The following is a 72089-nucleotide window of genomic DNA, read 5'->3' as shown; positions in this document are numbered from 1 at the left end:
CTTGCCGTTCCAACAGACCAATACAATATCTGTTAACTTAAAAAAATAACCACTATTGGTGCTCGTCAAGCAGGTCAACAAAGCGTGCAACCGAAATATCCCCAAGATGTGTCCTTTATCAACTCACACTCTCCTTCAGTCGTCAGTGCACTATTTCTTATGCAATAATCCTGCATCTTTTTTCCATAGCACAGTTTTTTAACCGTATCTCAATCTTCTTTCTATAACAATATATTAAAATGTTTGCACCACATCTTCTCTTGTATCAATTCAGTAAATTGATTGAGCACACAGATAAAATAATCCTCACCAGTGTTCATAGAAAGAACATGGAATGTTGACAAAACATACTGTGACACCAGATGCGTCTCTCAGCCACAACTTTATATCAAAGTATAAATAACTATATTTTATCATAACAGACGTGACCATGAAATATATTGGTACACTGTTCCAAGAACCAAACACAATAAATACAATTTCAACGGTGTAAAAAAAAACACTTTCTCAACAAGCTTAATAAGACAAGCTATAAATACCCTTTACATTGGTCAAATTATTATTATATCGCTTACAACAGGGAAACTTCAAGTTAGTGAAAATGAACGCAATACGGAAAATCTGATAGATTCCTCGTACTTCGCACTGAAATTTTTTTATTTCAAAATAACGAGTGGTCAATGCTTGTTAAATTTGCAATGGGAAGCAGGGAAACTCCCTTTTCAGTAAATCGACATGATTCAAATAGTGAGTAAATATAATGGTGTCAAATAACGGAAGTGTGAGAATAACAATAAAACTGATCACTGTTTACAAAACTTTTATGTGTTCGCGTGGAAGGTAAATCACGATTGCGTCTGTCATATCGGTTAGCACCATTGTTATCACGGGTTAGATGTTTATCTCAATCACTTTCGTGGAAATAAAAATCTAAGTACGAAGCTGCAATGTCAATTGGACATGGGAGATAGCTGAAGAAGTTTCTCGAAAGAATTCAAATATTTCATTAAATGATAGAATTTCTTCGGAAAAATTAAATCGATGATATATAATGTTGTACTTTCACTCAACTAAACATATCACATTTCATTTAAACGCTGAAGTAAACAATTAACAGGTGTATAATTTAAAGGCAATTATAAAGTTCGATTCGACTGTAAACATCTGGTTGGTGGTTAGTAACATGTTTATTAATATATTAATTTGACTACTATATTACATATCACAATCTAGAATAAGCCGGTGTATCACTGGAAACGTGGAACTGAAATGCCAGGTGGTGCGAGATGAATATGTATTTGTGACACCAATAATTCTATTCAGTCTATGCTGATAACACTTACCTTGAAGTTTTGTAAACATAAATTTTGTTTTTCTCTACACAGGCATTTGGTGAAATGTTTGTAGTGCGGAATTCTGTCCAGGCAACACCTGCCTGTCATGACCCAACTGATGCCAAACTTCGCCAGATGCTGAGCAATTATTCCCCTAACGGAATTGGTTTCATTACAACGAGCGGCGCGAACGCCGCACCAGACGATAGCTCATGTCACTGACGTACAGCAATGGAGCTCTGTTATCAATGCGGTCTACTTGCTCCTTCTATCACCGAGACACTGCGATACCCTCCAACTATGCTGGACGTCCAGTGTTATGATTGTGACCAATGCATCTCAGATTTGAGTCCAAGTTATCAACATCCAAAATGGAAATGCGAACGTGTTATGCAGAGTGTATGGGTTTTACAAAAAACGGAAGTGTGTATCAACGGTGTATACAAGTATAATGCAGTACAGACTAACGTTGCTGTGTCATGTGCTTGTGGCAGGAAACGTATTTGATTGGCTGTTAATTCAGTCACTGATGTCAAAATTCAAACTGAACGATTATTGTCTTTCTTTATACTTGTACAATATATCAATGTAAGCAAAAAATGAACTCATTGGTCATCAATTGGCCAAGTTCGGCATTAGTTAAGTCTTGCCAGGCAGGTGTTGCCTGGATAGAATTCAGCACTACAAACGTCACACCAAATGCCTGAGCAGAGAGAAACAACATTTATGTTGACAAGGCATCAAAGAAAGTGGTCTGTATGATGTAAAGTTGCATCACCTAACATGATCACTTTGCATCTTATTAGCATAGAATGAATAGAATTTGTAGATTATCAGTGTTAAAACGTGTACATTCTTCTTGTACCCTCTGGCATTTCAGTTCCGCGTACATCAGCTTATTCCAGATTGGGACATGTAATTTTTTAAATACATAGTAGTCAAATTAATATATTAAAAAACAAAATACTAACCACCAACCGGATGTTTTCAGTCAAATCGAACGTCATGATAATCGCCTTTAGTTTACACACCTGTAAGTAATCTTCACCGTTTAAATGAAATGTGATATGTTGAGTGAAAGACCAACATTATATATCATTGTTTAAATTTTCCCGATGAAATTATATTATTTAATTAAATAATTGGATTCATTTGGGAGCATTTATCAGCTGTCTCCCATGGGCCAGTGTACTCGATTTTTCCCGTTTAATATCCACAAAAATGATTTATATAAACATCTAACGCAATCGTGATTGACCTTCAACGCGAAAATGAAGAGTTTTGTAAACAATGAAACATTGTCACACTTCCGGTATTTGACGCCGTTAGAATCCAATCGTGTCTATTTACTCAAAAGGGAATTTCCCTACTAGCCCATGGTTTATTTAACAATGATACAAATTATTTTGAGGTTACCACTTTTTCGTTTCAACGGCATATTCATTTAATGGTTTATTTCAATGCGGAATGCATGGATTTCATTAGATCATATTATTTGCAAAGTTTTATACGAATCCACAATTATACAATATTCAGATCTATTGCATCAATTATCACATACTAATGTACAGCACAGGGATTCAGCAAATGAATGCCAAATGGCACCATTAAACAGAGAGGTCGACGCCCAGGCTTTGAAGCCAGCTGAATGCTCTGCACTAACACCAAACTCCCCTCCGTCAACACCAAACATTTTCCAAAAAACTTTGTTTTGCATTATTGAACCTGAAACTGATTGGCTTAATCGTAACATTTCGCAAATGATCTGGGATGGGGACGGGCGTAAGTGTTTGGATGAATTACAGTACAAAGGCCTGATCACAATAACACTTTCATAATACGAACGTACTCTATTTCAATTTCAAAACTTAACAAATTTAAGACAGCACAGTCTTGTAGTAGGAACTATGTACCTGTGAATAGATCACCACAATGTGTGAAGTAACGGTAGAAATACAGAAGTTCAATTTTTTTATTTATATATATATATAACGCAATAGAAATTTCTGTCATTGTTCGTGACATTGAAAGTTAATATTTAGATTCCCAGAGTTAACCTGTTGAGAAAAAAAGAAAATGTAATTATTGTACCAAGATCGTTATATATTTTAATAGTAGTGTTATGATTTGATTTTTTCACGCACTCATAGGGTCTCGGGGTATACATTTTATTTTTTCTAAGCGACAATCTTGAATTTATTTACAAATGAATACATTGCAATAATAATGATATTCAAGTAACGCCTTTATTGTGAAGGTGTTGTTAAATTTCGTTTAATGATGAATGACGTCTGAAATAACACATTCCCAAACATGGTGTTGAAGGTTCACGCAACAAATCTGTTAATGCATCTCTAACAACCATAGCATTGGGCTTTCAACGTAGTTGGAGAATACCATGTTTTTTTTCTAAAAGCAGTAGAAGGGAGAAATAAAAAAGTACCCATCCCTCTGGCGATGTCGCATTTTAGTTGGCTTCGAGCTGATATGTATTGCTTGGACCGAACATGAAAACAGTTATCTAGAAATATAAATCAACACTATTTAATGACAGAATAACAATAAAGATATTTCACAATTTTGCTATTATACAAGACCGTTACCTACCACGTATATAACTATGTTATGTCTAATAATTCCATCTAATTATTAATGCGATAGAAAAATCATTGTTTCGAACCAAAAACGGTTAAACCCCAATGTTATTTTATATTCCAAAGGTATTTATTTCAATTGAAAATGTTATGATATCACGTTCTTATTAGAGCACCCTTGAATGATTTATTCAATTTATTTACTTCACTTCACTTCACTTCACTTCACTTCACTTCACTTCACTTCACTTAATACAGAACAAGCTCAGTTCCTGTCACAGGGTGCTAGTTGGGTTGAGATAAAATTTCAAATTGTCCCAAACAAATGACACCCATAACACCCATGTTAACTTGGTCCTTAATTCGAAACTTAAGGCAGTTGTATAATTTATATGCGACATAAACAACAAGTACACGCTACACGAGTAAGGTTTAAACAACGTACTTTATTCCACACACCTAAAGGATTGGCAAGAAATACTTGACCCGTTACAAGGGGTAGTGGGATACACATTGTATTATGACACAAAAATATAACACTAAAATATAATTCAGTAATAATATTGTAATATTTCCACACGGGAAAAGGGTGGTCAAGAAATGCCAAACCCTTCATAAAGGGGTAGTGGATTACGTTATACTATTACGAGGAAATCGATAATGTAAATAATTGTCTAACATAGAATCTTGCATGCATGCATAAAACTAAGAGACAAACGTACATAACAAACAACTGACGCAAATAATATACTGGCGATCGGACACAGCCCTACCTAAATCCAGTTTCTTCAAAGTAGATGAAAATGGGTCTTTGCGTGATAACGGTGTATTTTCCAGCAAGTCTCTGCTAACGGTGGCGACGACGGTAATTATAGAACGCAGTCAGAAACACTGTAGTCGCAGAATACACGCTGCACACTCAGTCGAGCACGATACCAATCAATTACAGAGTTTATCTGTCCAATATTCGTAACTTGTAGAAGGAGAGTTGTCCGGGTGGATTCCCTTGCACCGCAGTACACATCCGTAGCCAGCAACATAAATTAGAAGGCGCATCCGGTTCAGAACCAAAATCGGGAATGTCATTCACTGGCGAATTACCCCGCTCGTTAACTGCAGTAGGCCGGAATTGGCCAATAGAATTATCTTCATGATGCACATTCCGTATATCACAATACATTAATTTGTATGACGATACACAGTGCATTGTGTTAACGTTACTTGCAAACGCGTGATTAATAGACAGGCTGTCAGCTACGGCGAAACGACGTCCTCCAGAATAGATCACAAACTCCCATGGTGCAATATTATTTAATGGCTTACTGTGGTACCTACAAGATCGAACATCCACATTTGATCACATGAACGTTCAGATCGGGTTCTATCAAAGTCCGCTTCTCTAGTGCTGACTAAAAGAAACATCTTGCCACTCTATATTTAACAATTATCTATCGCCAAATACAACATTGCTTATCTATCGCCGTAAAACAAACACAAAACACCACCATCACGACATACAACATAAACATGGTTTAATGTTTGGCATTCGTGACAGTTCCACCTGTGTATGTATATACTCTCCGGAGCAGAAAAGAGAACTTAAGATAAAATGACAGCTCATAAACCGCATTTTCAACTCGAACGTACATTCATTGAAGTAGTGCGACCTGCCAATATCTATTTGGCAAAAACTTTAAGCCAGGATGTAAACTATGTAAACGTATGCAAATTTGGTATCTCCCACATTCACCCTGGACAATGTTATTTGGTGATTTGTTTGATATAATTAAACGACTGAAATAATAAAATCACTGGTCTAGTGTTATAAAATCAAATAAAGTATACGTAAAGTGGTAAATTGAGAAGAAAGAATTCGACAAGGTTGTTAGCGCATTTTGGGCGACTGTCTGAAATATCGAATCGGAAAATGTAAATGAATTCTAAATAAATGAGATAACGGCTGCGGCAATTTATCGATTGTGGTAACCTATTTGTAACCCAGTACTGATTTCAATGGTTCTGTGCCTGTACGGTGTAGTTGGGTGTACAATGGTGTTGCACAGCCGATTGTTTCAGGAAATAGTGATAGTCCCACAACGGTCAATTCATAGAAAATGTTACAAATAGCATTACATCTATGGGAGATTGAGTACCTGTATGGAATTCATGTAAATGATTTTCATCTATGTATAACTCCTTGAAAAGATAAACCTGGCAATGAAGGCCTTTGTCGTGGCTTGACTCTTTCAGCAATATGTCGGTAAATTACGTTGAAAATTGTTTCCCGATGCAATTAGCGAGGTGTCGCGATATCGCGATTATAAAATTGCAGGATCGCGATGTCCGATGCGATATCGCATCTCATCATTTGAATTACCATGTTCATACAATGATCCAGAAATAGATTCCCATGGATCACTTCAACTTCATAGGGTACAGCGTCAGCGCCATGACAGTGCTACATGTTTCTAGAAAATGCGTTTTGGTAAGTTAAATGTTGTTTGTTTGTTCGTATCGGAGTGGGTGGGGTCAACGACTCGTTGATGTTGCTATGACGCGACTCGGCCGGGCGGTGGGGGTCGTACCGTAGTGGGTGTTGTGATTCGATGAGGTTGTTATGACACAACTGGGGGGGGGGGGGGTAGCGTACGTAACGTAATTATTTCCTAGAGTTCAAAACCTCCGATTAACATTTAGCATTGATGGTTTTACACACAATGAGAGTATTTGGGGTTAGTGCGTTAGTGCGATTTTCAGGAACTGATCAGTGGATTTCAATGAAACGTGGTATATAGATGCTTTGTGATAATCAGCACACCTGCTTAGGTTTTGGAGGATAAATCCGTTCATATTCATTATCTAATTTGCGTAATAATTAGAAAATTTTCAGCTTTTCCATCGATATCACAAAAGCCGTTTAACATATTTCAATGAAACTTTCAATTGCCGTGGTGGAAGCGTAAAGAGTCTACGTCGACACTTGTGACTTCAACAAATACAAGACTAAAGTCAAGCCTTTCTCCTGTGTGATTGATGTGGACATTTTGTTTCTGCGACCCTCGTGTAGTTTGTTTGTGATATTGCTGTGTACCAATGAACCCTGATTTGACTCATTTAAACCATTATGGCATCCCCTCGCGCTCAAAAACAATGGCACTCACCAAAAAGAAACCACTAATTCATTTGAAAACTGGAAACAGAATTTATTGTATATCCGCTCACTCGATAATAATTTCTCGGCATTCCTTGTTGATGGATTCGAATGGAAGACGAAAAATATTGCCAACCCAACTAGAGGATTACAGGACGATGGAAGCCCAATCCCCGCCGATTTGAGGAAAACTGCAGCCCATAAAAATGTCCAGCTTGAATTAATACTCGACCAGATAGCAAATTACTGCACAGTTATATCACGTAACTCTATTATTAAGCAATGTACCTCGCTCAGTGATATTTGGCAGAAAATTAGACAGGGGCACATTTTTTGGATCTTGATAAAATTCGCCTACAACCGGATGAAAAACCTGAAGATTTGTATCAGCGCATTATGGCATTTTATGAAGATAATTTATTGACCAAATATGGCGGTATTACACATCACAGTGACCAGGTTCCAGATGATGAAACTTGACCCCAACCCTTGAGAAGACCATAATTTTCTATGGTTACAACTCATTAAGCCACAGGACTCCCACAGTTAGTGAAACAGAAATATGGTGCAGAACTACGTAATAAATCATTCATTGGCTTCTATGAAATCCGAAATTTCGAAAGCAAAGGTGCTTCGTACAGGTGCACTCAACCGACCAATAAAAAAACAACAAGTTAATTCTCGTGACCAGATGTATGCAGAGGTACTTGCCAGAAGCAGATAAGCGTGCCATCAGCCGTTCTCGTTTGGTCACACTTGAAAATGAAGTGGACTACCAACTGTCACCTGATGATATGGGACATGATATACAGGATGAGTGTGTAGTTCCAAATGCCCTAATTGATCTGCCAACAACTCTACAGGTTAATGTAATACAGTCTCCATTTTGACTACATATTATCTCAGTATTCCCATTAAAGTAACTCTCGATACTGGGACCACAACTAATTTAATCTCGTTTGCTAAAGCTGTGAATTCGCCTATTAAACCAGCATCTCAGATGGCTTATCAGGCTGATGGAATAACACCACTTGATGTTATTGGAGAGGTCCACTCTCAGCTAACTAGAAATAATCACATATTCCAGCTAGACGCATTGGTTGTGAAGCGACTTGATGTTGAGGTTCTTGCCACGAACCCTTTTCTTGTGGACAATGATATAGCAACCAGGTCGTTATTAAGGGCACCAATATCATCTATTATGGCCCTCAACCTGACCGCACTGCTCCCATGCGTCGTACTCAATCATGTTTGCTTAGAAATTCTACTCAAGCAGAAATTTCTACCAGGTGAATTTATTCAGATGGATATCCCATAGGAATGTGAACCAGATTTTATGCTAGCACTGGAACCTCGAATGGATAGTCAGGCCAATAAACATGTTAAATTCAATAAAACGTGGCCTATCCCCCAGGAAATCCAATCAGTTGCCCACACCCTTAGAGTTACTAACTCAAAACCTGATCCAATATTGGTAAAACGCCATGACCATTTGTTCCAAGTTCGCCCGATAATACCAGTCATAAACAAATACCCATGAGACAACTTCAATAGCGCCCAACCCACCGGAATCATCTGACCCACACTCATCTAGTGTATCACTGAACCCAGACAACCAGCTTCCTTTGGATATTAAGGGCAAATTTGGAGATTTGCATTTACAATATGACGAAGTATTCAACTCTTCAATATCTAAGTATAACGGGGCTAGTTGAAAGATTGAAGCAGTGGTAAATATGGGCCCAGTCTTACCCCCACAAAGAAAGGGTAGACTTCCTCATTATAACCGTGCTACAATGATTGAATTACAAAAAGAAATGGATGAGCTCGAATCTGCAGGCGTATTCGCTAAACCAGAACAAGTTAATGTTACAGTAAAATATCTCAACCTGTCATTCTTAGTAAAAAACCCGAATGGCGGAAGCTGTCTAGTAACATCATTCGATGAAGTTGCCCAATACAGTAAGCCTCAACCATATTTAATGCCAAGTGTGGATAATGTATCACGTGACATTACCGGATGAAATTATATTATATATTTGAATCAGGCCTATAATCAAATCCCGCTAGCATCAAAGTCCATGAAATATTGTAGAGTGGCGACTCCATTTAAAGGAGTCAGGGTATATACACGCTGTGCTATGGGTATGCCAGGATCTGAAACCAGTTTGGAAGAAGTTATGTGCAGAGTTCTAGGCGATCTTATCCAGGAAGGCTGTGCTTCGGAAATAGCTGATGATGTCTATACTGGGGTGGCACACCTGACAGTGTCTTACATAATTAGAGTCGCACAGTTGAAGCACTGCACAATAATAATCTACATCTATCAGCTAGAAAGACCATAGTCAAATCTATATTTTGGGTTGGATTTGGTCAAATGGCACAATTAAAGCTAGCCCACACAGAATTACTACCTTCTCTTCAATTGATCCACCTAACAATGTCTCAGGTCTGAGGTCATTTATTGGAGTCCTCAGCCGTGTACTTAAAGGTTATGCTGACCTCATTGATCCTCTGGGGCAGGCAACAGCTGGACAACACTCAGCTAGCAAAATCAACTTGTCTGAGAACCTAATAGACTCATTTAAAACTGCTAAATATGCACTACAAAATTGTCGAGAGATTACAGTATCTGGGCCAAATGACCAAATGTGGATAATCACAGATGCATCCGGGAAAAACAAAGGGATTGCTGTTACATTGTACTCTTTTCAACAAAATGGCAAATTACGTCTATCGGGTTTTTTAATGCTAAATTGAAGAAACATCTAATTGCATGGCTGCCCTGCAAAGTTGAAGGTTTGTGTATAGGGGCAGTTGTAAAGCACTTTGCTTCATATATGATATATTCAAAACATAAAACACAGTTTTTGACTGATAGTTGACCTTGTGTCCAGGCTTACGAGAAATTGAGACGGGGTGAGTTCTCGGCTAGTTCCAGTGTTACTATATAATTTTAGAATTTCCATACTTCAAACTTGTCAAAAGTGTGTTTTTCATGCTCGTATTTGTATTCTACAATGCGTTACTCAATCAAAGATGAAAAATTACTTTTTCTGTAAAAAAAATAATTACGCATTTATGCTAGCGATAAGAAGTATTTTTTTTCACTTTTCCTAGTTGTTCAATAGTCTGGTAAATTAAATGTGTCTGGTCAGTTTTATTCAAGCAACGCGTTTTAAAAAATAGTGTGCTGAATTTCAATTACTGTCCTAATCGCATTGCCCCCAACTCAAACCACAACTCGTTGGTAAATAATCGATGAAATAGTTTGTCTGAACACATTCAAGTTCCTCTTACTGTCACCCTAAAGCTGTGAAAATTTGGTGTTAATCCGACGACAATAAGTATACGTTATTTTTTGTTAAAGACCTCGTATTTTGAAAAAAACACATAAACTCATAGAAAACGTCCATGAAGTAACAGCAAAGATTTTCAAGCTTGTTTATCGGCACAATCAATTTGTTTTCAGATCAAGGTCTGTTTTAACATGTGTAGGGACATCCAAATGTGTAAGGCTATTGGAAACCAAAAAAATGAAGGAATGTGATAGCTATAATTGGATAAATTCTGCATAAACACCAAAATCAATGATTTTTTTTTCAGTGGCTGTGTGACCTTGTGTCTGACACATTCATATGCAAATGACTAATCTGTGAAATAAACAGGGGCGGAGACAAACCACTCAAATGTTTGGAAACACTCATTGTGTGTCAGATAGCTACTGATAACACATCCTAACATTGCTTTGTCTTGAGTTTATATTTGAAACTTATAGGCGCACAAATTAAACCTGTATTGTTGATTTTGGAAAACATTACTGAGGCTGCCCTGCTTCCCTTCAGAAAATCTACATTTTAACTAACTTACATGACATTCTATGTTATGTTGACTTTATCACATGAAAGTTTATAGTGCATTTCATCAATTAATAAATAAATGTGAAAATCGTAATTTTCAACACAAATAATAGTCTCGCTACCTTAAGCCTACTGTGCTAAATCATGTTAGAGGTCTAAATGAAATTGAAGATTCTGAGTCGGATACTGAGATTACATCATTGCCTACTACTATGTTTACCCCAACCTTATCTCAAGCCTCACCAGAAAGAGGTGACAATAATGAGGAGCCCGCTGATTATATTATACCACGTCGATCCTCCAGAGTTAGAAAGCCACCTGGATGGCAACTGAGTGGAAATTGGATAATGGAATGAATTCAAGACCATAATAATGCCTATATATGGTGTGAGCCTAGCGCCACCCGTGAATTCAAATTTAGGTTGTTAGCTCGGGCCATAATAATGCCTTAACTTTGGGGTGAGAGCCTAGCGTAATAATTATCCCATTGACAGCTGTGTAAGGCCGAATCTCAACAACGATTGAACTGATTTTATATAAAACTTGTTACAATAGATGCTCTGAGATAATGTGCAGACTTGATTAGTTTTGTATTGACATCCGTGTATATTAATTACCTAATTAGCTTATAATAATAAAAGCCAATTTTCAGCTGTTTCATTCTCAAGAGCCGTTCAACAGATTTCAAACTTGTTACAATATGTGCTCTGGGATAATGTACTGACTTGGTTAGTTTTGTCACGGTTACTAAAAAAGACGGGTTGGAAACAAAACTACGTTCTTTTCATTGGATGCGTGTCGCTGGACAATTTTTTTTGGCCCATTCCTCAATCACATTTACAAACGGAACAAAGTACAAGGAGTGGTTTTTATGACACCATTACCTCTATTGTCACACACAGTTGAAATAAATGTAATTCACAATGGGCGTACTCTGCGTACATGACGTGGAAGAACACAAAAATACGCCATATACCGTTAACGTAATGATCGGTTATCCAGCTGCATATGCAGTTTCGTTTCAATGTACATTGCCGTTTATTTCTGCACTTATGTTTCTTCCGTCCAACTTAATCAACGGTTATTTAGAAGTATACGTTATAAACTTTGAACTGAAATCTGCGTTTTTTTTCAGAGATTACCGTTGATTTACGTTGAACTGAATAGACGACAAACGAAGTATTTCTGCCTGACAGTTACGCGACGGATATACCACCCCAATAATCCGACGGTTACGCGACAGTTTTACTGCATAACCGCCATGTAACCGTTGTGTAACCGGACCTAAAACACGCGATTTTATTCCGTGATCAATTTATAACTTGTTTCAGGGAATTTTAATATTGAGTGGAAGATTTGTTGATTGGTTGTTTGGTCATTATTTTAAACAGCCTGTAATTTGAAATTGTGTGGTTCTAATCATATTTTGATATGAAGGCCTCTACTCATTTATATGTATTTATTACTTTTTTTAAATTCTGAGAACATGAATATGATGTCAGAAAATAAAATAAAAATATGCTGCAGAAAATTGTATTAATCATATATTATAACTTTATCAATTTCCCATTCCAAAAATACATATAGTTTGACTCACATCACAAATTCTCACTTGCTCATTGTTCAATATATACATTTTTGTAAAGCAAATATTAACCATCCACACTGTTTTTTTTCACTTAATACAAACTCAGACTAATACTGCACAGACTAGCAACACGGCTTTTGCTTTGGTCAAATGCGTTTCACGTTTGTTTTGGAGCTTAACTTTATCCAATAAACAAACTAACGCGACTATAACATGATAACGCGATGTCCATCATTATTATCAAATGACGCGAGATGTACATAGTAAGTAGTAATAGTTGGGCCGTAGTTCATTTTCATTTTTTCTTAGTCAAATAATCTTGACAAATGCGACAAAACATATTTCTATTATTTATTCCCCATGTGATTGTGATTAATATACAAACAAACGAGAATGGAGATAATTAAATGTTATGCTCCATTAAAATATCAGCTTTCTACTAAATATTACAGACTTGAATCGCTTAGTTACGTGAGCATATCAACTTTTCAAACTTATTAACTATAACAACTACGAAGCGTCTACACAAAGCAACAATGTCGACGACAACACCGCTAATTATAGTAAGAGTTCAACAAAAGTCAAAATAATGAAAAATATTACTGTAAATTCGCTCATTATATATTCATTAATATTGTAGACGGAAGTAGGACAAATTAAAAATGCCGTAACGCATGCATAAATTGACAGATTTGAACAGAAACGGCTATAATCGAATGGATAAAACTCAGACATTTGTTTTCCATTTAGATCCGTGCGTTCAGCATTATAATATTATTACGAAAACACACGAAGCCGGTAAATGCGAGTGCCTTCGGAAATCTTCGGGCTAACTTTAGACTCAGAGGACAAACGTGCGTCAATAAACTACAGGCAAGGTGTGCCGGGGCACGCATTCTACCGGCGTAATCTCCAATTCACACCTTCAACAGTAGGTATTGCTAATCTGTTCTATGTTAGTCTGAGATACAAGAAGACAACAACTGCATTGGACTTTTGTCACACAGATTAGTAGATTGGAGTACGTTCCCCCATCGTTCCCAGTTTCTAATGTGTGTTACACAATTGATGTTTACTGTCTTCATTGATATTTTTGAGAAAATGTAAAAAAGATAAACAAAGAAACGTTTATTTTACTACTATTTATTTATTTCAGACAAATAAGTCCATATCCACACACACACAAAATAATAATAATAATAATACTAATAATAATAATAATAATAATAATAATAATAATAATAAATACTAGAAAAGAATAAAATATAAACAGGAAATGATAGTTCGCTTGCTATTACGTAATTGCACATAGAATCTCAGTACAGCATTTCATTCCAACGCTGCAACAAGGCTGACCTCCATCTCAAATCACTGTTCCATAAACTAGTCAATATACTGTTGTTGGACGAGCATGCACGCTCTCTAAATTTATATACAATATTCCTGTAAGTTTCATAAAATGATTTGACACGGTTAGCAACAAACATGGATCTAGCACTGTGGTCATATGGATAGTCAAAAAGTCTACGGAATAGGCTGTTATAAGAAATCTTCAAAGAATTAAGGGTCGCTTTGTTAAAAAAGCACCACAACTGTGAACAATAAATATTATAACAATACGTTTTGAACAAGATACATTTACCATCATAGCTGCACTTAACGAATTTCCTAAGAAGTAGGTTTGCTCTCACACTAAACAAGCGACGTTGGTGGTCAATGTCTGCATTATCCTTCATGTCACACGTGACTCTATGACGCAGATACGTAATCTGCGAGACAAATTCTATGTTCTGGCCTATCAGTCTAATCTGTGGCAGAATGTTCAGTTTAAGTTTGGATGGAAAGTACATACACTTCGTTTTCAACACGTTATAGAGCATATCATGATCAGTAGCAAATAATTCACAAGTTTTCAGCAGTTTTCGTAGCCCTTTTATTGAGGGCGTTTAAGACACATGTCATCCGCATAACTGACATTATTAATTACTTTGTTGCCAACAAGACAGCCACATAAAAGTTTATTTAACTTCACTTTTAGGTCATCGATATACACATTGAACAGGGAAGGTGACAAAACACTACCTTGTCTAACTCAATTGTATATACTGAATGAGCGGGAAATAGTTCCCCCTCTTACGCAGTACATTTGATTTTCATACCAGTTGATAAGAAACCGAATAATGTAACCCGGCACCATGCGTTCTGTGAGCTTATTAAACAAGGTCCCATGATTGACCCTGTCAAAGGCCTTAGATGCATCAAGAAAGCAAACAAATACATGACTTCCACGGGAATTGTAATGCTTAATAATTTCTTTCAGAGTAAAAATACACAAGTTTGTCGAGTGTTTCTATTTAACACCGAATTGATTGTCTGAAACATCAAGATAATTCTGTTTAGAAGAATAAGTTCAAAGACTTTGGATAAAACTGTAATTATGGCAATGGGTCGATAATTATCTTTGCTGGTCATATTTCCACATTTGTTCTTAGCTATTGGGAGCAGTTCAACTTCAATCAACCTTCTTGGAACAGTTCCGTGTATAAGCATTGCAGACAGACACATTGACAGATGCAATGAGATTACTGGGCTAGCGAATTTAAGGTGCTCAGCACAATTGACCGTCTGCTCCACATGATTTCTCTAGCACGAGATTCTGCACAACCGTAGCGACTTCTTTTACGTTGGAACATCTAACGTATTAACTGAAACATATTGCTGCACTTCAACTTTATAAATATCATTATTAACAGAATTTAAAATCGTATTAAAATGGTTTGCCCACATATTCACAATATTAGATTCACCGGAGCAACCGTCAATAGTACATGGAAGTGGCGCGTTATATGACATTGTCGCCTTTTTCCAAAATATCCGCCGATCTTTGTTCATCAACGACTTGGCCAGTTTATCAGACTCGAATTGGATCTTATTATTTCTGCAGTAGTGTAACGCAAGTTTGATATGTGACCTCGATTTGCGCATCATCTGGTACGCAAAAACCATATTTAGGTTAACCAGAATCACACCACGAATGAAAATAATTGCGAGCTGTGTCATGTGCCTCTTTAAGTACTTCATTCCAACCAGGTACAGCCACAAAACGTCAGAAATAATTAAACCAGCATTGTTACAGAATTCATTATTTCTTCACCAAAGTTGGAGTTTGTAGTAGGATCGGCGTTCCAGTCACCAATAATCATAACATTGGGCGTATGACAATCTTGCACAATCGCACTAATCTTACCCAGGTAGTCTACGAATTTGTCTATATTGTCACTAGAAGCCTTGGATCATCATAAGTTTTAATCTCAATTGCGCGTGTAAGCGATTTACGCCTCAAGATGGCGGTACCTCCATAGGGACGTCCCACAAGAAGACCACTGCTAGTATCCACAGCATAAACTTCCAATGAATAAAAGTCCCTATGTATAGAAGACAAAAATCCCAAGTCTTCCTTTATCAACCAGTGTTCTTGTAAAAACATATATCATGATTATCACACAGTGTGTTGACAGCGGGTACACGTACAAGACTTAATTGATCTACAATTATACGAGAAAATTTTAATTTCCGTCATTATAATGTGAAGAGTGTCAATTGCGTCGCTGAAATAATTTACGGACCAAGACGCCCTCAGGCCAGGCATCGGCATTCATAAGAGTCTGAAAGTCTGATAAAGATGTCGTTACACAAAATGAAGCATATGTGTCATATTTGGTTCTTAATTTTTCACACACAAAATCTGTAATGCCCACGTTTGTCTTTATATACTTAAACTAAACATGGTAGTTTTGGGTCCAAGTCTACTAACAAATGCACTCATGCGTTTCTGAACCACGAGCATGTTATCACATGATTTCTTTTTCCCGATGAACAAAGTACGCGAGTTAGCGGTGACATGGGTGCGAGTATTAATATTGTGTTTTACACGAGGACCCAGAGCTACAGCTTTATATGTTATTGATTTTGTTTATATCTCGGTCAATGTAGAGAATTGTTATGTAATTTGCATATGGGTCAACTTGTAACACAAAAAAAACGACTAAATTCTAACACATGCATTAATCTTATTTATAACAGTGAGTACGTTCAGAATGTTGTATTCATAATAATTAAACTATTTGCATCCATGAAAACATGACTAATTCTAAAGATTCGAACGAATGCGATTGCTAATGCATTTTATAACCGTTTTCGAAATGTTTCAAGAGCACTGACACTGTCAAATTTAATGGTTTGTCATTCAACATTTCATTTACAACTGAACCAATCATTAGACAACTCAAATATACAGGGCGTGGCGATGTCAATGCGACATTACGTGGTGTAAGTGTACCCAATATTCAACTCAACTTTTCCTGTTTTATTTTAAATGTTCACGCATTGCTTCATCGATTAAGAACTCCGGTATTTTTAAAAAACACGGCCATGCCATTATATCAACTGTTTTAAGAGAAACTGTAAACGCGGTGGATGATGGCTTTTGAGATAACATAAGAAAAATTGTCAGGTAACCTTTACAATGACAACGACAAATTGAAAGCCATCTCTAATTAGTAGTACTTTTTCCCAGATTTGACTTAAGGTAAAACGCTAGACAGAAGTGAAAATATTGTAATCTTCTTCGTTTTTTTACGTATTTTATATTTCAAGTCACGAAAATAAAGAAAATGGAATAATAATATAAGGTCACCATACTCAATTAAGAGAAATCGAAATACAAAATAGTGTGAAAATAACATGTTTTGTCTGTTTTGTGAATTTTTTCCATTGTTCAACTGGAACAGATATATTACAATTTTGCCCGGAGCCATGTGGTGAAAAAAAAAGTTAGATAATCTTAAAAGATATTTTCTATGTCAATACATATTTAAAAAAATGACAATGTTTTAGTAGATTTTTTTGAAGAAATGTGTTTTCATTGTGGTCTGTATAAACTGTTGCTAAAATGGCATTTTAGGCATATTATGTTTGAGAGTGAACCAAAGAAGTTTACACAAAATATCACGAGTAGCATTCTACCTTAAAATCAATCTTAAAATCAATCTGGCATTTGTTAAAACTAATCTGCTTTGCCTTGCAATACTGATCAACTACTTTAATAAAGTAAAAATGTCTGGTATTTTATGTGTTTTTTTTCATTTATGTATTTGATTCAACATTTTTAAACGTCATGAAATACTTAGCTAACATATTCAAGGAAGCGCGTAATGTATGTGGCAACAATGCTCAATAATTAGTTCCTATTATAATGTCATAAATAATATTCCATTGTATGTGAAAGAAACTCTTGTATGCTTATGATCAGTTCTCGTCTTTCTTTTGAAGATTGCATCATTTTTTCATTTCAGATTCGCAATGATGTTCAATAGAGGGGGAATGAAACAAATAATGCTTCTTGTTACTTTTTAACTATAAATATTATCATATGCACATATCTGTATTCGCTCGAAATAATAGTAACAAATCCAAATTAACTGTTGCCAAATAGTTACAGAAGGCAAGTAAGACAATCGAAATATAAATAATACTAAATATAATTCAACACTTACAAATATAAATTAAATTTCATTTAACATCAGTGCAACTTGTGTGATGTATAGTTTCATACAGAAACGATTCGACTATGAGGTGAATGATAAGTGATGGGTGACACACGAAGAACATGAAATGCTAAATCATAATGCATAACTTCATGTACAACATGATGTCTATACATCATTCTCTTACTAATTTGACTACAATATGTCGAGTATATATCAGTTATTTTGTTCCAGCGCTTGCGCTCAGTCATTTAATTACATTGTTGGGCCTACATTTCCCTATACAGATATATTGTTGAGTATTATTTTCATTTTTAATATTTTTGTGTGCGAATTATATAACAAAATTGTGTTCTGATTCGGAGGTTCCAAACGGAGGTTTGAAATGGCATGGTGTGAATCCTTCTATTTCTTTTATAAGTGTGTTGTATATCAACTACCGCAGCACCAGAAGCTGTGTGACTTCAACTGTTGTGTTCGGATTAACACTTATCGACGATAATGCAGTACATGCTGTCTGATACTCAGATTCGCGGTATGTAGTTGGAATTTTACGTTTCATCCGAAGATATACAAACGTGTTGCTTTAATTTGATGTTCTTTCGCTGGGTTACAAGCGATTATTTGGCATGCTTTGCGAATGATCAGTCGATTGTTGCGATATGGCTGTTGTAAACCAAGCATTATGGGGAAATCATGAACTTGCAATTGCTGACAATCGTATTTGCGATATAATGAAAATCAAACGTCTGCTTTTCCACATATTTTTAATGAACTAACCTTGTTGAGCAATACAATACATTTACTTATCCACTAATTTCCCAAAGTTTGTGATCAATCACGTGTTGTAGTCTCATTAATTATATTACTCATGCTGTCTAACTGGAAATGAAAAAATATCATATTGTTGTGTATTTCACATATAACCATCACCAGAAAATGTCGAAAAATTTAGATTTCTGAAAACTAATCGGGCTGTGACCATGCTTGTTCTTTCGTCAGTTGGAGATTTCCTAGAAACGTCTATAACATAAGAATACAAAAATGGTTTAGCTTAATGAGTTGTCAAATACTGAAATAAAAAGTATCTTTGTAATAAAATAATGTTTAATTAACAAATAAAAATAATGTTTAATTAATGTTTGTGTGAGCAAACATTTATAAAAATATACATCAATATACAAACAACTTACTTTTTGTCATTCACTTTCCAGCTTTCACTAAATTCTTTAACGTCTTTGGTAATACTACCATCTGGTTTCTGGAAGTCATTGCGAGTATCACCATCTGCATTACCCATCAGACCGCAAATCTTTCCGTTGTAAAAAGAACCATTGTAGGATACATCCAATGCATGTTTTTTCGGAGTCCAATTAAAAGTGAATGCAGTGTCTTTCGAAGTGAAGTACAGTTTAATATTCTTATCCTCTTCCTGGATTGTTATAACTTTTGCGTCAGTAATCTGTCCATCAGTCCGTCCCTGTGAAATTATTCAGTATGTTGTTATGATGGCTATATTCATAAACCAAAGTAAGCTTATAAAGAACTCCCGTGTGTTAAGAGTATTGAAGACACATTAAAATTAATTCAAAATATTTAAAATTTGCTTTCAAACAAAAAGCTTGGCAACTAATTTTTGTCTGCTATTTGAGATGCATAACATGAAAAATGTAATTCACATTATCAAACTTTATAATACATACAGAAAATACAATTTTCATCAATGGTTTTTAGTCTAATTAGTTCTAGAGTACCTCCACAATGAATTCATTTTAAATTTGATTTTTTAGATATCATAAATGGGCTAATAATAGATAACCAATGTCTGTGGGTTACCTCAATTAACCAAATTTATTATTATGCATCGATTTAGCTCTGTATATTGTTTCAGGGTGCACATGTACAAAGTTTCATTATAATGTGACGATTAATCCTAACTAAATTAGTGGAAAGCTGAAAAGTAAATTATTATGCAAATTAGGTAATTATTATAGATGTATATAAACCTAAAACTAATTTGATCATCATAACATTGTGTTAGAGTACATATGTACCAAGATTCATTGAATTAAGATAAGTACTGTCACATACCATCAATGTACGAAGTTACATTAAAATGTGATTAGAGCCAAAAATTATGATTTATTATGCAAATTAGGTAATTAATATGATCTGATTTTAACCCAAAACAGAGCGGGTACATTTTCCTGGATCATCAATGTACCAAGTTTAATTGAAATGGAGTAATTAGTACATGTGATATTTGTGTAAAAGCTGACAATTGGCTTATTATGCAAATTAGATGATTAATATGCACACATTTTACTTAAAATTAATCAGGTCTTTGGATTGTTCTAGACCATGTATGTATCAATTTTCATTACAAACTAATGAAGTAATAGTACTTGAAATATCAAAAGCTGAAAATTGATTAATTAAGGTATAGATGCAGGATCGTGGGCACTCGGAGTGTATTTTTTTTTCTTACCCAGACAGTCTTGGCTAGATAGTGTTAAAATTTGAGAGCATTATCAATGCTGGAACATACTCTAAAATCGATTTTAAAATATAGGGAACCGAGGCACGCGTATGTGAATAAAAGTCCCAAAATTTTGTTTACTTTGCTCTTTGATTGACAAGTCACTGTTGATGTTATATGCAAATGAGTTGCTGGCCGCAGTTACGATGCGGCGATGTGTAACTTCCTGCCCGCAACTATGTTTGTCCTGTTTAACCTCAGACTAGTAATACTAGTTACTAGTCTGACGTTTAACTTACCTCAAGCGCTATCAACTAATCTGGCAAACTACAAAAAACAAACAGTCAAGACGTAGACGCTTCCAGCATGCAAGCAGAATACAAAAAAACATACAGTTGTAAATGATAAGTAAACTTTTTTCACCGTGCCGATAGCATTGCGATGCAATGGATAAACACCATTGCTGTGCTGTAATTGATAACTAACTATTCAGTGGCAAAATACACAAACGTAAAATGCTGGGTTAATTAAAAATAAAAAAATACCCCGGTAATTACAGAAACATCGGCAACGAGTTGCCATCATAATTACCTTAATCGGAAACCCCCTTGTCAGCTAGCATGCATTTGTAGCGATGTCGCAAAGTACGTTGTACGGCCGTGTTCGGCGACCTCTGGTACTAAGGCACTCTAAGAATGAGGTATTTACAGGGGTCAGGGTTCGTTTTATATGTTATTGACTCGTCTCGTCTGCTCGTAGTTGAATGAAACCTGTTTCGATTTACAATAGTTGTCTTCCATTTCGATTTGAGAAAAGGTAAATTTAGATTCAACCCACCCAATGGCGAACGCTATGTTTATATAACTGTATGAATATCTAATCGGCTTTACGTAATCCATTGTTTCCCTCCCTAAGTTGAAATGATAACACGGCGCCATGACAGTTTTCACGCAAGGTTTTGACTCCGCGGACGATTTTACGTCCGTTACTCTCGTATTGTAAATATTTTTATTTTATTTTTGCATCCAACGATTGAACATCAGCAAGCGTCGGTGTATGATGGATTTTGGCATGTCGTCGTGATGCAATAGTCATTTTTGTGGACTATTAACGTCACTTTCATAAAACGGGCATTATCTCCGTTCGTGTTTTCTAGTTGGTCAGAGAGATTGAAAATTAATTAGCTCCAACAGTTTTTGTCAGTTTGTCTTGACATTTTCACACTATTTTGACAACGTCTCGACGAACAAAAGGACGTCTGGGCTTATTTTTAAAGCTTTGCATTCTCGGACAATGACATTTGAAGTGTGAAATACTGACCGGGATTGAATGTACGGCACACATCCTGCTTGACAACTTTGTAACATAAAAACAAAACATACTATATATACGCCTGGACGCCCATATGTTAATAAACAACTGATGAACGTTGTGTGAAACTTTCACTCAAAAAAAAACAAGAATTGTGCGAGCTATTTAGATTTGAACTTCCATGGTAAACTGAAAAACACAAGTGGAGATAATGGCTAATTTGCATAACGATTCACTCAGTAAAAAGTTTGCTAATGCTCATAATTAAAATGGCTGTAACAGTTCCAAATTTAAACCTATTATCGTTTTGTAAAAAGTTAAATATAGTGCATAATATGAAAATCCCGTCATTACTTTTTTCCACCATGTTTCTTTTTGATTATTTATGTACAGCCTTGCTAAAGCTTGCTAAGCATTCAAATAAGAGAATGTTTGCACCTGTTTTCTATATTTTAAAATCGTCTTTTGACTATGTTCAACTATTCATAATGCTGCGAAATTTCAACAGTCTACAGTCATGGCTGTTTGAATAATAAAAATCAAAAAAAAAAAAAAAATCACCCCCAAATGCCAACGAACCAGCATATTTACCTTAATAGTTCACATATTCGTCTCTGCATTGTCCTATGTATCTATGTAAGTTTCGTTGAAATCAGTGGAAAGCCGAGAATTGACTAATCTTTATTCAAATTAGGTTAATTGGATTTGTACCCAAAACTAATCACATCTGTGCATTAGTACGGAGCATCTATGTACCAGGTTTCATAAAAATCTAATTAATGTCTCTTTAGATATGGGTGGAACAGTCAAGGAACAGCTAATATTAGTTAATTATCATGCAAATCAGGCAATTAACATGTCTGGGTTCCCACCACAACCTAATCAAATCTACGCATTAGTCCAGAGCATCTATACACCAAGTTTCATTAAAAACCAACATAGGTTCTTGATATATCAGTGGAACGGACACACACACACACACACACACACCCACCCACACCCACCCACCCACACCCACACCCACACACATACACACACACACACACACACACACACATACACACACGCGCGCGCACACACATACACACACGCGCGCGCACACACACACACACACACACACACACACACACATACAGGGTAACTGCAAAAACTCCCATTGTGTGCTTCAGAAGTGAATTTTGTTTACAACATCACAATACTACAACTCACTGTGGTAACATCCAGTCCATTAACGATCGCATATTGATTTCCAACAGTTATATTGAATGTGGTAGTTCTTGTTCTAACTTGGTCTGGTGTACTGTCTTCTCTTGGTTCAAACTTAGTTGTGACTTCAAAACGAGGCTTGTTGGTGCAGTCCTTGAAGAGAATGTACCAGCCTGTTCCTTGGAATGTATATGCACGACTATCGAATGTCCTCATATGAGGATCACCACTCACACCATCAGGAGGGCCTAATAAAAACATTAACCCACACGTTATGTATGAATGTTCTGCGTCTGTACATCACACGAAATATAAGTGAAAAAAACACAAAAAAGGCTTTTTATATTATAATTGTTCACAATTATCAATCAATGTATGTTACAGAAATAATTTATTTGACAAAGACGTCAATTACCATCAATACATTCGAATGATAGTGCACCAGATATTATGGTGTAGATAGATCAATCACTATACTCACATTCGCAGACTGCCTGATCATAATAGCCACAGCTAAAGGTACTCCAACGCGAGTAGTTAATCCTACAAATATAAGTTCATTGACTGAAATATAACTGCAAAAGCCCCAGTAAATCACCATACCATCTTTTGTCATTTGGTAATCGGATCAATCGTGGTCAGTCGGTTATTGATGTAATATATTGTAATGTAGAAACAATACAAACAGTCACTCTGAACAATGATTTGTTATTAGTATTCTTAACTGTGACCGATCTATGTTTAAAGTGACATTAACATTACTTACTGAACAATTTCAACACAATCATTTCCGTGTTCATATTGTGGCTGTCCTGGCTTCCAATTACTGTAAACAAGGTCTTGATCGTCAGTGTAGTAAGTGAATCGATCTTCGTGGCCAAATTTGGTCACCCCAATCCAAAAATAACCTATTGAATAAAAAATAAAATTAGACAAGTGAAAGCAATTACTTGGCTACAAATAATAAGGTCCCATTGTTTCATGATTAAAATCCTTGATGAACAGCGGTTAGACTGGCTACAATTCGACATATCTATACCTGATGGTGGTAGTACAGCCATTATAGCGGTTTGTTCTTGTTCAGATTTGGGTTCTGCTAGAATACATCCCATAGCTTCACAATTGTCTTTACCTACATTCCAGGGCCCTCTTTCGTCCGTAACTTTATATATGCTAGTCGAACCTGCATAACACGCAGGGTTAATGGTTAATAACGTACCGATAAAATAATATCCATTAGCAACTAAAAAGGCATATATTCGGTGTAGCTGCTGAATATTTTGATACAATTTCTAATTGTATTATATAAAACCAATGAAATTGTCTTGCTACTAAGTGATGCAGTAACAGTGTTAATTGGAAAAATCACACGATTGAACTCAACAGTTAAATTGAAGCATTGAACACTTTGTATTATCCAAAACCGTGCACACATTTTCAGTACATTTAAATAGATTGTGTTGTAAACTTAGTAATTGATAGTGAGAACACGTTCATAGTTACTGATTAACATACTGATATGACACTGTCAGTGGTTTGCTAACAAAGAGAGTGTACTTACTCCTCTGCTCAAGCAGCCTCTGCATTAAAAAGAAAGAATACAGCTGAGATGTTAGGTGTTAATGGAAAGTGGCCAGTGTAATTCCGTATCAGTATTCATTGGCGATGCAATACTTATTGTATTTTTCGATAGGTGTTAACTATGGTATCTTGTGTTGTAGAAATATGGCAATTTTCAAAGAGAAAAATCGTGTCATCAAGGAAATTATGTTAAGAACTTATATATAACATTTATAGATTTTAGAAACCGAAAATAACCAACACAACATTAAGACATGTACATACAATTGGTAAAACGTTTGTTTTATCAAAACAGTGGTGTTTAAAATTAGATATGTAAATAATTTTTTTTGTAAGAGACAGTGTACGTTAGAATGTATCATAAACTATTTTGCACAGCCCATAATAGTTGTATTAGAAACAAATTTGTTTGCAAATGCTGAAATATATTTCCGTATAATAATGATATCGCCTACTTATATGACATCCAACTCTGAAACCAAATATTGCGCTTTTCGCGTGTGAAAACTGCGGTCGTCAATTTAATGATACAAATATGAATTTTAAATTGTATTCAGAACATATTAAACGAACATAATAAAATATACGTGAATGGTGCTCACTTTTGATTTTTATTTGCTTAACAATGTTATTGTTATGGTATATCACGTCATTAAGGACCCGGAAAGTGGTATTCTGACTTTTCAGAAACAGACCAATAGTTAAACCAATAGTTTCCATAATTGGAGATAGCAGTTGGTGTTTTGCTGTCTGGGAGAGGAGGGGTGGTAAATACAAAAACTGGAATAATGCTGGTGCTGTGGAAATAATAGCACACAGTACGTCACAGATTAATAAGAGAGTAAACCTACCTTGTGCGGGGCTGCTAGAGTCAAACTAGTAACCACAAGTATCACTAATAAACGTAACATCGTTGATGTATTTCCTACAATACCCTTCAAATGTTATATGGAGACTCTAGACAAACAACATGCAACTGATAGATTTGATCCGTTCGTCCAATTTTAACGATTATTTTTTGCTGACACGCGTGTTTACATAATTCTTCCATTTGGAAGCATTTCCATTGGCCAAATAAAATATTGCACACGCAAGTGACTTTATTCGCACATGCTCTTTATCATTCCTTGCGTGGCGACTGCTGTGAATGGTTGGTAGCTGAGAAAAAAACACTAAAGCTTGCCATGCATAATGAACACTACAGAGTAAAACAGCGAACATACTCGTACACTACATTGGTATATATCACTTCGCGCTAAGGGTTGCTTTTAATACAGTATATGTTATGGGAACATTATGTCTAGATTGAGTGATTAGAAATTAATTTTTCATTCTGTTCTCAGCATTTTTTGCAATATTTGGCGACCATTTACAGGTTAACTTGAAAATGTATTTGCATACACACGTCACAAAACAGCTCCTGCAATAAAGGCCATTTGGTTACTCAAGTGAGTCTGAAACTGTTACACGCCATCTGGTACGTTTTCTATGATTTTTACACGTATTCACCTGTTTTTGAAGGTGGGCCTTTTCATGCCCCGATAACACGTGTTCAATATAACGGCCGCCACCACGAGCTCTTTACATTGCAATATGTTTGGAGGACTGTCCCTAAATTATGGAATCCAGTATGAATCTATTCCTGATGTTAATATTTAAGGATTTGTAAAGCTATTGTCGATCCGTATAATATTATTGCTTCTTCCAGGGTTAATGGAAGTGTTTCTATTTTCCTGGATTTGGACAAGCCTGTTGAGCTAGTGTGCACTGTTGTTGTCATCGTGAAGGATTCTAAGATTCACGTTGAAGCGTTGAAGCACTGGATAAGGCAGCGACTAAGGTTGTCCTGTCGGGAGTGCCCCCTTTGATATCTAGTGATACTATCAAAAAAAAGCTCACCGTTGCTGTTGTAAGAAACATCTGAACAAAACCTTTTACATTAGCCTTACGTATTGCGCTGTGTTGATCGAAGCAAACAAATGGACTTTGCTCCTGTATGCAGCCGTATGCAGTCTCGGTAGATTTGTTTGCTATCGGCATGCATGCGTCGGCGCTTATTATGACACTAAGCCCCCGACACTGTCCATGTTCATAGGGTTACTTTAGGGTGTAAAATACACATCCAGCGCAATTGAAAGGACATTTTCAGTAGACCTAGGAAAAATAATGTGCCATTGGCCAACAATAGAAATACAAACTCTGAAATTTAATCGAAAAAAGACGATGTGAGCACTCCTGTATAATCCCAAGATAACGTCATTTTCGAAAAAAAAATCTGTCGATCACCGAAAATCTGGTTGTCACGGAAATCCAAATGTCACGTCTTTGAGCCTTTGTATTGCAAATGAAGCTACTCAAAATAACTGCATTCACGAACATAATGCAACCGTGGAAACACCATTGAAAAAGATGAACAGGTTTGTTAAACGAGGGCTGTTACCACTGGTGAATTAATAATGTCAACCAAACATTCTCTGTGTCATCATAATTTTCTTTTTCGTTTATCTGCTTCAAGAAGCCGAGAACTGACAGACGGAATTAAACCTGGTGCAGAACTAATAAGAACCAATATCAACAAATTTATGGTACGAGATCCACCCATCTTTCATTTGCCATCTGAGATTTCATGTTCTGCGGAACCCAAATATGTATCTCACTGATGTGTTAAAAAAATATCTCCGCCGATTTACCTGATGATGGAGATGATATAGAATCCATTGCATCTGATGTGCCAAATCTGTTCCAGATCGTGCAGGACGACCCTCTCAAACGAACTGAAAATTTACTATCACATGAAAAACTGGTTTTATTTCAAGAGGATTCATTTAATACGATGTTTAACGTACATACACCAAAAACAGAAATAAGTAGCAAGAACTAAAGAACAATTCAACGAATAATATCTAAGCCTGGAAAACATTATATTAAAGTGAACAAGATATGCGAATCAGCTGACGACGGTCATAGAAAATGTGTTGAGGAAAAGTTAAATCTTTGGTGTGGCTTCCGAATAAAATTAAGCAGGAAATACCCGAAATGACATTTCCGTAATTAATTGAATGCACGATTGACCATTTGTCAACGAAACTTGTTACATAGGTTCTCTAGAATAAACCATACATATTTTAAGTATAAATTATGTGTTTACTGACTACCTAATTTGCATTAATTATCAAGTTTATAAGTATTGCACAGATATAATAGTTTTCAATGATTTTCCATGCAATAAATACAATTTTTGTTTATGTGAATTGAATATGTGCTTCTAATATACACTGTAATCCTTATTTGTAATTCGTGCCTTCCATGCCTTTAGCACAAGAAAGTTCTTTCTGTATTTGCTTTATTGTTACATTCATGTCATCCAAAAGACAATATTTTTTGTTTCAAAACAAATTAGAAAGTGAAATAATTCAGCATTAAAATGTTTACTTTAAATAGGATATAGAGATTAATCACGTCATTATATATTTATCTGTTTAATTCTTTTAGTAAATAGCGCCCTCACTCAACACTAATTAGAATGAGTGGTTGCTCAAAAGTTTGATGAGTCAATCAGGTGCATCTATTGGCTAAGCTTGTTGTACATAGATGCAAATGAGTATATAAACCATTAATACTGTAGGGTGTATTGGGAGAGGTGTTTGTAATGACTGGTTGTAATGTGCTATCTCGCTGCTTTCAGGATGCAGCCTGATATTTGTTGCTTTCTTGGTTGTTCAATTATGGCTACAATTTTTGTGGTGGGTGGAAAATGTGTTTATTGGTTGTTGAGTCATTGTTTAAACACCCTGCAGCTTGAAATGGTATGGTTCAAATAAAAATTTGATATGGCAGTATCTTTTAAAAATATGGCAAAAAATGATTTCTGTTTATTTATTTACTGTTGTAGATCCCGAGAACTAGCCACTGAATATAATGTCGGGAACAAATGGTATTCTGAACAAGCTTTAATAATTATTGCTGGCAATATTCCAATATGAATTGGGAGCAAACTGTGACACCAAGTCTAGTCGTTGTGTTGTAATGCTTCTAAAATATGTTTTAAATGTTGAAACAGATTCAAATATAAGAATATGGATTATAAAATATTAAGATGAAATGGTGTCCAAAAAATTAATTAATATGGTAAATTTATTTAAAGAATTCAGTGAAAATACTATAAAATACTATAAATTAAATAGAAATATTATGTGTATTTTTGTATGTGGAAACTTGGCTGGCCCATTCAAAAATATAAAGATGTGAGGGCTGCAGTTTTTTTATTTTTTTTTTTATTTTGTTATTTGTGAAAAGAATGGCATTTTACAGACTGTAACCTAGCGTGTAGTTTGTATACGCACGTGCGCAATATGCTGTCTACAATATATCATAACCACATAGTTTGGCAAAATGTGTGTAATCGTTATTTGAAAATTTATTTTTAGTTTATTCCACCTTTAATCCAGAACATAGGCAGTACATGTGCAGAACTATTTTAGTCAAATTTCTTGTTTAACGTCATCATAATAACGCAGGTTTAATATACTACAGTGCTTGAGATATATCATTTATGCATATTAATGAGGTTAGAAGCCAAGACCACATGGGCGCATAGTCACATGACCTAGCCATGTGCCATACAGGTGAAAATAATGTGTCTAAAATTTCAGCCAAATCGGATCAATACAATACAAGTAATTGCACAAGTTCCATTTTACATTCAGACAAACGAGATACCTAGCCTCTTACATCATGGTGAGATTGATTACTTTCTGTCTTTTTTAAATCCAAAATCAGGTGACAGGTAAACATATTTTTGATTGTTTAATAAGTGCGTCAGCCAGGGATAAAACACGAACATAATCGGGATTTCTAGACCCGAGAAAATGATCCAAAATGACGGACAAATTAATTGACCAATCAGCTGCATTTCTTTAAAAAAACAGCCATAATGCATGATACTACACAACTAGTTAGATGATCTCGAGCAGTTTCAACTCAAAATGGCTGAGATAGATTCATTAGAAAATTTCAAAACAAGGTGACTGCCAAACCATGTGACCGATTGCCATATTTTTAAAGACACTTGCACCAGTTTCCATTAGTATGCAAAGTGTCAGATAGCTTCAGCCACTTTCTCAAACGACTTGAAGAAAAAAGTTATGAAAGAAAGAAAGAAAAAAAAGAAAATGTTGCGCATATGCATGCTGAGGCAGTAGCTGGTTCGAGTGAGTTCCCCCAAAAAGTGTATTTTACACAAACAACGGAGTGCAGATATCATCTAGAAGTTGTCGATCATTATTACAATTATATTGTTGTAAATGAAGTGTGGAAGCGGAGAGATGATACCAAGAAGAAATAGTATGCGTGAAAAAGTCGAGTTGAAAAAGCGAAACCTTAGCCAGGTTTAAAAGCTAATCATATGCAAATTGATTCTAATGCTGAAAAGACAGAGTTGGTAGCTGGCGAAACTATGCATTTATTCCACCTTGGCGATTGTTAACAGAACACGCAGTCAGATCACAGCACATGCAGTGACATAGACGACCAAATGAATGAAAACGTGCATGATTTTTAACGCTTCGTTAAGAACTCGCTTATGCCTATGGAGAAAAACATGGATAAATTAGTAATGACTATACAACTATTTCATCTAGACTGGAGAAGGAAGACATGCAAGACATGTGCTGTGGTTAATCTGGGTTATGGGTGAAATAAACTATATTATTATACCATAAATCTATCAGCAGTGAAGTTTGGAAGAATCTCAGCATTGATATTCAACTGAGATGATGCTCAAAAAGTTAAAATGACGTAATACACTATATTTACATTTGTTCAACGAAACGTTAATCAGGATGCAGCTGTTCTTTAAACCCCATCCATCATAATATTATGTGTATATCAATTATTGTCTATGATTGTATACAATATTTTGATTGACATATCCATCAATTACATGGACTTTCGAAATATCTAAATATTATCGGTAGTGATTATATTGCCTCACTATTGCACCACCAGATACAGCTTCAAATGAGCTCACTTAATTTCGTTAAACCTGTGACCATAGTAAGGGTTTTAACAATAGTCAGATTCGGATGCGCACCTCTAGTACCATAGCTTCAACAATCACAGTAGATTATTTCTAATTTCTATAAACTGATATGCGTGCAGTTGATAGTAGATTACATCATTGGTTACAACCATTGTTAACAAAACAATAATGAGCAACCCGCAAACCATAATGGGCGAGAGCTCACTCTGTGCGACATATATGTGCGAGGTGTGAGCCAGGTACATACATTGAAGAACAAATTTTGCTTGAGTATATTTTGTAGGTTGTCAATATACCAGTGGATTTTCTACCACTAAAAAGCGGAAAACTTGGAGAAGAATCCACAGTGAACGGATCAGTTTCACAGTCACTGGCCCCGTGAGTCTGAAGTATTTAAAATGTCTTTCTAGAGATTGTTTCCACAATCTCATATGACAAACTAAGAAAAATACTAGTTTTAATCAATTAAATATTATTGTATTTAAATTATTTTCATTTACTTGGCGAGCGGACAAGTAACTGATGTGTGGTGTGGAATAGCATTGTAGTGAATGCCAGAGCGAACGGCAGACTGTGACTGGTACAATGTTTATGTAATTCTAATGGAGGCCGGCCATTTGACTATACTGTATGACGCTAAACGAAACTTACAGGCGTAGCGAGCGAACAAACATGGGTGTAAAATCAGTGGGTGTTAGCCATGCTGAAGGTATGCATATAACAAAAAAACACACTTGACAACACGGATACTTTCATTTGTTTATGAAAACTACCCCCCGAACTGTGACATTTAGCCGACGCCTAGGAAATACAATCTAAAATAGGTGATAAAATGTTCGTTGTCGAATAAATCTAAACAATAGCAGCGTTTTCGATTAGATACCTCTGACTCCACTCCAAATTAATGACATTGTAGTTAATGTTGAATATTAGTTTGTACGCGATATTGTATTGGTTTTCAATATTGCCTAGTTCTGTACATGTGTTGTGGTTAATCTGGATTATAAGTGCAATGAACTATATCATATCATAAATCTATAAGCAGTTAAGATTGGAAGACTCTCAGCATTGATATTCTACTGAGATGATGCTAAAAACATTAAAGTGACGAAATACACTATATTTACATTTGTTCAACGAAACGTTAAATCAGGATGCAGCTGTTCTTTAAACCCCATCCATCATAATAGTATGTGTATATCAATTATTGTTTATGATTGTATACAATGTTTTGATTGGCATATCCATCAATTATAGTGACATGGACTTTCGAAATATCTAAATATTATCGGTAGTGATTCCATTGCCCCACTATTGCACCACCAGATACAGTTTCAAATGAGCTCAGTTGATTTCCCTCAACCTGTGACCATAGTGAGGTTTTTGACAATAGTCAGCTTCGGATGCGCACCCCAGTGCCATAGCTTCAAAAATCACGGTAGATAATTTCTAATTTCTATAAACTGATATGCGTACAGTTCATTGTAAATTACATCATTGGTTACAACCATTGTTAAGACAACAATAATGAGCAGCCCGCAAACCCATAATGGGCGAGAGCTCACTCTGTGCGACTTATATGTGCGAGGTGTGAGCCAGGAAAATACATTGAAGAACAAAGCTTGCTTTAGTTTATTTTTCAGGTTGTCAATATACCAGTGGATTTTCTGCCACTAAAAAGCGGAAAACTTGGAGAAAAATCCACAGTGAACGGTTCAGTGTCACAGTCACTGGCCCCGTGAATCTGAAGTATTTAAAATGTCTTTCTAGAAATTCTTTTCACAGTCTCATATGACAAACTAAGAAAGAAACTAGTTTTAATCAATTAAATATTATTATATTTAAATCATTTTCATTTACATTGCGAGTGGACGAGTAACTGATGTGTGGCGTGGAATAGCATTGTAGTGAATGTCAGAGCGAACGGCAGACCGTGACTGGTACAATGTTTATGTAATTCTAATGGAGGCCGGCCATTTGACTATACTGTATGACGCTAAACGAAACTTACAGGCGTAGCGAGCGAACAAACATGGGTGTAAAATCAGTGGGTGTTAGCCATCCTAAAGGTTTAAATATAAAAAAACACATTTGAGAACACGGATACTTTGATTTGTTTATGCAATCTAGCCCCCCCGAACTGTGACATTTAGCCGACGCTTAGGAAATACAATCACGTCGGTCTTTCGTCGATCTCGTTTCGCAAATAGTGAAGTATTACTCACTAATTCCATTGTAACCTGGCCAACTAATGATACGATCATATCACTATTGTCTATGATTGCAAACTATATTTATTTGACAAATCGAATGTGAGGTTATCCCGTATTTCACTGTGTTTTGTATAATGAACAATTTTCAGCTTAAATCTTTTCATTTTCTTTTACAAGTCTGCGTTTTATGTAATATGAAACAAATTCTTTGCCCACGTGAGATTGACCAGTAACACTTAATCGTATGACACAACCAGTCATCACTGAGACAACTCCTAATCTTGTAAGTTATGTCGGTAACTAATTAGTGGAGGTTAAGTCATTTTTACAAAGATGGTTATTATGAACAAAATAATAATTGTGAATTTTATATTACTCACGGACACGTTTGGCATTGTAAAATGGGTGATAAAATGTTCGTTGTCGAGTCAATCTAAACAATAGCAGCGTTTTCGATTAGATACCTCTGACTCCACTCCCAATTAATGACATTGTAGTTAATGTTGAATATAAGTTTGTATGCGATATTGTATTGGTTTTCAATATTGCCCAGTTCAGTACATGTGCTGTGGTTAATCTGGATTATAAGTGAAATGAACTATATCATATCGTAAATCGATAAGCAGTTAAGATTAGAAGACTCTCAGCATTGATATTCTACTGAGATGATGCTAAAAAATTAAAGTGACGAAATACACTATATTTACATTTGTTCAACGAAACGTTAATCAGGATGAAGCTGTTCTTTAAACCCCATCCATCATAATAGTATGTGTATATCAATTATTGTCTATGATTGTATACAATGTTTTGATTGGCATATCCGTCAATTATAATGACATGGACTTTCGAAATATCTAAATATTATCGGTAGTGATTCCATTGCCCCACTATTGCACCACCAGATACAGATTGAAATGAGCTCAGTTGATTTCATTCAACCTGTGACCATCGTGAGGTTTTTGACAATAGTCAGATTCGGATGCGCACCCCAGTGCCATAGCTTCAAAAATCACAGTACATAATTTCTATAAACTGATATGCGTGCAGTTAATAGTAAATTACATCATTGGTTACAACCATTGTTAACAACACAATAATGAGCAACCCGTAAACCCATAATGGGCGAAAGCTCACTCTGTGCGACATATATGTGCGAGGTGTGAGCCAGGAACATACATTGAAGAACAAAGTTTGCTTTAGTTTATTTTTAAGGTTGTCAACAGTGGATTTTCTGCCACTAAAAAGCGGAAAACTTGGAGAAAAATCCACAGTGAATGGATCAGTTTCACAGTCACTGGCCCGTGAATCTGAAGTATTTAAAATGTCTTTCTATAGATTGTTTCCACAATCTCATGTGACAAACTAAGAAAGAAACTCGTTTTAATCAATTTGTACAATGTTTATGTAATTGTACTGTTTGACTATACTGTATGAAGCTAAACGGAACTTACAGGCGTAGCGAGCGAACAAACATGGGTGTAAAATCAGTGGGTGTTAGCCATCCTAAAGGTATGAATATAAAAAAAAACACACTTGACAACACGGATACTTTCATTTGTTTATGCAAACTACCCCCCGAACTGTGACATTTAGCCGACGCCTAGGAAATACAATCACGTCGGACATTCGTCGATCTCGTTTCACAAATAGTGAAGTACCACTCACTAATCCCATTGTAACCTGGCCAACTAGTGATACAATCATATCACTATTATCTATGCTTGCAAACTATTTTTTATTTGACAAATCGAATGTGAGGTTATCCCGTATTTCACTGTTTGTATAATGAACAATTTTCAGCTTAAATCTTTTCATTTTGTCGTGCAGTCTGCGTGTTATGTAACATGAAACAAATTCCGTGCCCACGTGAGATTGACCAGTAGAACTTAATCGCATGACACAACTCCTAATCTTGTAAGTTATGTCGGCAACTCATTAGTGAAGTTTCTGTCATTTTTACAAAGATGGTTATTATGAACAAAATAATAATTGTGAATTTTATATTACTTATGGACACGTTTGGCATTGTAAAATGGGTGATAAAATATTCGTTGTCGATTCAATCTAAACAATAGCAGCGTTTTCGATTAGGTACATGTGACTCAACTCTCATTTAAAGTGGCATTCAGCCTTCGTAATGTTGTTAGAACTTACTGTATAGAGTCCATTGAGGGGCATTGGGCTTGTGAAAATGTGCGAATAAAGAGAAAACTGCCCGAAACAAACGGCAACTTTAGAGAATTTTATTTTTTGATGGGTCATCCGTGAAGAAAGACCTGAACGCCAGCTATTCGCATTTGTTATTAAAATCAGTTGACCTGGGGAATCTCTAGCTAATGCCCGGTAAAATTGGTCGACCTACAGTTAGTGATTCCGCGAAAAAACGGCAACGGAAACTTTCTGATTCTGGAAGTATCCGACTTGGAGATCAGTATGAGCGATGAGAATTTCTCAGGGAAAAGTTTGGATTTCTAACACATAGTGGCGAAATGTTTACTTGACAGGTAAGAAGTAATTCACATCATCAGGAGTTGTTGTGCTGTCGAGTTTTGAACTTTTTATAATCAATATTTTAGCAGTTCAATTATTTGTCTCTCTTTTCGTAGACGTCATTGTCTTGAGAGGTTATGGCCATATTTTTTTTTATAATTCACATCAGTTGCAGTCTGTTTAATAGTGGAGTACGCGATTTGACTCAATGACTGTTTTACATCCAGAATACTTCTGTTTTATTGTACACCTGTACTGTAATTTGTGTTAATTTATTTCCTTCAACAGAATACATTCATCAACACATTCAAAACTTGGCCGTTATCAAGAAATTGAGATCGACATTGGAGATAGCATCTCAACTATATCATCACAAAGCATAGGCAGGTAAAGAGAAACATTTCGTTTATTAGATCATATACTTATATATATATATATAAGCAAAGTATTATACATGTACAAGTGTTTTCGTAGTACTCTCTTCACTGTCTTTTCTTACTTTTAATAAGGTGAATCGACCAAACAAGATTTAAATCACATGATTACATACGGATACTGTAATGAACATCTGGAATTGTTTTCTTCAGTATGAACTGCTTATGCCAAGCTTGTTGACTGAGAGACAGGTTTTTTCAGGTATTCAGCATACGTTGGAAGATTCTTGCTAGCAGCGATTCATTACCAGCAACATAAAGAATGTGATAATCATAGAGTTGAAGATGAACATAGAACTACTTTTACACAGCCTGAATACTTTCTTTCCTTTACGTGACTTCTATATTATGATACAGTACATAGTTGGTTGCTGATTCCAATAATTGTTTAACAAGTTTAGTCGTTAGTATTTTTGCTATCCGTGGTCTACAAATGGGGGCAGTTTTGATGTAGGCAAATACAAATAGTTATTTCCAGACCAAGACAGAGGGAGTGTGATTTAAATATTATTAAATTTGTTTCCCATCTAATAAAAAAATTGCAAGTAATTTAGCCCTATTTTGTTTGTATTGCCTGTGTGCTACTTGCTCAGGGATGGGTATGGTGGTACCAGACTGAGGTCTATTCTTGAAATGAATACCAAACTAGTTGCAGACTCTTTGAACATAAGGGCCCACAGGTCTTATGTGATTGTTGTATCCTTTCAACCACCACGATTTTTGTCTATATTGCAAGTTTATTTCCCTATTCTTTTGCAGAGAAAATAAACAGCATACTGTTCTAAATATTATTTATTGAGAATTTGTTTTTAAATAATCAAACTGTAATTATACATTGACTGCAATCATTAAGTTTGAGGGCATCGACGGAATCATAACAATAAAGCCATGCACATGTATAATGATTGTGTGGATTTGAATACATGTCCCTAATTTTCCAAACACAACAGCTCGGAATGACAACCCAACTGCCTTCACCAAGTTTGCCATGGTGCCACAAAGTAAAATTTCTGTTACCCGCATGACGACACCTTGTATTCGGGTTATCAATCTCATCCCTCTCTTCTGACACATTGTAACACCATGCATGGACCGCCTGCAACTCCTACTCAACAACAGCCCTCCTTTATCGGTACATAGAAATTCCATTTCCTGAAAATAAAAATAATTATAAGCACTTTTGGTCAGGCAATCTTCCTAAATACATTTTCATGTATCTGCATAACAGCAAAAACTATGACAAGAAATTGTGTCTAAAATGAAACAGTGCTGACCAGTGTGTACACTTTTTTTATGGTGTGACCCAAAATGTCATGTAACAAAATTACACAAATTCTGATTGTATATTACCAGTGTATGGTGTCTAATGACCCAATCTTAATTTTGTCTATCGAAACACAATGATTCCAAAACGTTGTTGATACACTGAAGAATTTATTAGTTTATAATGTATCGAAAAATGAAAACCAATTTCAAAATTTAGAACTGAATACACAAGTTAGTTGAAAAGCTGTGAACAGCAACCAACTGTGGTGTTTCCTGTTAGTTGTAAACAGTAGGTATTACATCGTTTTTTTCAATCAGTTCTATATATTTTCGCTTTTTAAAAAAAATAAAAAAATAAATAAACATAGATTTTCGAACGACATATTTTATAATATTTTTTTATAAATTACGATGACATTCAAGTTCTACGTGTATGACTGCAGTGACTCTAGTGCTAGAACTGAGACCCTAAATGAACAATTCACTGGCGTTTGCACTTTCGCTATTTTAACATTTTACCGTCTTGTATTTCCCTTCCAATACTACGAATAGTAGGTGACAATGCACAATGCAAACGCAATGATACTCTTTATCAACGTGGAATGAAAACATCGTTAGGTTGATCGCGAAGGGGGAAACCTTGTATTTACATTCCGGCCTATTAAAATTTGGTAAACTATGATCAAAATCATTTTCTATTATAAATTTATATATGAACATAAATAAATCATGAAACTAACCTGAGTTGGAGACATTTTCGGCAGCTCGATTATCGTCTCGTTTCGTCTCGTGAACTGATATAAGCCATGCTTCTGTCAGTATAAGTATGATCCTAAGAAAATGACAAAGATTAATCGTAGTAAATCCAAAACTGGATAATCTAGGCATTACAAAGCAACTAATATCACCAAAAAAAACGCGTGTCGTCAGCAATGGATTTACAGTGGTTGACATTTCGTAACAACGCTCAACGCGACCGAGTCTGTCAGCTATTGGGGTGATATTGTGAACTGCCTAGGCTGATGGGAACTGACTCTCATAACAAAGGACGTGGGTCGAGTCTGTTACGACCAGGAGGCGTAGAAAAGTCTATTTACGAAGGCTGAAAGCCACTTTAATGACATTGTAGTAAATGCTGAATATTAGTGTGTGCGCGCTAATATATTGCCCAGTTCTGTACATGTGCTGCAATTAATCTGGATTATGGCTGAAATAAAATATATCATTATACAATATATCTATCAGCAATGAAGTTTGGAAGAATCTCAGCATTGATATTCATCTGAGATGATGCTCAAAACAATTAAAATGACGAAATACACTATATTTACATTTGTTCAACGAAATGTTTAATCAGGATGCAGCTGTTCTTCAAACCCCATCCATCATAATAGTATGTGTATATCAATTATTGTCTCTGATTGTGTACAATGTTTTGATTGGCATATCCATCAATTATATTGACATGGACTTTCGAAATATCTAAATATTATCGGTAGTGATTCCATTGTCCCACTATTGCACCACCAGATACAGCTTCAAATGAGCTCAGTTGATTTCATTCAACCTGTGACCATCGTGAGGTTTTTGACAATAGTCAGATTCGGATGCGCACCCCAGTGCCATAGCTTCAAAAATCACAGTAGATAATTTCTAATTTCTATAAACTGATATGCGTACAGTTCATTGTACATTACATCATTGGTTACAACCATTGTTAACAAAATATTAAAACAATATTATTATCGGTCGTGATCATATTGCCCCCCCTATTGTACTACCAGATACAGCTTCAGATGAGCTCAGTTGATTTCTCCCAACTTGTGATTAAAGTAAGGTTTTTGACAATATAAACTGATATGCGTGAATTAATAGTAAATTACATCATTGGTTACAATCGTTGTTAACAAAACAATAACGAGCAACCCACAAACTCATAATGGGCGAGAGCTCACTATGTTCGACATATATGTGCGAGGTATGAGCCAGGTACATACATTGAAGAACAAAGTTTGCTTGAGTTTATTTTTCAGGTTGTCAATATACCAGTGGATTTTCTGCCACTAAAAAGCGGAAAACTTGGGGAAAATCCTCAGTGAAAAGATCAGTTTCACAGTCAATGGCCCCGTGATTAGAAGTATTTAAAATGTCTTTCTAGAAATTGTTTTTCACAATCTTATATGAAAAACTAAAAATTAAATAGTTTTAATCAATTAAATATTATTGTATTTAAATCATTTTCATTTACTTGGCGAGTGGACGAGTAACTGATGTGGGGCGTGGAATAGCATTGTAGTGAATGCCAGAGCGAACAAAACACAGTGACTGGTACAATGTTTATGGAATTCTAATGGAGGCCGGCCATTTGACTATACTGTATGACGCTAAACGAAACTTACAGGCGTAGTGAGCAAACAATACAATACCAGGCAATACAATCACGTCGGACTTATAGTGAAGTACTACTCACCACAAAAACAGAACAAATTCATCTTTCTGTACTCACACTCTGTACACATACCACAACTTCTTTTATCGCGTTTGTTTGATAAATCATCTTCGGTTAACCTTGGTTCATAGACTCGTTTTGACCGGCGCGTATTAGCGTACATAGCAGAAGACAATGCCCTCAAGAAATTGTCTGATTTCGATATTGAAATCCGCTGTTATTTGCAATGGACCATTTTATCTGATGCCGATTTTAGCATTAAATACTTGTTATCTAACAAGGTTTCTTCTTTTTAAATAGTTTTTTTTCGTTATTCGTTTTTGAAAACAACAGTGTATTGATGTCTATGGCACGGGGCCCTGATACTCAATAATGGGATGTATTATGACGAAAAATCTGCTACAATAACGGCATAAATTCCACTGATATTGATAATGATATATTATAATATTTAAAATCTCTATAATGATAATGAGTCTAGTAGAAATGCAGTTATTACTAGGTGGTCTTAAACTGATATAAACTGGCATATACAATATTTGGTAATGTTAAAACATCAATACGAGATTCAAATGGTATCGTTGCTGATTTATTGTAAATTTAAAGGAGAATGTTTTTCCAAATTTGATTTGTCTGTTAGTTGACAGTGATCACGAGAGAAATATATTAGGTTAATCTATGATTCCTATGCATTGTTTGCCATTAAAATCGAACAGAGGGATATGCATTATTAGAAAAATTAGATTAAGCACTTTTTGTAGGTACAGCAAAAAGGATGCGTGTGACTTTATAGGAAATTACTAATTTATGCTGCTTTAAAGCACATTGTTTGCCATATAGCGTGTTTTAAATACAACATTTGAAAACAGTCATTAACCTGTCAATATCAAAATCTAATAATTATTATCAACTTACCGAAATGCATATATTTTGCAGTGAAATATCGTTATGATGATATGGTTTCTAATAATATTATGGATAATATATATGTAATGTGTCCTATAATCGTACGTTATCAGATGAATGTGCATGGTGACTACATTTGAGACAGTGGCCTATTGCAATTGAATAAATAATTTGCGACAAATACTTTTGCCCTTGCAGTTTTACTAACTAATTTACATTACTTATACCTTCTTTTTATAACTCTCGATTTTAAATTATGCGAGAAAATAATCAACAAACAATTAACTATTTTTTTTGAATAAATTCAATATATTTTATTCCAAGCAGTACGGCTTTAGAGAAAAATTAGTACAGAACTGTCTGTTATAAACCTAGCACAAAAGGTATAGATGAAATTGATGATGGTTTTGTTGTTCTTGGATTTTTTTAAAACTTAGAAAGGCGTTCCACAATGCTATTCAGTCATTTTTACTTATATATCTGGATATGGGTTTCGAGACCTGCCTTTAGATTTGATCGAGAGCTACTTAGAAAACAGGGAACAACATGTGAGTTTGAATGGTGTAACATCAGACTCGCTTCCAATATTATGCGGTGTTCCACAGTGGTCTGTACTTGGTTATACGTTGCTTCTTCTTTACGTAAATGATATTGTATTAGCATCTACGTACTTTGATATCTGTCTGTTTGCAGACGACACCAGTTTTATTTCATACATTTCAATCTGGGAACAGTATTAACCTAAATTATGTTAATGAAAATGTAAATGAGATAGTTGACTAGTGGGACTGCATATATATGTAAACTGAATATATTGAGGTCAAAATACAAAAGTAGCGACTTTTGGGATTTTGACAATTAGAATCATTAGTGCGGTGAAGTGTACAAAATATGTTGGTGTGCTGCTGGACCACAATTTCAATAAATATGCTGGTGTGCTGCTGGACCACAATGTGAATGTACTTGTCTGTGCGAGTGTGTTTGTGTTTGTGAGCGCCCTCTACCGTTCATTCAGAACATTTATTGACCTTTGTTGTGCAGCAATATCAGACGATCTTTTTAAAAAAAACAGATACAAACATATTTACATTGCCGACCCATTGTATAGTCCAGACCACACCGAAAAAATAAAACATTATATATCCAGCACTTGTAATCCTTTCGGCTATTTCAAAATAGTAATTATTTATTATATGACGTCTTGACACGATCACGGTTATTTACCCAATATCGAACATTATAAGGTTCTCATTGGAGTTCTACCGAGTGCAACAGGTGTAGCGGAACCATAATTTATTATTGGTACGATTTGAAGTCAACATTCTTTAGAGCAATATTAATTTCAATATTCTTAAAATGATTTTTTTACACTACGCACTGCTTTACCCGTGTGACTTGCCAGGGCATGCTGAGCGTGTCAACCAAAGCATTGTTTGCAATCATAGACAACAGTTGATATGATCGTGTCACTATGCTGGTCAGGTTTCAATGAACATATGCTTTCCGATTAACGAATTAGTGTACCCACATGCTTTTATCCGCTGGTAGAACAATGCAGTAAATATCACACAGGCTGCCAATAATGCTATGGTCTATGGTTCTTTATTTTGCCAAAAAAAATTTCTACAATGGGTGGAGGTAAAATCCAGCGTTTTATAACTATATATTGTGTAAACATACATAATTCTTAATAATGAATTGCCTTAAAATCTAGTGCCCTGATTTTGTCGATTAGCAACAAGAATTATTAAAACATTAATGCTGTAAAGCCTATTTTTGGTTTAAACGTTTAGTAAAAATACTGATCAAAATCTTTATGTTTTAATGAAATATAAAATAAATATGGGACCAAAAGGGTTTCAGCTTGATTTTCGGGAGGCGATGCCCCTCCAAATTTTTTTTCAAGGGGGCGCTTTCCCCGTCTACCCCCTCCTCTGGTGACACCGCCACAGGTTCAACAAACAAATTTAAAACGAGACCTCAACCTCCGCTTTAGTGGAAAAGATAATGAAACCATATTTAAAAGAATGGAGGTGATAAACGGATGTCAAAAATGACGCGAATTACATAAAAGTTGTAAATTTGAAGATAAAATCCGAAGCTTTTAGGAAAAGCCTGAAAAACTACTTGTGTCAGTGATAGACATTGCAGGTGAGTACATAACTTCATAACGCGCCAAAGCTGGTTTACAAATCAAGATCAAAATGCCAATTTTATGTTAGTCATTTTATTACTGCAAAATGGATGTTTTAAGCATAATGAATAACCTCCCAGTACAATGTACGATAACCAATCCGCAAAATGGCGTTGGTTAATATAACAGGTATATGTAAAGCAAGTTAGGAAATTAATCCCAAACCAGACTTTTTGGGATGCTTGCGTTTAAAGAAGCAACGTAATATGAACGAACTGATATTTCAGTAAGTGTTAAATTACGAAATTGTCTCTTGAAAACAGGCAGTGGTGTTTACTGAGGAGTGGTAGGAGTTCTTGTGCCGAGACTTCCCAGCTGCGAGCTGCGGAAAATATTTAATTTCAAACAGCCTTGACAGATAAATTTTATAAATAGAATATTTTGATATGAAAATTCAGTGTGAAATCTTTCAAAAATTGTGTCAAGTAAGTTTATCTTTATTGCGTCTTGCGAGTCCGGATAAACCGGAAGTGTTTTATTGTTCATAGTAGAAATGAACAACATTACATGTAACGTTATGAGCAGTATATGCTTACATTTACGTTCTCGAATCGAATGAATTGAAATCTTTTTCGAAGTAATAAACTTTCGTTAGTTCGTTCGTTCGTTCGTTTGAATTAGATCCATTTCAATATTCAACAATTTAGCTTGAAATGTATACAATGGCCATTCATGTGCATTATAACTGAGAATAGAAAGAGCAGGAATTACAGAAAAAAAATAAGCCACCGCCAGCAATACACATGAACGGAAGAAAACGTTGTGTAGAAAAGATAATTTCAATCATTTAAAATTAATCACCACACTTGACTTGAACTTGAATATGCATGTAACAGTAACGTTTATTCATTACTGAAGTATTCATGAAAACAGATGAAAATATATAACAATATCAGATCCATGTAAATAAGAAAATTTTCAATGAACGTAGTTTTCGGTTAAATTAGATTCCATCTACCTTTCGAGATCGTTATTGTAAAGATTAGTATTGTCACTAAAACGTGACTACTGTGCGTACGCATAACTTGCATGATCTGAATAAAAATATAAATAATATAATCATTTCGTTGTTGTTCACAGTGTTGTTATCTTAGTTGTCTCGTTAATCAATAATGTTGTTGACAAATGAAGATTTTCGAACTTGCTGCCGAATATATAATGTCATATTATGAACGTGTAAACCACGCATGCTCAGAAGAAGAGATATCGACCTCACACAAAATGATTAGAAATTCGATAACTAAAAAGCAAATTAATATAACAGTAATGTCATTATGATTGTTAATAATACTAACTGTGAACGTATTGCAATAAGGCTTACAGTTATAGTTATTTTGTCTAAATAATGCTGGTTGGGTTCATTTTTCGTTTACAGTGATACGTTGAACTAAGTAGTCAGTTTTAAGTATTTTAGCACCTACGCTAACAAACTGGCAAGTATAATAAAGATAATATGTATATTGTCTAAAATGAAAGCAAATTAATTCTAAATGACGGTCATAATCGTTCAGTTTGAATTTTGACATCGGTGACTGAATTACCAGCCAATCAAATACGTTTCCTGCCACAAGCACATGACACAGCAACGTTAGTCTGCACTGCATTATACTGGTATACACCGTTGATACACACTTCCGTTTTTTGTAAAACCCATACACTCTGCATAACACGTTCGCATTTCCATTTTGGATGTTGATAACTTGGACTCAAATCTGAGATGCATTGGTCACATTCATAACACTGGACGTCCAGCATAGTTGGAGGGTATCGCAGTGTGTCGGTGTTGTGTAAGTGATAGAAGGGGCAAGTGGACCGTATTGATAACGGAGCTCCATTGCTGTACGTCAGTGGACAGGAAGTGTCGGCTGGAGCATCGTACGCGCCACTCGTTGCAATGAAACCAATTCCGTTAGGGGAGTAATTACTCAGCATTTGGCGAAGTTCGGCATCAGTTGGGTCTTGACAGGCAGGTGTTGCCTGAACAGAATTCAGCACTACAAACATCACACCAAATGCCTGTGTAGAGAAAAACAAAATTCATGTTCACAAATCATCATGGTCTGAATGACGTGAAGAAAACATTTAGCATGGTTATCATCATGGAATTAGTAGACTTTTCGGATTATCGATGATTGAGGATATACATTCTTCTCACAATATTTGGCACTTGAGTTAATCTTTTCAAGTAGCACACCAGTTTATTCCAGATTGTGACATTGTAATAATCTAAAATACATAGTAGTCAAAACGATATAAATAAATGTTACTTACCAGCACATAAATGTTTCTAGTCAAATCGAACTTCATGATAATCGCCTTTAATTTACACACCTGTAAGTAATCTTCAGCGTTTAAATGAAATGTGATATGTTTAGTTGAATGAAACTACATCATTATATATCATCGTTTTAATTTTTCCGATGAAATCATATTATTAAATTAAATAATTGGATTAGCTGTCAACCATAGGCGAGCGGGCATTGTAACTCCATTTTCACCTTTTAGTTTCCGCGAAAGTGATTGAGATAAACATCTAACCCGTGATAACAATGGTGTTAATCTATATGACAAACGCAATCGTGATTGACCTTCTACACGGACACATACAAGAGTTTTGTAAACAATGAATGCCATACTTCCGTTATTTGACGCCGTTATATTTACTCACCATTTCAATCAATTCACTGAAAAGGGAGTTTCCCTGATGCCCATTGCTTTTTTAACAAGCATTGACTACTCGTTATTTTGAAGTATTTTTTTTTCATCGCGCATAATCATTTTATTTTTACTTTCAGCGCGTAATACGAGGAATCTATTAGATTACCCGTATTGCGTTTATTTTTGCTAATTTTTCCTGTATATATACATATATACGATTAATTAAACTCATCACATCCTCGGTATTCATTTTCAATAAAGACAAGTGTGAGGGGAATACAGAATTTCGTGTGTACCATACTACGATGCATGTATATTCCAATCTCTCAATTCCTAACTCTAGTAATAAAAACTATTTTTATACAGGTTCAACAGTATCGATTATTCATAAAAGCTGCAGTTGTTTGTTGGAACAGACTGTGTGATCTTAGTATAATCACCCAATATGAGCTATATTTTGTTATTGAACCTGCACTTTACAGAAGAATGCAATATCTATTTTATTTCGCATCTAAATTGTACATTCAGCAAATAATTCAGTTCAGAAAAACCAGTGTCGGTTTTGAGAAAAAAAATATTAACAGTCATACTACAAGTACAAAAACGGTAATAATTTATATCGGATATTTCTTGCGTGACAATATCACGGGCACGAATTTGATATCCTATTAATTCCGGTTAGCTAAATGCTAAAATCTAACGCAATGACCGTTACTCGTGAGCGCGTTATTCAAAATATCGTAGCATGCTGTGGCTCATTCACAGAACCTATCACCGTAAATGAACGATCGGTTTACCCTGTTCCAATTAATAAATACACTTATTTTTCGCGGCATCACTACATTTCCGGCGTTAAATTATCTGCTTACAAGGGTATGATGATATTGCCATGCCTAGTATGGAGATATAGCAAATTATCACGCTTTATTATATTGAGCTGCCATGATATATGGTAAAAAACGTTTGCATTGTGAATGTACTTTATTTCAATTCATGATCGAGTCAAGTCATCGTACTGTCGTTTTAGAATCAACTAATACATGTTAGCACAGGATTGTATAAGGAACCATATTATTGAATACATTTCAACAGAATGCGAAAAGGTAACGGTAAAAAAAAAAACACAGAAGTTCTGCATATATTTAAAGAGATACAAAATAATGGATCGTAGATATTCATTATATTGTTGGCTATCACCAGTTTCAGGTTGGTATTTATTGTGTACATTCCTGAAATCGTCCCGGGAAATAAGAAAGACGAGTTCGTTATTTATACATATTAGTGATATGATTGAAATTTGATGGAAATTCAAAACACTGTGATTTATTATGATGAACCTCCACTCAACCGAAGAAATGTTAACACACATGTTAGCGCGCTCTGGTTTATTTTATTCAGCGCGCAGGTTCCCTACTCGATCAGACAAAAAGGAAGGCCATAACCACTTCCTTATGAATTAATAAATGCTATTAAAATTGTCTAGCAAACGTATTTGTGTAGTATACTGCCTGAAGTATACAAATACTAATATACGGGAGCTTATTTCTGTTTCATTATATCTAATAATTATTTCGTTAAAAATTCACTAGCGATTCAAAATATATTGATTGTTGTAAATCTTCTCAATAGAGTGGAAAACTAATTCCAAATACCAGATATTGTGGTATTTGTCTTAAAACTTTTCGGTTAAAACAATTCCCATTGGTCACCGAAAAAAAACGACGTCTTCATTAATCGTAAATGGTCGCCGTGATTCGGAAATCAATATCTGTTTCCAAGTTCTAAAACTATTATAGCAAGAGAAATGTTCAGTAAAGCTGATATCATTTCGTAAATTAAGCAAATTACATAACTTCTGAAATGGAAAATTCAGGACGGTTATTTAAACGATAAATTAACTTATAAAAGTAGTCTTCATCCAAGGGTTTATTATCTGAGCACTTATTCTCCTAACGGGAACGGCTTTAGTACAAATAGCAGTGCGTTCCATCAAACACTTCCTGTCCTCTGACGTACAGCAGTGGAGCTATTTTACCAATACGGTCCAATTGTCCATTCCACTACTTAGAAAACAACGACATATCTAGGTACCCACCAAATATGTTGAAAGGCCAATGTTATGATTGTCAGAACTGCGTCTTAGATTTGATTCAACCCATCAACACCCACTTTGGGAATGTGAGCGTGCTATGCAAAGTATGTGGGTTTTACACATACGGAAGTGTGTATCAACACTATATTCTAGTATGATGCAGTGCAGATCGACATTACCGTGTCTTGTACATGTGGCAGGAATCGTGTTTAAATGGCAATTAATGTAATATACACTCATTTCATAGGTGAATGGTCAGAAGACAGTTTTGCACCATGCGAATGTCTCACGCATGAAGTAACTGCAATACCAGTGACGTCATCTATACGCGAAACTTTGTAATCAAGTAGATTAGCTTATTAAATGTGTGTACAATTTTTAACTTATTAAATTTAAGTTATTTAATAATGAACGTATTGTATTTTATAGTAGTCACATTTTAGTGACAAAAAACGATTGTATTACTTGGAGTCATTGATGTATTTTGATTTACTATGTTATAGGAGTTCATATTGACTTTCAAAATAAAAATGGAATAAGAACATTATAACGTAATGAATATCATGTCACATGACACAATACACCATGCCAAGATACATTCATGGCACGCATATTCGATGGCAATACAAGTCACAACCAACTGGGTATAATTAAAATACAATATACTTGAAAGTAAATTGTTGTCATTTAGCACGAGGCACATTAACAAGTTGATATCGTCTACAATGGGTGAGGTAAAATCCAGCGTTTCGTAACTATATATTTGAATGTATAGATACATAATTTAATGGGCAACATTACATGTAACGTTATGAGCAGTATATGCTTACATTTACGTTCTCATCGAATGAATTGAAATCTTTTCCAAGTAATAAATTTCCGTTCGTTCGAATTGAATTAGATCCATTTCATTACCATATTCAACAATTTAGCTTGAAATGTATACAATGGCCATTCATGTGCATTGTAACTGAGAATGGAAAGAGCAGGGATTACAAAAAAACAAGCCATCGCCAGCAACACACATGAACGGTAGAAAACGTTGTGTAGAAAAGATAATTTCAATCAGTTAAAAATAATCACCACACTTGACTTGAACTTGACTTGAATATGCATGTAATAGTAACGTTTATTCAGTACTGAAGTATTCATGAAAACAGAAGAAAATATATAACAATATCAGATCCATGTACTAAATAAGAAAATGTTCAATGAACGTAGTTCTCGGTTAAATTAGATTCCATCTACCTGCTAAAATGTAATTGTAAACGTATTGTCACTAAAACGTGACTACTGTACGTACACATAACTTGCATGGTCTGAATAAAAAATATAATAATATAATCATTCCGTCGTTGTTCACAGTGTTGTTGACTCAGTTGCCGAATATATAGTGTCATATAGTGAGCGTGCAAACCACGCATGCACAGAAGGACTGGTTGAGATATCGACCTTGCAAAAAATGATTACAAATTCGATAACTAAAAAACAAATTAATATAATAGAAATGTCATTATGATTGTTAATAATAGTAACTAACTATGAACACAAAAGCAACCCAACAAGCAGTATTGCAATAATGCTAATTGGTATAAATACCAGCTTACAATTTCCAGTAGTTATGGTTATTGTGTCCAAATAATGCTGGTTGGGTTCATATTTCGTTTACAATGATACGTTGAACTAATTAGTCAGTTTTAAGTATTTTAGCACCTACGCTAACAAATTGGCAAGTTTAATAAAGATAATATGTATATTATCTGAAAAGAAAGCAAATTAATTCTAAATGACGGTCATAATCGTTCAGTTTGAATTTTGACACCAGTGACTGAATTAACAGCCAATCAAATACGTTTCCTGCCACAAGCACAAGACACAGCAACGTTAGTCTGCACTGCATTATACTGGTATACACCGTTGATACACACTTCCGTTTTTTGTAAAACCCATACACTCTGCATAACACGTTCGCATTTCCATTTTGGATGTTGATAACTTGGACTCAAATCTGAGATGCATTTGTCACAATCATAACACTTGACGTCCAGCATTGTTGGAGGGTATCGCAGTGTGTCGGTGTTGTGTAAGTGATAGAAGGGGCAAGTGGACCGTGTTGATAACGAAGCTCCATTGCTGTACGTCAGTGGACAGGAAGTGTCGGCTGGTGAATCGTACGCACCGCTTGTTGCAATGAAACCAATTCCGTTAGGAGAATAAATGCTCAGCATTTGGCGAAGTTCGGCATCAGTTGGGTCTTGACAGGCAGGTGTTGCCTGAACAGAATTCAGCACTACAAACATCACACCAAATGCCTGTGTAGAGAAAAACAAAATTCATGTTCACAAATCATCAAGGTCTGAATGACGTGAAGAAAACATTTAGCATAGTTATCATTATGGAATTAGTAGACTTTTCGGATTATCGATGATTGAGGATATACATTCTTCTCACACTATCTGGCATTTGAATTAATCTTTTCCAGTGGCACACCAGCTTATCACACATTGCGACATGTAAAAATCTAAAAGACATAATAGTCAAAATGGTATACAGAATCGTTACTTACCACCACATAAATGTTTCTAGTCAAATCGAACTTCATGATAATCGCCTTCAACGTATACACCTGTTATTGTTTTCTTCAGCGTTTAAATGAAATGTGATATGTCTAGTTGATTGAAATTAGATCATTATATATCATAGTTTCAATTTTTCCGATGAAATCATATTATTCAATTAAATAATTGGATTCATTCGGGAAAATTCAATAGCTGTCACCCATAGGCGAGCGGACATTGTACCTTTTAGTTTCCGAAAAAGTGCTTGAGATAAACTTCTAATCCGTGATAACAATGGTGTTAATCGATATGACAAACGTAATCGTGATTGACCTTCCACGCGAACACATAGAAGGGTTTTGTAAACAATAACAAGTTTTATTGTTATTGCCATACTTCCGTTATTTGACGCCGTTATATTTACTCACTGCATAAATCATGTCGATTTACTGAAAAGGGAGTTTCCCTGCTGGCCATTGCTTATTTAACAAGCATTGACTACTCGTTATTTTGAAATATTTTTTTCATCGTGCATAGTCATTTTATTTTTACTTTCAGTGCGTGGTACGAGGAATATATTAGATTACCCGTATTGCGTTTATTTTCAGTATTTAGTTTCCCTGTTATAAGCGATATAATAATATATACATATATATGATTAATTAAACTCATCATATTCTATGGATTCATTTTCAATAAAGACGAGTGTGAGGTGAACACAGAATTTGGTTTGTGTCACACTACGATGCATGTATCTCTCAGTGCAATATATATTCCATAAATTAATACATCACACGGATTTATCAACTCAACAACAAATCATACCATTTAACAGTAGGCACAATTTTTGAAAGATTTTGAAATTTCTATTCGTCAACTTTAAACTTCAATCTCTCAATTCCTAGCTCTAGTAATAACAAAATATATTTATACACGTTTTATGTTTCTGCTAAATTATATATTCAGCAAATAATTCAGTTCAAAAAACCAGTGTTGGTTTTGGAGAAAACTATTAACAGCCGTACTACTAGTTCAACACAGTTAATAATATATTTCCGATATCTCTTGACTTATAATATCAGGGAAACCAATTCAATATCCTGGTAATCCCGTTTAGCTAAAGGCTAAAATCTAACGCCGTAACCGTTGTCCGTGAGCGGGTTATTCAAAATATAAAGTAGCATGTTGCGTCATCACTACAGTTCGGTTGTTAAATTATCAACTTAAATGGATGATATTGCCTGGACTGTTATAACCTAGTATCATGGAGATTTAGCAAATTATCAAACTGCTTAATTATAATGAGCTGTGATGATATATGACAAAAACACATTTATATTGTGAATGTGCCTTATTTCAATTGATGATCGAGCTAAGTCATCGTACTGTCGTTTTAGAGTCAACTTGTCAGCGAAGGTTCGTAAAAAGAACCACAATATTGAATAGAAATCAACAGAATGCGAAAAGGTAACGGGAAAAACACAGAAATTCTGCATATATTTAAAGAGATACAAAATAATGGCTCTCGAATATTCATTATATTGTCGGATATCACCAGTGGTGTCCCTTATTCAAATGCTTCAAGTTGTTTATTCAACATGGAATTCATTGTGTACATTCCCGGCATCTTCCCGGGAAAGAAAAGAAGAGTTAGTTACTAATTAATATTAGTGATATGATTTGCTGGAAAATCAAGACACTATGATTTATCATGATGACCCTTAACTCAACTGCATAACACATACGTTAGCGTGCTCTGGTTTATTTTATTAAGGCGCTCGTTCCATACTCGATCGGGCAAAATTGGCCGTAACCGCTCCCTTATACATTATTATAGTTAATAAAATCTGTCTAGAAAATGTATTTGTGCAGTATACTGTCTGGAGTTTAGAAGTACTAATATACGGTGGCTACATTTATGTTTACATTATATCAGCTACTCGTTTAATGAATTCAGCTTAATAATTATTTAGTTAATAATACACTAGCAATTCAAAATATGTTGTTTGTTGTAAATCTGCTCAATAGATTGGAAAACTAATTCCAAATACCAGGTATTGTGTTCAAACGTTTTATGCGACTGAACAACTTTGGGCTACAGAGAAAGTCGCGGAATTCAAATTGTCTTAAAGATTTTGGGTTAAAACGTTTCCCATTGGTCATTGGTAAAACTGACGTTATCATCATTCGGAAGTTCAAGTTCTATTTTATAAACTACTATAGCAGGGGGAATGTTCAGTAAGGCTGATCTAATTTTGTAAATTTAAGTAAATTCCCAAACTTCTGAAATGGAAAATTCAGAAAGGTTATTTCAAACGACAAATTAACTTATAAAATTAGGCTTTATCCAAGGGCTCATTAGTTAACTTCTTACAACTGTTGGCAATGTACGGTAGAGTGCTATTTATCTCGTGTCCCGTTCTCTGAGTCATGATGGAATTGAACAAATCTGCTGTACACGCAATAGTAATGTTTAAGATCCATTATTGTTATTGCACACTCGCTGGAAGTAGATGAACTACTGTGTTATTTAAACAATAATGAACGACCCACCAACCCATTCATTATTGTTATTATTTTGTAGCGTTGTCGTTACCAGTGGATTTGCTGCCTCTAAAAAGCGGAAGAAATTGGAGAAAAATCTACAGTGAATGGAATAGTTTCACAGTCACTGGCCCGTGAATCTGAATACTTTAAAAAAATTCTGGAAATTGTTTCCACAATCTCATATGGCAAACCATGGGCAACTAAGAATGAAACTAGTTTTAATCCATCAAATATTAGTGTATTGAACTCATTTACATTGCGAGTGAATGAGTGACTGATGTGTAGTGTGGAGTAGCATTGCAGTGATCGCCCGAGCGAACGGCACGCCGTGAGTAGTACGCCGTATCGGTGTCCACCGCGGCCTTGCACTACGCTACGCTGGATCGCCGCCGTGGACCAACTGGATCGACTGTACGTAGGGGTGCGTACCCGGGGTACATGCACGTAGTTGCATCGTTACCCCATCCCACTAGTGTTTTCAAACCATCGACTGAGGTAGATATTATTGGCAACTGTCCTTTCTGTGTAATACTTATTTTAGGGCGGGGATTTGACGAATACTTTGAAGTGGGCGAACGAACATGACCGGAAATCTAGTGGGCGTTAGCCATCCTAGAGAGAGAACAAACAGTGATTTTAATCTCACTGTATAAATAAACAGATACACACCTGGGAACACGGATACTTTCATTTATTTATGTAAACTGTGCCCGGACTGTTACATTTACCGGGAGTCGACGCTGAGGAAATACAAGTGACGTCGGTCTTTCGTCGACCTCGTTTCGCAAATTTTGTAGTATTACTCACATAGATAATTTTTAATAATGAATTGCCCTAAAACGTCGTTCCCTGATTTGGTTGATTAGCCACATAAAATCCACTTATAATTATAAACAAGCAGCCTATCGGCTGAGATAGCTCCGCTGTTAGCAATGCACATTTCAATTAAAGAACTGAAGACATCATTAGAAAATGAACAATATGAATAGTATCAAAGCAATCGGACTTACAGTTTTTAACAAGAAGTCGAAAATATCACTTTTTACCAAAAATTACAAAAATATTCACCAAAATAAATTAATTAGAGAATTGAAGATATCATCACAAAACGAACAAATCTGAGAGAGGTCCACATGTAGTACCTATATATGTAATATCAAAGCAATCGGACTTACAGTTTTCAACAAGAAGTCGAAAATATCACTTTTTACCAAAAATGACAAAAAAAAATCACCAAAATTAGAGAATTGAAGATATCATCACAAAATGAACAAATCTGAGAGAGGTCCACATGTAGTACCTATATATGTAATATCAAAGCAATTGGACTTGCGGTTTTTAACAAGAAGTCAAAAATATCACTTTTTACCAAAAATGACAAAAATATTCACCAAAATTAGAGAATTGAAGATATCATCACGAAATAAACAAATCTGAGAGTGGTCCACATGTAGTACCTATATATGTAGTATCAAAGCAATTGGACTTGCGGTTTTTAACAAGAAGTCGAAAATATCACTTTTCACCAAAAAATGACAAAAATATTCACCAAAATTAGAGAATTAAAGATATCATTACAAAATGAACAAATCTGAGAGAGGTCCACATGTAGTACCTATATATGTAATATCAAAGCAATCGGACTTGCGGTTTTTAACAAGAAGTCGAAAATATCAGTTTTTACCAAAAATGACAAAAATATTCACCAAAATTAGAGAATTAAAGATATCATTACAAAATGAACAAATCTGAGAGAGGTCCACATGTAGTACCTATATATGTAATATCAAAGCAATTGCACTTGCGGTTTTTAACAAGAAGTCGAAAATATCAGTTTTTACCAAAAATGACAAAAATATTCACCAAAATTAAAGAATTAAAGATATCATTACAAAATGAACAAAACTGAGAGAGGTCCACATGTAGTACCTATATATGTAATATCAAAGCAATTGCACTTGCGGTTTTTAACAAGAAGTCGAAAATATCAGTTTTTACCAAAAATGACAAAAATATTCACCAAAATTAGAGAATTGAAGATATCATCACGAAATGAACAAATCTGAGAGAGGTCCACATGTAGTACCTATATATGTAGTATCAAAGCAATTGGACTTGCGGTTTTTAACAAGAAGTCGAAAATATCAGTTTTTACCAAAAATGACAAAAATATTCACCAAAATTAAAGAATTAAAGATATCATTACAAAATTAACAAATCTGAGAGAGGTCCACATGTAGTACCTATAAATGTAATATCAAAGCAATTGCACTTGCGGTTTTTAACAAGAAGTCGAAAATATCAGTTTTTACCAAAAATGACAAAAATATTCACCAAAATTAGAGAATTAAAGATATCAACATGAAATGAACAAACCTAAGAGAGGTCTACCCAAGGTACATATACACCAAGTATCAAAGCATTTAGGCTTGTAGTTTTCAAGAAGAAGTCGAAAAAGTAAAACATTGACACGGACGACGGACGACGGACGACGACGACGGACGACGACGGACAATCACTCATATGATAAGCTCCGCTCGACAAAGTCGACAGCGGAGCTAAAAACATAAATGTTGTAAAGCCTATTTTTAAGTTGTTTAAGTTGTCAAACAAATGAAAACAAAGTGCCATACAGTTATTAAACATTTACTAAAAATACTAATCAAAATCCTTATGTGTTTAATGAAATATATGCCGAATTTATAAATATGGGTTAAAACGTGGGCTTATATATACATATCTGTATATAACATTCTTACCATTACATTGCTTGTCATACATAGATTGCATTCATGTGTTCACGGGGTTGTTCACATAGGCGGCGGCACGAAATCTTTGCATGAGGAGCGAGATCTGAAATCTAGACCTTCTGAAACACCTTTTCTTGAATTTTGAGGGGCAAATGTAGATGAGCAATAGGGTTTCAGCTTGATTTTTGGGAGGTGAAGCCCCTCCAACATTTTTTTTTCGAGGGGGCGATTGCCCACTCCACCCCTCCCCCGGTGACGCCGCGACTGGTTCAAAAAAAAATTAAAACGAAAACTGAGACCACAACTTCGCTTAAGTGGAAAAGATAATGGAACCATATTTGAAAGAATGGAGGTGATAAACGGATGTCAAAATGACGCGATTTACTTAAAAGATGTAAATTTGAAGATAAAATCCGAAGCTTTTATCAAAAGCCTTTTAAAACTACTTGTGTCAGTGATTAGATAACATCGTAACGCACCGAAGCTGGTTTACAAATCAATTTCGTTCGGTTCTTTCTTTAGAAACGACGACGAAATGAAACATGAAACATTTCTCGTGCATCCACCTGTATCCATATAGTTGTCCAGAACCTCTCCATTCGCGTTCAATAATGTTAGCAGCATAGAGTATATATCGCTTTAGTCTATACAGTTTTAAATCATTTAACCGGCGCTTCAAGTGTCTTATACAAATTAAAATACATGGATACAGTGAAAAGCTATCAGGTATGTGTAAATCTGCATCACGTCGTAGTGTTAATGGCCGTCTCAGTGGAGATAACATTGAGAGTTAGCGTGTATGTCAAATGAAACGAGCGTTATAAGCTATTTGAATTTTACCAATACATTTTTTCTGTCACTGAAATTAAAAAAAAATATGAATCAGATTACTCTTCAATGGTACTTTTTTAATTAATCGTATATTAAAGTGTGGTGTAATAAATACAATGCACAGATTTTAATTACTCGTAAATTAAAGTGTGATGTAATAAATACAATGCACATATTTTAATTAATCGTATATTAAAATGTGATGTAATAAATACAATGCACAGATTTTAATTATTCGTATCTTGCAGTTTGGCATAATAGTTAATTAACAGAATACGGATTAACTTTTTTTTATTAAATACAAATGAACAAAATGAACAAAAAGGTGTCATGATATTTTTCAGAGCTGAATAGTGTTTAGTGCAAGTCCATGCGTGGGCGTTGGTCACACACAGTTTAATGAGAGAAACTTGACCCTCCCAGAGGATACAGGCCAGGAAACATATGGGCTTCTATTTAGTTTAGAATACTTGGACTTTCTACAGGAACTCATAAATCTCTCATTAAGAGTCAAGTTGATTAACCAGGGTTTACTTGATGTCACATAGCCATGCATGGCAATGGACAGTTAGAATATACCATTTAGAAATATTTTATTGGCTCTCCCAAATGAAAGCCAACCTACTTATGATTTACGAGCCATGGCCTATTTAAGAGCTAGTTATCTTGTATTTAGGTTGTCTAATGCTATCATTGTCTTGCGAGACGATGCTTCCATTAACCCGGTATTAATAAAGAGTTATTATATCGTGAACTACATGTCTGATCATTGGTTGGTTGTTGACTGAAATGGTATTATACTGGGGTCTTCACACTACCCAAATAAGAAGTTTATCACATGGTGGCAGCGGCGGGATTACCAAGCTAGTTACAGCACATATCCATTGAAAGGACTGGCGAATTAGCAGTCCATATTGTAGCAGCAACCAGGAAAGACCAAGACACCAGACCAAACCTGAGAAGTGAATCTGCGGATTCTGAGAAGTGAAGAGGAAGATAATTGCAGCATTACCAACTAAGATAACAGTATCCGAAGTGACAAAGCAACCCAGGGTGGTGAGTACAACTTTGTTCTTTTAGATTTATATTGAGAGCAAGTGTGTTTTCTGCTGTATAACTTTTGAGGGATTTTTGTTATAGTTGGGTAAAGCAATGACTGAATAGGATTTAGGGGTTTTGACACGTAGTATGGCAAATCAAATGTCTGAAATTCTGAAACAACTTCTCAACCCGATGAGGCTGGTATTCAAATTGGCGACAATGTATTAAATAATGAACAGATATTTCAATTGCAACTGAAAAGATTGGAAATGGATATTAAAATGAGGGTACAGGAGATGAGAATGAGGGAAGAGAATGAAAAGGAGGAAAGGAGAATTAGAGAGAAAGAGATGAGGTTAAATGATGAACGTGGAAGGAAAGAGATACGTTCATATGAACGATGGATGGAAGCAGAAAATGGGAGTAGTATGGAAGGAATGAAGCAAGTTATTTTGAAAGAGCATGCTTTTAATCAGTTACCAAGAGAATTATCTGTTTGGTTGAAAGATAAACAATCTGATACTGTAGGGACCTTATGTGACCTTGCTGATGAATATGCAGCAGCCCGGGGAGGTAAAACTTGGTTACAAAATCAGTATAAAAATAAAACTGGGGAGCAGGCCAAAAATTATGCTCAAGGAAATCAGTCTACAGCCAAATCAGTGGGTTCAGAAGGGTCAACAAGTGAGTATCGCAAAAAAGATACTCGAAAATGTTATACTTGTGGAGAATTTGGACACATATCACCAGATTGCCCGAAACGGGAGAAAAAAAGTTGAAGCTAAGACAAAGCCAGTACTTACCTGTGATTCAGTAAAGGACAGTGATTCACAGGAATTACTAAACCCATTTGCTTGTGTAGGGTTGGTGAATGGGAAAGAAGCAAAAATACTCAGAGATACAGGATGTACTCAGAGTCTGGTACACCCCAAATTTGTTAAAGATGAAAATTATTTAGAGGATGAAACAGTAGTTGTGAAAGGATTTAAACCTGGGGCATATGAGGTCAAGTTGGCCTAAGTTAATGTACACTGTGAGTACTTTTCTAGACAGATTTTGGTAGGAGTGACCCCAGATCTTGTGTGCGACTTCTTGTTTGGAAATGATGAAGGACTTATATGTAAATTAGTTTTTCTAATTACACAAAGTCAGCCTAAGAAAATAGCTGAAATTGAAAAACAAGAAAATGAAAGTGCCAAAACAAGTGGGGTGGTCACCAAGCCAATTAATAAGTCAGAAATAGTCACAGGAAATAGTGCTCATAAAGGGTTGGCGAGTGCATTAGAAGTTCAGGAAGAAACTGGAAGTTGACTAAATTTAGACCCAACTCAGTTGCAAAGATTGTAAACTGAGGACATTACATTACAAGGGGTGAGGGATAGAGCAGTCCCAGAAAGTTCCGTAGGTGAGGAACGAGTGGCCTTCTTTGTGAGAGATAATATTTTGTACAGGAAGTGGAGTCCCAATTCTAAAACAAAGGGCAAGTCTATAAAACGCCACCAAGGGGAGTTGTTTAGTCAAATCGTAGTACCCCAAATAAGTAGGTCAGAATTACTGCATATAGCACATGAAATACCAATGGCTGGTCATTTAGGTATTGAAAAAACAAACAAAGAATTTTGCAGAACTTTTATTGGCCAGGTATATTTTCTGATGTTGCCAAATACTGTAAATCATGTGATGCTTGTCAGAAAATTCTGAAGATTAGAAGTAAAGATAAAGCTCCACTACGATCATCAGAAATTATTAGTACACCATACAAAAATATAAATATGGATATAATTGGACCAATGCCAAGAAGTAAACGAGGTATGAAATATGCTCTGGTAGTTTGTGATTATGCAACACGTTTTCCTGAAGCAATTGCAAACCAGGAAGCAGAAACTATTGCAGCAGCACTAATAACTCATGTATTTGCAAGGGTAGGGATCCCAGACGAAATTGTGTCAGAGCAAGGTACTAATTTCATGTCCCATCTTACCAAGCAATTATGTGAATGTTTGGGAATTAATCACCTGAAATCAAGTCCTTACCATGCTGAAACTAATGGCTTAGTTGAACGTTTCAACCAAACTTTGAAAAATATGTTGCGTAAATGTGCCAGGGAAGACCCATTCCAATGGGATACCAATTTACCATATGTATTATTTGCATATCGGGAGGTCCCTCAAAAGTAAACAGGTTTTTCACCTTTTGAATTACTCTATGGGAGAAAGATTCGGGGGCCATTAGAACTAGTAAAAGAATCATGGACAGGCAGTAAAATGGATGAGTCAAGTGTGGTGAGTTATGTGCTGGATATGAAATCCAAAATGACTGATATGATGAACCTGGTGCATGAAAATCTAGCGGAAGCTGAGAAAAGTCAAAAGACTTGGTATGATAGAAATGCACAGTATCGTCATTTTGAAGTGGGTCAAAAAGTTTTAGTTCTTTTGCCAACCAGTTCTAACAAGCTGGAAGCAGAATGGCAGGGCCCCTTCATTATTAAAAAGAAAGTGGGGGAGTTAGATTATGAAATTGGAATGGGAAAACGACGAAAGAAAAGTAAAGTTTTCCATGTCAATATGTTAAGATTATATGTGGAGAGAGAGTGTATGAATGTAAATGTTACAGAGGAAATGAATGCAAATGAAGGTGAATGGGAGGAAGGATATGTACATCCAGCTATGTTTGATAGTGATGACGAAAATGAGGAGGATGAGTCACAGTTGGCACCTGGATTTACACAAACCCAAACTTGGGAACAGGTGAATCTAGGTGATAACTTATCGGTGGAACACACCACTGAGTTACATTCACTCTTGCAAGGTTATGCAGATGTGTTTACTGATGTATCTGGGAGAAACAATTTGGTAGAACACCAAATACACACTTCTAGCGAAGTACTAATTAGGCAAAAGCCTTATAGGCTTCCCCAGCTACAAAAGATCTAGTAAAGAAAGAAATTGAGAGTATGCTGGCTTCTGGAATCATTGAGGAATCTGAATCACCATGGGCATCACCCATAGTAATTGTCCCAAAGAAAAATAATACTATAAGGGTTGTGCACTGATTTCAGGAAGCTAAATAGTATTTCTAAATTTGATGCATATCTAATGCCTCGTATTGATGAAATTCTTGATGAAGTTACTAAGGCGAAATACTACACAACCATTGATCTCACAAAGGGTTATTGGCAACTACCCTTGGGAAAAAATTCCAGGAAAAATCAGCTTTTGTCACCCCGTTTGGGCTTTATATGTATAAAGTCATGCCTTTTGGATTCCAGGGAAGCCCAGCTACTTTTCAAAGATTGCTAGATAAAATATTATGCAAATGCACTGACTTTGCCAGAAATTTGTTTGATGACATCATCATTTATAGCAATGACTGGATTAGCCATTTGAAACACGTTAAGGTGGTGTTAGAGAGGTTGAGACAGGCAGGTCTAACAGCTAAGCCAGACAAATGTCATGCTGGAAAAGATTCAGTCAAATTTCTGGGTCACAATATTAGTAAGGGAACCGTAAAACCAGACCCAGAGAAAATTCAGTCAGTCAAGGCATTCCCCACACCAATTGTTAAGAAAGACGTACGAGCATATTTGGGATTAGTAGGCTATTACCGAAAATTTATCCCAAATTTTGCTAGTGTGGCAAGTCCATTAACTGACTTGACCAAGAAAAATAAACCCAACAATATTGTTTGGAATGAGCAATGTGAAGAAGCATTCAATATATTGAAAACTGCATTGACAACTGAGCCAGTGCTGAAAAGCCCTGACTTTGAATGTGAATTCACAGTACAAACAGATGCTTCAGATAAAGGTTTGGGGGCAGTGCTAAGTCAAATTACAAAGGAAGGGGAGGAACATCCTGTGATGTACCTAAGTAGAAAATTGCTTCCTCGGGAGAAAATTTACCCAACCATAGAAAAAGAATGCTTAGCACTGATATGGGCTATAAAGAAATTACATGTGTATTTATATGGTCGAAAATTCAGGGTACAAACTGATCATCAACCATTGAAATGGTTGGAACAAATTAAATCAACCAATAATCGATTAATTAGATGGTCATTATCCCTGCAACCATATGACTTTGTTAAATATCACAAAAGAGGGAAATGAAACAACAATGCGGATGCATTGTCTAGACGTTCTTAAGATACATTGTGTTAAATTTACTGTATTTAGTTATTTACTGTAGTTAAATAGCTAACCACACTCAAGTGAGTGATGAAATATATATATATATATGGTGTTATGTTAATTTTTACTCTCAGAATTTTAAGATTTTGTAGTTCATTTTAATATAATATGCTTGCTTATTAATATATTTCTAAGGATACTGAGTTGTTCACTCAATGTTCACTTTGAATGTGAATTCACAGGGGTTATAGTGACATTTGAATAACCGATGTGGATTGAATATGAATCACTAATGATGTTCAAGTTTAATTTTTTAACAGGAACGTTGCTACAACTCTGTGAACTGACAACATCAAGGTACATCTGATATTATAAAGTCACTGAGGTCAAATGACATTGTGTGCAGTCGTGACCTTTGACTTTGCTGAACTGATTATGAAATGACTTTCCAGTGGACCATCCGAAGATCAATTATGCTGAACATTAAGATAACTCTAAACTTTTTAGAATCATTGACACTTGAATAACCCTCTAGAAAAAGTACGATTTTCACCCCTGAAGAAAGGGGGTGTCATGATATTTTTCAGAGCTGAATAGTGTTTAGTGCAAGTCCATGCGTGGGCGTTGGTCACACACAGTTTAATGAGAGAAACTTGACCCTCCCAGAGAATACAGGCCAGGAAACAGATGGGCTTCTATTTAGTTCAGAATACTTGGACTTCCTAGAGGAACTCATAAATCTCTCATTAAGAGTCAAGTTGATTAACCAGGGTTTACTTGATGTCACATAGCCATGCATGGCAATGGACAGTTAGAATATACCATTTAGAAATATTTTATTGGCTCTCCCAAATGAAAGCCAACCTACTTATGATTTACGAGCCATGGCCTATTTAAGGGCTAGTTATTACCAAACGCTTCAGCGTGGTATTAAGATTGCGTTTTCAGGCTTGGGTGGTACCAAGGTGGAAAATGGTTGCACCTATGGGGGGTAATTCCTGGAATTGCAATAGAGAGGGTTCAGGCCGAAATACATATATATAGTGTTTCCATGTTTCGTCTGATATTTCTGTGGTATTCTGCTGCTGTAAATAATGCAAGATTTGTTCCGAAATTCAGTGTGTTGTGTGCACTCCAGGGTTATTCATTTTTTTGCTCAAAACACCCCTATTTTTTAATGGCAGAGTCGAATAGTTTCACTCCCACTGGGAAATCTGCATTGTTACTTGAATGAGAGCTAACTAAACACATTTTCCAGACCGGCGAAAGTGTATGCAACAGCCAATTTTAACAGCCTGTCACGTGATTTTAGTCTGAATGTCAACATCAAAAGAGGCTAGTCCATTTACGCAAGTATAACTGGGAATAGAATATGTGAGGGATTGTATCAACAGAGATGTGTATAATGAAAAGTAACATCTATCCTTCTTTTGCATCGCTGAGCATTTCTGTTTTAGTATACTGGTTTGAAAATGTTGAATTTACATGATTTGCAATGTGTTTTTTTACTGAAACTCCCCTATTGATCGAATCCCGGGTTTGAAAGAGAACGGCACACCACGTGATTCGTTTGAATACAATGGTGAAGGCACGCAAGCATGACTTACGTTGTCAGGAGTAGTCGCTGAGCTTCACGCTACAACTTCACTTGTGATGTTGCTTGATTACCGGTTAAAATGTTGCTTATTTGGCGTTGGTGATCTTTATTTGGAACTGGGTAACGTCGCCAGGAGAAACCTCCTGGGATTTTGATGTTGATGGTTGCGCCTCCATGGCAATCGCCAATTTTACTGCAGGTGGATCTTCCAAGAGCCCTTCGGGGTTTATAAAACTCATTCAACATACATAAAGTTCTCTCAATCGTAGTAGTCCATGTGATGTACACCTAATATGCCAAACATGTTGCTGAACGATTTTGCCAATGAAAACAAGCCGGTTGGCGATCCACTCCACTAAAAAAAAGCTAGCAATATGTTTTCGGCTGTTGCCATGGTAGGACATGAACGTGAAGCTAACGTCGGTTTATAACTAAAACCGGGCACCGTATACAAAGTTCGCAAAAAACATTCAGTCTTTAGAAGTCATTTTATTTTATTGCTAGGACGTATTCTGTTGTTAGGGATTGGTCAGTTACTTCGGCCTGGGGGTGGATCAGTAGGGGGGTTACCCTGTTTTTGATTTTGCGAATGGGGGGTCACCCTGTTTTCCACAATTTACACACGCGCTTATGCATATATTTTTTTTAATTTTATTTCAGAACAATAGATTAAAAAGTTAATCGTACAAATGTGTTCTTAATAATAACTATTACCCATATTGCCTATAAATTTGTTGATGCAAAAAATGTTATAGGCTAAATATTTTGGGGTTGAAGTTGACAAATAATTAACAGATTATGCAATGCAGCAGAGCCCCATGCAATTATACAGTTAAGTTTTGAACACATCCCAAGTCCATGTGATATCAGATTATTTTATTTAAAGTCTGAAGTCACCATTGTATAAGATATTTACTGGATTTATCCAATTGTAGCTGGAGACGGAAAAACACAGCAATTAGCACAAAGAGCAGTGACAGTTTTTGTTCAGCAAATCAAAAAAGTTAAATGGATTCATGTATATAAATAAATAGTTTTTTTGTTTTTTTAACTTTTAAATATGCATATTTTGCTCTGTAAAATACCAAAATCCAACACAAATTTATACAAAAATCAAAGTGTCCTTTGTTTTCATAAGCACAGACTGTGCTTCAGGTGTAAAGCTTTCCTGGTCTATAAAGGCCAGAGTAACCGAACAATCCCTTAAATTTATTATTTCCAACCGATAGTATTTTCTAGATTGCAGGCAGCATTTACAGTTCATTCAAAGTTCAAAGTTGCGTCGGGATTACGTTGATACAGTGTAACAATGTCGGCGTCGGTGATCTCTTACCGGTGTGCAACGTAGCCAAAATAAAAGGCATGAATACAAGACTAGTGGGAGGTAAAAAGCAGTTTTTGGCTGTTGTCATGGTAGCTGTGGACCAGGATTGTTTTGCCAATTAGTGACGGTACGACCTGCCTGTCAATTATAAACAAAATTAGCCAAGCCAAACAAAATCTCAGTAAATTGTTGCCCACACTCAAGCGGATTAGAATGAGCTACGTCCATACTTTTTAATCATAGAAATGTAGGGTGTGATACATTTGGCGTGAAGGTATTAACAAATTCAGTTGTTGGCTGTTTCCATGGAAACGGTGGTCAGAATTTCTTTTCAGATTTTACCAATAGTAACTTTGTGCCCACACTCAAGCTGAGCAAAATGAGCTATGTCTGAGGTGTTGTATCCAAAATTTGTGGGAGATACATTTCCTGATAACTGGGGTGAAGGTGTGACCTACCTGCTAAGTTTGAGCGAAATCGGCCAAGCCAAACAAATCACAGAAGAATTAATACGTGAAAACACTAGAAATCACACACACACACACAGATACACAAAATTAAAGTGGAGCGAATCGCCAATACCATGTTCATTTGCATATTGACCGTGAAAATACCAAAAATATCATTGCATGGGTGATATGCAAATTAGTTTTAGTCAAAATAAGTTACTGCTTAGAAGTACCATTACTGTTGTTCAAATTTCATTTCACTCGGCAAATATATTCATGTACCCAAACGTAAAGTATCGTACTTCTAAATATTGTTTATTTCTGCTATGTTTCGAAAAACGCTACTCTTGAACGGACTACTTTATTCGCTCTCAGACCTCATTTGCATATGGGGTGTGGAAGTACCGATTTTGATTTCAGGACGAATCAAAATAAACTGCAGTATATATGTAATAATGTGGAATACTTCCTTTCACTGTGAACATTTTTCCGCTAAAATAAATTCCAGTGAAAATGCCATTTCCCTCATACTCTATTGAGACTTGACACAGCACAGTGAAAATTTGATTCACACCGTATGCTTGGAAACTTTTCATCGAAAATAAATTAAGTGAAATTCTGTGTGATTTCATGAGAGTTGAAAATGAAAAAATTATATGACACCCAACCCTACCACTCCATACACAATGTAACCACACCTCAAAAACATCCTTTCACCAGTGTTTTCTATTTGAATTCAGGAGAAATTTAAATAAACAAATTATATGACAACGAACTTAATTATAATTTCACCCTCTAGTTCAGCACTGATTAAATAAACTATCTCGTCTTTATGCCAACTTGAAGTTATTCAATGCCTACACCAGTGACTTCAAAATCTATGTTTCAATTCCAGGAATTTCACTTGCTATTAATTGTATGGGAGTGCCAGTCTTTTATTTTCTATTGTAATGTCAATTTCTTGTGATTACTCGGAAAATGAAGCTGTAACCACAGACCACAGTGCTGCAACTAAATCCTGGTATAAGCACCGGTTAGGCAGTCTTGAACTATGCATGTGAAGCCAGCTGAGAGGTATATCCAATCCTATAGATTTCTCATTGTTTGGTAACTATTTGCTGCAAATGCAACAAAAATCAATATAAAAATATTACCCACACAGCATTCTACAGGTTACTTGTCTTGTATTTAGGTTGTCTAATGCTATCATTGTCTTGCGAGACGATGCTTCCATTAACCCGGTATTAATACAGAGTTATTATATCGTGAACTACATGTCTGATCATTGGTTGGTTGTTGACTGAAATGGTATTATACTGGGGTCTTCACACTACCCAAATAAGAAGTTTATCACACAAGGTCAAAGTCGCTCATGTTATATATATATATATTTTTACAGTATTTTTATTTTTCTAGGTACATTTGTGTATTTCATTATATTTTCCCATTTGTTAACAAATATTTCGTGTTTGTTATATTGTTCTGCGATCGCCTTTTCTAGGTTAAAGGTTTATTTTACTTTTTCAATGAATAAGTTTAAGTTTGGTTTCGAACTATTGAACCTCGCAATATATAATTCGTATTTCCCAAGTAAAATTAAGTGCTTCCACTGGGCTTGAAAGTTACTTTTACCACCAGAATTAAAGATTACCTCGTTTTTTTTACAAATATTGATATTTTCGGCACATATACTTATCCAAAATATTTTAAATTTTTGCCAGAATTTCTGGCTTTCTTCACATTCCCACAGCAAGTGTTCTAAATCTTCTTTTAGGTCACAGTTTTTGCATTTGTCATCATAAATTTTCTTATTTTTGTATAGAAAAACATTTGTCGCAAGAATTCGATGCACAATTTTATACTGAAATCCGTGCATTTTTTCGTTGATTGTAATCTGTTTAATTTGTTTCCAGGCTTCCTGCCAGTCAACATCATCTGTATATTGTTTACTAGCAAAGGTGCTTAATGCAGTGGTCTTCTCGAATTTTGAATTTCTTAAAACATTGTAGTAGTTATTACATTTGAATTTGCTATATCGCTTATAGTTTTCGCAAATAGGTTTCGCCTCCTTTGGCGACGTACGCCGTTTTAATGCAGATTTCCATTCTGTGGGGATTGTGGACGTTAAACCATAATATTTAATAAAATCTGACTTTATATTAAATTTAGTCTGGAACTGATTGAATGACAACACCTCCCCATTCTCATCAGTCATATCACTTACGTACTCCACCCCGTGGTCAAACCATTTGCGGTAAAATATCGATTTTCCATCAATAAGTACGTACTTATTTTTCCATATTATATGCATCCCTGGCTTAGGTTCGGCAATCTTTTGTGATTTTTGGAACTCTGACCCGTGACTAAGAATTTCACGATAAAAAATAGGTATCTTGACTGAGAGCGAGTCAATCGAATAATTACAATTCATAAGCAAGACCAGCCCTCCCAATTTATTAAAATAATGGTTTGGAAAATTAGACCAGGATGACTGTGATTCTAATATTCTGTTTATCCACGTTAATTTTAATGCTTTATTCATTAGTTCAAGATCTAAACAGTTAACGCCACCTTGCGAAATGTGGCCAAGCATGGTATTGTTCTTAATATGATGGGTTTTTTTTTCTTTCCACAGAAAATTAAATAGATATGCGCCTGCTTCCTTAATACCATTAACTGGTACGGGTATACTATTCATAATGTAAATTAACTGTGAGGCTCCGAAGCATTTGTCCAGTAATGCTTTGCCTTGAAGGGTTAAATCTCTCAATTTCCAAATCTCTCAAGTTTATCTTTCATTTTTTAATTTTTGTCCAAAAATTAAGTTTTTCATTTTCGTATTTATCGTGACCTACATACACCCCAAGTACCCTAACGGGACCCGAAGACGGCGATAAGCCATGTGGAAGCACCCATCGCCCATTCTGATCGTCTACTAGAATTAGTTCTGTCTTCTCTAAATTTAGAGTCAAACAGGACTGATTACGAAAATCAGATAAGGTGTTTAGGGAAATCTGAATGGATGAGCTGTCTTTAAGTATGAATGTCGTATCATCTGCATAAGCAGATATTTTTCGCTGGTATCCAGAGGGTAATGTAATACCCCTAATATGTTCATTATTTCTAATATGAATTAAAAGTAGTTCTATCGAAACAACAAATAGAGCAGTGGACAAAGGACATCCTTGTCTGACCCCTCTGTGTACCCCAAACCACCCAATGATGGCACCTTTGTTCAAAACGCAACTTTGAATATTTGTATAGAATGTTTGTACCCATTTTATTAATGAAGGCCCGAAATTAAATGCGTCTAAGGCTTTATACATAAATGACCATTCCAATGAATCGAATGCTTTAGTATAGTCTAGAAATAATAGTGCACCTTGGTTACAAGTTTCTTCGCACTATTTAATAATGTCACAAATTAGACGAATATTATCTGTAATACGTCTACCTTTTATAAAGGCGGACTGATCTTCATGGATAATAATGGGTAGTACTTTCTTTAGTCTTGCTGCTATACAGCGGCTTGCAAGTTTATAATCTGTATTTGGTAGTGAGATTGGTCTTCAGTTATGTATATGAAGTGGGTCTTTTTCGGGCTTTGGCAATAACGTATGTAATCACAGCTTGTCTTTGTGTTGCGGAGAGGGTGAAATTGTTGTATGAATAATTTATGCACGCCAGAAGACAATCACTGATATTTTTCCAAAATCGCAAATAGAATTCGGGCAGAATTCCATCACAGCCAGGGGTTTTATTCATAGGAGTACTCTTAAGAGCTTCAAATAACTCGTTTTAGTAATTTCTCCTTCGCAGATATTTGATTGCTCATGATTGAGGCTTGGAATATGAGCAGTTTCAAGGAAGCTATAACTATTCTCATTAATTTCCAACTTTCGTTTGGAATATAAATTCTCGTAAAAATCTTGCAAGGTGTTCAATATTTCTTTGGAGTCTGTAACATGAGTGTCCCCATCTTTAAGTTTGTCAATGGACTTCTTTTTATAATTATTTTTTTCTAGGTTTAGGAAATATTTATTGCTCTTTTCTCCACATTTATACCAATTTACGCGTGACCGAATAATAGACCCCTGTATTTGTTGCGCAATCAACTTTTCCAGTTCATTTTTCACTTGCTCATATTGCAACAAAATGCTTTGATCAAGGGTTTCATCAATACGCTCTTCCAGTTGTTGTAATTTCTATTTAAGTTGTTCTCTTTGTTACGCAGATTTATTTGCTTGTTTTTACTATAAATAATAGTTGTCTCTCTGATTTTGAATTTTAAATATTCGAATGTTTGTTGAGCTTTGTAACTCAAAAAGTTACACTCTCTCTGTACTTCAATAATCAGAGCATCAATTTGCGCGACATAAAAGGCTATTATTAAACTTCCAAAATCCAGGACCTCTTCCACAATCAGGAATTTCAAAGGTCATAAGGATCATGCTATGGTCAGTACGAATGCTTGGCATAATATTACAACTTTTGACCGAGTTTTGTAACCGTTCGGGGACCAACAAGTAATCTAATCGTGAACCAGAATTTCCACGCCTCCAAGTAAACCGATAATTTGATGGGTTAAATGGCTGTAAATTGTTTTTCTAGCAGGCCTTTTATTATCGATTCCGCTACCGTATTTATCTATAATATACTTTTAATTCTCTGCTACGGCTGCAACCTATGGCGTCATTTATTTGAAAAGTTCGCATGAACTTCTGTAAATTTAAATGAGAACAATGTATCTGTTCAGCTGCAGGCTGTCAGCCTGCCGAGCTTAGTTAAATTTAATTTCAGTATACTTGAAATGAGTAGGATTGTGTACAACTGCTATAAACTGTGAAGGCGGTTTATGGGTTTCCATACAGTCAAAATGAAAGAAAATTTCTTGAACTACAGAACTGTCCAAATTGTCAACTCAGAAATAACCAATTACAATAGACTGACCATTTATTATATGTTAAAATATAATGTTAACCTGGAACAATACTTCACAGCTATTGAATCTTCGGTCGATAATTATTTCTTTTCGCCTATCGTGTAATTTTTGATTTTCTTGCTACGTGAGAAATAAAGCTCCAATACGTGATCAATATATTCGGAGAAAATTTAGTATTGACCTTCTGTGACAGCTAAATTATGTGAATTTGTGATTATTAATAAAAAAGCTAATCGGGTATGTACATTACCCCAAAGCACCTACACACAAGTGTGACTGAAATTTAATTTCGAGATATCATTGAAACGGCAAATATTAATAAAATAATATTAACGGAGGTAAAGTAAAAACTGTCAAGATGTGTGTATTATCGCACAAATATGTGTACCAAGTTTCATTGTAATCTGATAAGCCGTTCTCGGGATATGATAATCATTGGTACACAGTACAATTGAAAATGTAGTTTTTATTGAATCTCAGGGACAGCTGAAATTACATAACTGAATCCATATTAAGAAAGACATTCACCAATGTTACACAATATACAGTATCAAATTTAGTTAAAAACAATACTATTAAGTAATAACGTGCACAAAATTTTCACTTAAAAAATGAAAAATATGTCACAATTGGTCTGTGACCCGATGTGAATGTCCTCACACTTTCTATACAAGTAAATTAGTTAAGATAAAGCAAAACTATACATGTGTTTATTGAGATAATACATCTATATCACTGTACGATAATCTGATAACGTAGTGTGCAGGTCACATTATTGCATACATAACAACGAGTTAGAAAAGTAACACATGTCTGAAGGTTTCTGTGCCCTCACTTCTTGCAAGTTGTTGGTCTACATTATCTATTTTATAGCTCAACTTAATCTTGTGTTTGTTTAATGTCCTTTCTTTTCTAGAAAGAAAGCACATTCTGAATGAGTCTGTACCGTGACTCACTTTACAAATCTCGCTTGTATTATACTTCTGCCCTGTATTCAAACATTCTAACACAACCAATAATTCATTTTCCAGTTTATAAGCGTTCTTTATGGAATGAACAATTTGCGTGCACATGTGTTCTTCTCGATCGCATGAATATGTAAAACCCTTGTAACATTGTTTGCACTGAAAAGGCCTCAACCCAGTATGTGTGAGCATATGATTTTTCTGATTGCTAGACCATGTAAACAACCTCTCGCATTGTGTGTACTGGAATGTCTTCAACCCACTATGTGTACGCATGTGATTTGTTAGACTACCAGACCGAGTGAAGCATTTCCCGCAGTGTTTGCACTGAAATGGCTTCAACCCCGTATGTATAAGCATGTGCTGTTTTAGATGGCTAGACTGAGTGAAGCATTTCTCACATTGTTTGCATTGAAATGGTTTCAGCCCTGTATGTGTAAGCATGTGACGTTTTAGATGGCTAGACAACGTAAACAACCTCTCGCATTGTGTGCACTGGAATGGCTTCAACCCAGTATGTGTACGCATGTGATTTGTTAGACCACTTGGCTGAGTGAAGCATTTCTCGCATTGTTTGCACTGAAATGGCTTCAACCCCGTATGTATAAGCATGTGCCGTTTTAGATAGTTAGATCGAGTGAAGCATTTCTCACATTGTTTGCACTGAAATGGCTTCAACCCCGTATGTATAAGCATGTGCCGTTTTAGGCAGATAGATCGAGTGAAACATTTCTCACATTGATTGCACTGCAATGGCTTCAACCCTGTATGTGTAAGCATGTGCCGTTTTAGATAGTTAGATCGAGTGAAGCATTTCTCACATTGTTTGCACTGAAATGGCTTCAACCCTGTATGTGTAAGCATATGCCGTTTTAGATGTCCAGACTGAGTGAAGCATTTTTCACATTGTTTGCACTGAAATGGCTTCAACCCTGTATGTGTACGCATGTGAATTGTTAGATTACTTGGCTGAATAAAGCATTTCTCGCATTGTTTGCACTGAAATGGCTTCAACCCAGTATGCGTACGCATGTGAATTGTTAGATTACCAGAATGAGTGAAGCATTTCTCGCATTGTTTGCACTGGAATGGCATCGGCCCTGTATGTGTAAGCATGTGTCGTTTTAAATTGCTAGACTGAGTGAAGCATTTATCACATTGTTTGCACTGAAATGGTTTCAGCCCTGCATGTGTGAGCATGTGAATTGTCAGACCACTTGGCTGAGTGAAGTATTTCTCGCATTGTTTGCACTGAAATGACTTCAACCTTGTATGTGCAATCATATGATTTTGTAGATGGCTAGAGCAAGTAAATGACTTCTCACATTGTTTGCACTGAAACACTTTTTTCTCGGACTGCACATCTTCAGTCTCCATGCTGATTTCATCATCATCTTCACTGTTATTTGGATGTAAAGACATTTTGCAATATGTATTTACTTCTACTATTGGGTTATAAAAATATATCTGAGTGTATAAATTAGAATGCAATATGAATGTAATCTTATTGGATGTTGACAGCAGTTTGAAAAATAAACAAAAAACTCAGCAAACAATC

The 72089-nt window shown here is 35.5% G+C and overlaps 4 protein-coding genes across 4 annotated transcripts in view; all 4 read right to left on the bottom strand.

The window, feature by feature from the left end:
- Positions 1–18823: 18823 nt before the first annotated feature.
- Positions 18824–23301, bottom strand: LOC144362643 (BMP-binding endothelial regulator protein-like). Its single transcript, XM_078013757.2, has 3 exons — positions 23073–23301; positions 19267–19553; positions 18824–19096 (listed from the first exon to the last, which is right to left on the bottom strand). The coding sequence occupies exons 1-3, from the start codon at positions 23283–23285 to the stop codon at positions 19087–19089; spliced, it is 510 nt and encodes a 169-aa protein (XP_077869883.1). The 5' UTR covers positions 23286–23301; the 3' UTR covers positions 18824–19086.
- A 232-nt stretch (positions 23302–23533) lies between these two features.
- Positions 23534–44952, bottom strand: LOC144362646 (pulmonary surfactant-associated protein A-like). Its single transcript, XM_085492973.1, has 6 exons — positions 44917–44952; positions 44489–44661; positions 37837–37928; positions 24109–24252; positions 23836–23977; positions 23534–23612 (listed from the first exon to the last, which is right to left on the bottom strand). Exons 1-6 carry the CDS (start codon positions 44950–44952, stop codon positions 23534–23536), a joined length of 666 nt encoding a protein of 221 aa, XP_085349099.1.
- A 4287-nt stretch (positions 44953–49239) lies between these two features.
- LOC102806689 (interleukin 17-like protein) lies at positions 49240–49997 on the bottom strand. Its single transcript, XM_006823197.1, has 2 exons — positions 49962–49997; positions 49240–49707 (listed from the first exon to the last, which is right to left on the bottom strand). Exons 1-2 carry the CDS (start codon positions 49995–49997, stop codon positions 49240–49242), a joined length of 504 nt encoding a protein of 167 aa, XP_006823260.1.
- A 20015-nt stretch (positions 49998–70012) lies between these two features.
- The window catches only part of LOC144362644 (uncharacterized), a 14326-nt gene continuing 12249 nt past the window's right edge, over positions 70013–72089 (bottom strand). Inside the window, exon 4 of the mRNA XM_085492680.1 lies at positions 70013–72089. This exon is cut by the window's right edge and continues 291 nt beyond it. Coding sequence (XP_085348806.1) covers positions 70361–71953 — 1593 coding nt within the window. The 5' untranslated portion in view covers positions 71954–72089 and the 3' untranslated portion in view covers positions 70013–70360.

The sequence above is a fragment of the Saccoglossus kowalevskii genome, chromosome 18, assembly GCF_978046115.1.
Source record: "Saccoglossus kowalevskii chromosome 18, keSacKowa6.1, whole genome shotgun sequence".
Lineage (NCBI taxonomy): Eukaryota > Metazoa > Hemichordata > Enteropneusta > Harrimaniidae > Saccoglossus > Saccoglossus kowalevskii.
The sequence above is the reverse complement of the archived record's forward strand: the minus strand, read 5'-3'. Positions and strand labels throughout refer to the sequence as shown.

What these genes read in the sequence shown, in the direction of transcription:
- LOC144362643 (XM_078013757.2), bottom strand. Translation starts at nt 23,285, where the DNA reads ATGAGGACATTCGATAGTCGTGCATATACATTCCAAGGAACAGGCTGG. An exon ending in ATGGACTGGATGTTACCACA is followed by an intron (nt 19,554 to 23,072) that starts GTGAGTTGTAGT and finishes ATAATTTCACAG; the next exon opens with GGACGGACTGATGGACAGAT.
- LOC144362646 (XM_085492973.1), bottom strand. Translation starts at nt 44,952, where the DNA reads ATGAAGTTCGATTTGACTAGAAACATTTATGTGCTG. An exon ending in CTAGAAACATTTATGTGCTG is followed by an intron (nt 44,662 to 44,916) that starts GTAAGTAACATT and finishes TTCTCTACACAG; the next exon opens with GCATTTGGTGTGATGTTTGT. An exon ending in CGAAAATGTCTCCAACTCAG is followed by an intron (nt 24,253 to 37,836) that starts GTTAGTTTCATG and finishes CGTGTTATGCAG; the next exon opens with GTTCGACTAGCATATATAAA.
- LOC102806689 (XM_006823197.1), bottom strand. Translation starts at nt 49,997, where the DNA reads ATGAAGTTCGATTTGACTAGAAACATTTATGTGGTG. An exon ending in CTAGAAACATTTATGTGGTG is followed by an intron (nt 49,708 to 49,961) that starts GTAAGTAACGAT and finishes TTCTCTACACAG; the next exon opens with GCATTTGGTGTGATGTTTGT.